This window comes from Artemia sp. Qi Xiang Cuo, chromosome 5, assembly GCF_049724085.1.
Source record: "Artemia sp. Qi Xiang Cuo chromosome 5, ASM4972408v1, whole genome shotgun sequence".
Lineage (NCBI taxonomy): Eukaryota > Metazoa > Arthropoda > Branchiopoda > Anostraca > Artemiidae > Artemia > Artemia sp. Qi Xiang Cuo.
Window position 1 is genome coordinate 30,876,819 of NC_142798.1, and position 60,948 is coordinate 30,937,766.

At 35.7% G+C, this 60,948-nt stretch overlaps 1 protein-coding gene across 2 annotated transcripts; it reads left to right on the forward strand.

Moving 5' to 3' along the window:
* The first annotated feature begins 25,684 nt into the window (after positions 1-25,684).
* On the forward strand, positions 25,685-54,984 carry LOC148952029 (HEAT repeat-containing protein 5B). 2 transcript variants are annotated; one of them, XM_089089486.1, is made up of 2 exons: positions 25,685-25,725; positions 48,507-54,984. In XM_089089486.1, exon 2 carries the CDS (start codon positions 48,507-48,509, stop codon positions 54,129-54,131), a length of 5,625 nt encoding a protein of 1,874 aa, XP_088945612.1. In that variant the 5' UTR covers positions 25,685-25,725; the 3' UTR covers positions 54,132-54,984. The 2 variants fall into 2 exon arrangements, with proteins under 2 accessions (XP_088945612.1, XP_088945613.1); XM_089089487.1 differs by having other exon boundaries at positions 25,693-25,729.
* The last annotated feature ends 5,964 nt before the right edge of the window (positions 54,985-60,948 follow it).

Genomic DNA, 60,948 nt, shown 5'->3' on the forward strand with positions numbered 1-60,948 from the left:
TGGTCCCTCCTGGGATCACTAGAGAAAAGGAATTATACAAAGCAGAAGGCAGTATCTTTCTTGGTATTATATTCTGAGAACTGGTAATCCTCATACGATACCAGATGAAAACGCCACAGTTTTATTTTTTATGTTTATGGATAAACAGGGAATACACTCAGCTTGGTTTATTAGGACCACAAAGTTACTTCCTTTGGTTTTCACTAGAGATTGGCTTTTTTACTCCTTGACCCTTGTGAACTATACTTAAAAATTGTCACTGTAACTTTCGACAAGAACTCCACTAATTGCTTAAGTATTAAGAAGTTCATAAGTGAAATCTATTGTTAACTGTTTACATAGCTCAAACACAGAAGATGATTTAGATTTTATTTTCACCAAGCTCTGGCATTCGACATAAAAATAAATCCAAAACAGTTTTAACAATGACATTGGAACCAACAACTATTGATATAATGTATTCAAGCTTGGTAATACAAGTAAAAAATACCTTGTTGGGTCTTTAATCGGAAACCTCTTGGCTTATAGTTTACACTTTCTCATCATTTGTGTCAATCAATGGCATAAACATCAAAAATTACCTTAAAGAACCAGAGGCACGTATTTGGAATAATTTGTTATCTAACTTTTTTTTGTTATAAGTTTTAAATTACTCATTGCTTTGGTTTTCAGGCAAAAATTTACCTCCCAATTTGAATGAGCTATCCCGGTGTCTTCAAAAGCAATCTTGTCCTGGGGCACTCTTGATTTTCTTTATTTGTGAAACCAATGTGTTCAGTTGTTTGATGACTCTGGAGATTGCATTTTTTTCTTCCTCAATGTGTGTTCTGAGTAGAGTTCCTCAGGGAAGTGTCTTGGGTCCTTTATTATTTAATATTTTCATCAATGATCCTTCTTCTGAATTACTACAACTGAATTATGAATCTAAATATTTTCATCAACTGAATTACTACTGATCCTTCCATTATCAGTAGTAATTCAACCCTTTATGCAGATGACCTGAAGCTTCTTGCACTAGCTTTGTCCTGTGAAGATCATGCCCTGCTACAAAATAATCTTCATCTGCTGGGTCACTGGGTTGAGGCCTGGCTTCTTGAATTCAATGTTGCCAAGTGCCATATCATTCACTTTGGCAAACAGAATCCATGCTGCTATTATTTCTTCTTAGGCCACCCACTTGCCTCTGTTAATCAAACAGTTCGTGGTAACGAACTGTAAGTAAGGAGCGACCCGGCTCAATAGTAACCAAAACTCTAAAAAACGGGATTTTGATACCAATAGATACATCAAAAGAATCAGATTTTAATTCTGATTTCAAATATATAAGTTTCATTAAGTTTAATCTTACCCATCAAAAGTTACGTGCCTGAGAAAATTTGGCTGATTTTCGAAAAAATGGGGAAAGACCCCCTAAAAGCTATAGAACCTTAATGAAAATCACACCATCATATTCAGTGTATCAAAGAACACTTCTGTAGAGGTTTCAAGTTCATATCTGCAAAAATGTGGAATCTTGCAATTTTTGCCAGATGAAAGATCAGGGGTACGTGTTTATTTGTCTGTTTTTTTTTTTCCCAGGGGCAATCGTATTGATTAATCGGGCCTACAATATCGTAAAAAGGCTCATTCGAACGGAAATCAAAAGTTATATTGGTTTCTTCAATTAACCAAAAAAATGGGGAACAACTAGGCCCCCTCCCGTGTTCATTTTTTTCCCGAAGTCATCTAATCAAAGTTTTGAGATAGCCATTTTGTTCAGCATGGTCGAAAATATGATAAAAATGTCTTTTAGGATGACTTGATCCCCCAAAGTCCAAAGGGCTGAAATTTATTAACTTTACTCAATGTTAACATATAGTATTGGTTATTGGGAAGTATACAGACTTCTTCATAGGAGATTTTTTCTGGTAGGTGGGGGAAGGAGAGGGTCGGGGGCTATATGGAAGGATCTTTCCATGAAGGAAGTTTTCATGGGGGGAAGGGACATTGCTATGAAGGGGGCGCCGGATTTCCCAGCATTATTAAAGAAAAAGATCAGGAATTAAATAAAAAAAAACAAGTTTTTCAAATAATTGTGATTAAGAGGTCATTTTTAAAGAACTGGAAAAAAAAATTCGAACTATAGTTTAAAGAGCAGGGTATTGACTAGGGGGTGAACCCCCTAATATACGTGTTAAAAATTTATGAATATAGAAGTTCGTTAAGTAAGTTAATTCTAAGTTAAGTATATTTATTACTAATAAAAACTTTCTTAAATAAAATTAAACAAGTTTCGAGAAAGCAATTTAACCAAATATAATATGCAAATTTTTTTTTAATTATTCATGTACGGTGAGCCAAAATCAAAACCTGCATTAATTCAAAAACGTTCAAAAAGTTAAATAAAAAAAACAAGTTTTTTTAACTGAAAGTAAGTACCGACGTTAAAACTTAAAACGAACAGAAATTATTCCGTATATGAAGGGGGCTGTCCCCTCCTCAACGCCTCGCTCTTTACACTAAAGTTTGACTTTCTCACAACTCTATTTTTTCTTAAACAATAAAAAAACGTTAGCGTAAAGAGCGAGGCGTTGAGGAGGGGACAGCCCCCTTCATATACGGAATAATTTCTGTTCGTTTTAAGTTTTAACGTCGTTCCTTACTTTCAGTTAAAAAAACTTGTTTTTTTTATTTAATAATGAGCAAGATCTTGGTGTCAATATTGACAATGAAATAAATTCAGCACACATGCAAAGAGCTCTGCTGCTGGGGCTAGTCCAAACTTGGGTTTGATTAAGTGTACCGTTTTCACTTATTCTTCTAAAGGCATAATTGTTCTTTACAAGGGATTTGTACATCCTAATCTTGACGCTAGAGCGTTACTTGCCTCTCCATATTCTCAAATATATATAAAAGTTCCTGAAGATGTCCAGAGACGTGCCACTAAAGTGATATCTGGCATGCAAGAGCTTTCCTATCCTGTATGACTATCAAAGTTGAATCTCCCTACACTTGTATGCAGGAGAAACAGGGGTCGGTCGAAAACAGGATCAGCCGCTTTGTGGCATGTTTGAAACAGGTTTTTGTGTGGCATGGCCGCATAGAAACAAAAGTGAATTCTTGTCGAAAAGGGGCATGTTTAAGAGCTGACGTCACAAGACTTGTTTTGTTTCTTAAGCTAATACGAAGGTGATGATATGCCAATTCTAAACCAAAAATGACTCTATGGAAATGCGGCACGTTTAGGCATTACGTAAAAAACTGGTTTCTGTCACAAAATTTGAATGTCTCTTGTTTTGGCTTTTGCCAAGGATACAAAGACATATCCATCGTATATATGGGTCTGCTAATTACGAGTTATGGAGTTTGTACTTTGAATAGAAGATGGCATATGAGACGCGAATCTCTAATTTTAAGTGTTATTTTGAAGTCTAATTTTGGATGTGTCGAGCGTTCACAGGTCTAGATAAATATTTGCAGGTACTGCATATTATCCTTTATACAGGTTTTAATGTGTCCTTCACAGTGAAAATCAGTGACCGGTAGCACTAATTCATGAAAAGTTTGGCGGGGGATATTTTCCACTGTTTGTGTTGTTCCAATAAAATACCAAAACAGGTTGTTTCAATAAGAATTTTTGCAAAAGGTATTTTTATTAATCTAAAGGGTTGGTTAAAAAGTAGTTCTTAATTAAAAATTTGAATAAACTTGCCCTGAAAATCTCTAATGCTTAGCAAACTTTCACATGTCAAACACTATTAACTGGGAAATTTGATTCAGGAGGCCCTTTTTAAGACTTAGGAAAAAAGGTTTTAACTTTACCGTAAAGAGCAGGGTATTGAGGAGGAGGCACCGCACAAATATATTAATTTCTGTTTTTTTCTTAAGTTTTAGTGCTGCTCCGTGCTTTCAGTTGAAAAATAGTTTTTCTTAAAATTTAATTTCAGATCTTTTTTCGAATAATAACGGGACACACAACTCCCCATCCATGACAATTTCCCCAAGAAAAACTCCCCGAAGGAAAGTTCCCACGCGTAAGATCGTACCCCCACGAATTTTACTTCGTAAAAATTCAAGCTCACTGCAACTGCCCATCCCCCCAAAAAAAATCTTGTTCACTATTCTGGACGAACAATTCTTCTGAACATAATATAACTCGAAAAAATAGTTGTTTTTAACTTTATTTATGATCGTTTTTTTAATTCATTCCAAAAATCACCTCTATGTTGAAAATTTTTCAAAGGTCCTTCCCCTCCCACAGGAAGTTTCTTGTGTGGAAAATTTTACAGCAGGGAATTATTACTGATGATAGTTCTTCATGGATTACTTCTCATGAGGTAAATGAGTAAATTTTGCTTATGAATTCAGGCAAACTTCCCCCCGTGTAAAATTTTTGTTGAAGTCAACCATCCCCCCCCACGATTTTCTGGCGTCCTCTTTCCCTGTTTTTTTTTCACTCTTCCCTTATCATAAACTTGTATGTTTGGTCAATTATTTGCCCCTTCGTCACATTGCCCCCCCCCAAAGATTTTGCTCATTGGAGCTTTGGTCACATTGCCCCACCCCTCCCACCAATATTTTGCTATCGATCCGCCCCTGGACTAGAGCTCTCAATTGCTGATCTAATCAGCATCCTCCAGAGTATCAGTGATCACAAGGTGGAGTTGCAGATGACGAAGGGCAGTCCCCCTTCCATATGTAATAGATCCCTGCTTATTTTGGGATTTAATGATACTCTAATTTCATTTCATGATAACAGCGTAGACCAGAAATATTCCCAGAATGCAGACCAAAAAGTAATACAGATACATTTTTTAAAGTTTCTTTTGTCCCCTCCTCAAACAATACATATCCCCCAAAAAATAAAAATTCTGGTTATGGCCCTGGTGATTATACATCGTTTTTTACTCCCGCAATGCCCTTGTCTCTCACTTAAAACTAATTCTGTATTTATCTGATGGTTCCATTAGAACTGTGATGTTTTGGCATTAAAATACACCATTTGAGATATCCCCCTCCCTCCCAAACTGCAGAATACTCACAGGATTCTATTGTAGAAGTTGAAGGGCCTTTTTAAGTTTATAATTTGTCCACTGCTTACAGATAGGATTTGTTATTGGAAAACTTTGAAGATATTTTGTGCAACCTGCAAATCTCAAATTTTAACTGTCAGCTGTCAAGTTCGTGCTTTCTTTTTCATAAGAAACAACGGTACTTGTTTAGAATCTAGGTACACACGCGAGAAGTGGAGCGTCATTAATTCTAATGAAATAAAACAAAAAAATTGGAGGGCAACTTGTCCCCCTCCCACGCACATTTCTTTTACGAAGTCACCCAATTAAAATTCTGAGATTGTTCAACATAGTCGAAAATCGGGCACAGCCTCTTTCATATACGGAATAATTTCTGTTCGTTTTAAGTTTTAATGTCGCTCCTTACTTTCAGTTTAAAAAACTTGTTTTTTTTTATTTAATTTCTGATCGTTTTTTAGTTAATGCAGCTTTTATTTTGGCTCGCCGGCATTGAATAAGTAAGCAAAATTTGCATAAAAAATTTACTTTTCTTTTGCTAAATGGCTCTCTAAATTTGGTTCTGACGTAATTTACAAATTAATTTACGTAACGAACTTCTATATTCGTATATTTTTCTTCTGGCAAAAAATACACAGTTGCGGATTTCTGCAGATATGAGCTTGAAACCTATGTTATAGGTTTTTCTGATCTGATGAATCTAAGTTGTTATTTTCATTAAATTGTTTTTACTTTGAGGGGATATTTCCCCCCTCTGTAAAAAATCTGTTCAATTATCTCAGTATCGTATCCATTGATGAGTAATAATAAACTTAATAAAATTCATACATTTATAATAAGCATTATAAGCCCATTCTTTTGATACATTTATTGACATCAAAGTTCCGTTTTTAAAAGTTTCGATTACTATTGAGCCGTATCGCTTGTTTTTTTTTATTGTTTTTTTTTTTTATTACGTATATTATGGGGTTCTCCCCTTAGTCCATACCATGCTCTTTACGTTAAAATTTAAAAACTTTTTAATTAACAAACCCCTAAATCACAAAGGCCGTTTAATTATAATAGATAGCCCCTCCTCCAGCCCCCCCCCACCAGAAAAAAAATCTTACGGAAAAAGGCGGTATAATTCCCAATAAACAAAACAAAATGTAAGCAATGGGCAAATTTCATAATGTTCAGCCCTTCCCCAGGGAACTGTGGTGGATTAAGTCATCGTAAAAGAAATATTTATTAGATTTTCGACTATGCTGAACAAAATGGCTATCTCAAAATTTTAATTGGGTGACTTTGAGAAAAAAAATGAGCGTGGGAGGGGGCCTAGCTGCCCTCCCATTTTTTTTGGTCACTTAAAAAGGGCACTAGAACTTTTAATTTCCGTTCCAATGAGCCCTCTTACGATATTCTAGGACCACTGGGTCAATACGATTACCCCTGGGGAAAAAAAACAAATAAACACGCACCCGTGATCTTTCTTCTGGCAAAAAATGCAAAATTCCACATTTTTGTAGATAGGAGCTTAAAACCTCTACAGTAGGGTTCTCTGATACGCTAAATATGATGGTGTGAATTTCATTAAGGTTCAATTACTTTTAGGGGGTCTTTCCCCCTTTTTTCGAAAACCAGCCAAATTTTCTCAGGCGCGTAACTTTTGATGAGTAATATTAAACTTGATAAAATTTATATGTTTGAAATCAGAATTAAAATCTGATTCTTTTGATGTATCTATTGCTACCAAATTCCCTTTTTTAGAGTTTCGGTTACCATTGAGCCGGGTCGCTCCTTACTTACAGTTCGTTGCCACGAACTGTTTGAAAAGCAAGTTATTTAAAAATACTTCAAATTCAACAGCCCTTGTGTTCTATGACTCATTCCTAAAGGAACGAGTCATAGAACGATAACAAAAACTGACTAGCTTAAAGAGCAAGGGTTGAGAAAGGAGTCGCTCCACTCATATTTAAAATGGCTCTTGTTTCTCTTAAGCTTAAAACTTGGTTTTATAAATGGAATTTCTGATTGTTTTTCAAATTTTGACAAGAAATCCTTTCCTGCTTTCTGTGTAAAATTTGTCTCAGAAATTTCCCTGAATCTTACCATGAAAAATTATTACACCGGAAGGGCTTTATACCACTCAAGGACCCCCTTCACACCAAAAAATACCACTTCCCATTATAATTTTTTTCCTATTCTGCAATGAGAAATACTATATGTGAACGGTGGGCAAACTGCGTAACTTGTAGTTCCTTCTTCTTGGACTATAAGGGATCATTTCCTCCCCAAAGATAAATTATTGGACCTTTCTACTGTTTAAATCAAATTAATAATGCCAAATTTTGATATGTCATTATATGGGTAAAAAGAGGCGTCGAACAATTGCTAGCTACTCTCCAATCTTTGGTTATTCTCAAAGGTCAGTAATATTTGTGATTCATGATGAAATAAGCCCTCTTCTAATCTTCTAGGTTTGGTTTGCTACAATTGGGCATGGGGAACGAAACATATAAAACCGTATCTCTTCAAGGAAAAAGTACAAAATTCAAGATTTTAGATAGAAAATAGGAGTTAAAACTTCTACACTTAGGCTCTCTAATCAGAAAATAATAAAATGAAAAATAAAATCAAAACAGGTGAGAAAACAAGTATTTTGTCAGCCAGTGGCAAACCATGATGACGAAGAAACAAGCAAATATTTCTACAAGGACCTCCCTCAAGCTGTCCTCAGTGCTAAACAAAAAAGAAAGAAGAAAAAAAAACAACGAAAATTTAACCTTTCGAAGTTTACCCGACAATGACAAAACAGACACTCAAAGTGTCTATGGATTTGACAGTGGAAGAAGACACAACCATGTATTTTATAAAATAATCTCTTATTTAAAATAAAGTATTTATCGATTCAACGTTTCTTGTAATTTTTTTTCTATATGAATGAATACTAGATAGGAATGACACAAAAGGCTAAGTAGAAACAGAGTTGAAGGTATAGAGTGAAAGGATATAAGGATAAAACAATAGCTCCAGAGGGAGCTATTTAGAGGGTTAGAATCACCCTTTTCCAGTGAACATGACCATTTAAATCCGTTTTAACAAGAGTCCCACTTGATATGATACCAGTGATAAACAAAATTTCTTATTTGAACGAAAACCATCAAAAATTTTTAACTAAATGTTTTATACAATCTCCTTCCAAAAAATATAATTTATACATAGAGGAAACAAATATATTTACAAATAAAATGTCTACTTTTATTTTTGTACATTCTACACCTTAGAAGTAGGTAGTTATAAATCCTAAGTTGAAAAGACATCCATTTTTTAAAAAGGGGTTTATCTCTCACTGCCATCTTTATTTCAAAGTACTTACTCTACCACTGAATTCCAGCAAACCCTTAATTATTCAATGCAAATGAACTTTTGCCATTGGTTTCATATTAGCTTATAGAACAAAAACCAGTTTTTTGACATGATGCCTATACGTGCCACATTTCGATAGAGTCGTGGTTGGTTTAGAATTGGCATGTCATCACCTTCGTATTAGCTTAAGAAACAAAACAAGTCTTGTGACGTCAGCTCTTAAACATGCCCCTTTTCGACAAGAATTCATTTTTGTTTCTATGCGGCCATGCCACACAAAAACCTGTTTCAAACATGCCACAAAGCGGCTGATCCTGTTTTCGACCGACCCGAGAAATAGAGGGGATACCATTTTAGTCTTTAAGTAACTGAAAGCTAATATTCTGCCAGTATTATCTCCTGCTAGTAGTGCCAATTGGAGATCCAGAGGTCATTACCTGAAACTTGCGAAACAGTTAACAACATCTTATATCTGTACTTAGTTCTTTTCAACATGCATTGTCAGCAATTGGAACAAATTATCCAATATAACAGTCATTGGTGGATCCGTTGATGTTTTAAACAAGAGCTTGATGCTGAGTGGTCCTCCAAAGAGTATAAATTTAATTGGGATGCTATCAAAGATGGAGCAGCACCTATTCACCAGTGATTCTTGCATAAAATTAGTCATCATTCCAGAGCTCTACAAGGAGAAATCCTTAGATTGCTCCTAGCTGCAATTTAAGGTAAATTATATTAACATAATTTTTAAAATGTATTTCACAAAAAAAATCAAAGGAAAAAAGCAATAATTAAATCTAAAATTAGTAGAAATAGCCTATGTACATCATATAAGTCACATCAGGAATAATTTGAACTTAAAACAAAAAGAAATTAACAGAATTAAAGGCAGGGTAAAATTCTACTTTTGCTATTTTTGGCTATCTTAGAAAGGGTTTATGTAAGGAAAATGAAACTTCCAGGGATGGGTCTACTGGCTAAAGTATGTCCTGAGAAGGTATTTTGAAGTACCTAACTCCACTCTTTTTCCCTCTAGAGGGTCCTGACATTTGCCTGCATGACAGGTCTATACCTAGGCCTATTGAAATTTTGACAAAACAACATTTTACCTTAATTTTCAGTTATCAGTTTCTTTTTCTCTAGCTTTAGTTCTGAAAATGTAATTCCTGTTATTTAAGTAGAATTTTAAGCAATATCAATATTTCTTTTTGAAATTTACAAAATGTATTTGCATATCTTTAAAACCCTAGGCCTATAAATTGGGATGTAGCAAAGTTGTGAAGCTGAAAACAACTTTCTTGTACTTCATTTAAGCAGAAGATCTATTTTGCAAGGTTTCACTTTTATAACACCCATAGTTTTAAAGGTCATCAAATGTCAGGACCCTCTAGAGAGAGCAGGAGTTGAGGCAGGTACTTCAAAATACCTTCCTGGAACATACTTTAGGCTGTAGACCCATCCCTGAAAGTTTCATTTTCCTAACCTAACCACTTTCCAAGATAGCCAAAAATAGCTAAAGTAGAATTTTACCAATGGTGGCATTACTGCCCTTTAAACTCTTTAAAGCCTAAACTTTTAATTGTGTTAGGCCTACAAAGAAAACAAATTGTATTTCAACCATGGTGAATTGTAGGAATTTTTAAAGAGCCTGAAGCCCCTAGAAAAAGGCTTCACACTAAAGCAAAAAGTACACCATTGGCATCACAATTACTGAAAACCCTATAGGCCTACAGGAAAGCTAAAGCCCCCTCCCCTAACAAACAACAAGAAAATAAAGTTTTTCACATGAGTAGTAATTTTTGGATGTTAAACATACAATTGAAAATCTAGGCTTTTTTGGCTGATTAGTATCTAGGCTTTTTCGGTCTTCAGTTTATCTTTAGTTGAATTGTTGTTGTTGTTGTTTAGTTGACGTTTGAGCGAATCAACCACTCATATACGTGTGATCCTCTATTAAATCTTGGGTCCTAAATGGAGCCACGTCACATTGAATCACACAAATATATGTTTGGCACAGGCCACGTCAACACTTAACTATCATGGGGTTGTTCTAAGACGTTGTACAGTGCTCTTATTTAAAACACTGACACTTTTTTTCACATCACATTCTGCTATGGTCAAACAACATATCTAATAAAAAAAAATAAAAATAAAATACAAATATTATAGAACGTTATGTAAATTATAATTTTTTATATACTTAGTCAATAAGGATATAGCCTTTATCTGGGCCCACTTAGGGGACTTAGCATGATCAGGGATTGCTCTCATTGTAAATGCACTGAAATACTTTAAAATTAAACTTCTAAATACATTTCTTTGTACATCATATTTCCTACATTTCATTAGGATATATCTAGCATCATCATACTCATTACAGATATCAGATACCCCTCCCCTAACAAACAACAAGAAAATAAAGTTTTTCACATGAGTAGTAATTTTTGGATGTTAAACATACAATTGAAAATCTAGGCTTTTTTGGCTGATTAGTAATTCGGTCTTCAGTTTATCTTTAGTTGAATTTCAAAATTCAACTGTTTTGGTTCTGGAATTTAATCAGGTTCTTTTCAAACATTACGGCAGGCATAAACACCATTTCGGTATTTTTGGCGTTCAATAGCCGATTACACATATGTAGATTTCGGTATTTTTTGGCGTTCAATAGCCGATTACACTTCTAAAATATTGTCTTCAAAATAATTTACTGAAACATACTGCAATTAAATATATGCTTATCGTGCTTCAAGGATCAATAAGCTTCTTTTTCCTCCTCTTCTCGTTTGTATTGTCACAGGGACGCTTTCGCATTATATCATGACCGTAACCAGATTCTTGGTCCTGCAGAGGTTTGCTGGATCTGAGTTCGAACTTCAGGTAATAAATTTTATACTTTGAAAGATAAGTAACTCTTGCAGTATTCTTAATTAATATTAGGGTCCTGTAATGGTGCAGAAGGCTTGAACACAGTTTGGTAATACATGACTCAGTGTTCAAACTCAGCTACAGCAAGACACTGCAATGGTCGGAATTTGATTCCAGTGATGATATAATGTGAACAAGTCTCCATACTAATCCAAATAACAAGAATAAGATTACTATTAGCTGCCCTGCAGTGGAGTAGTAAGATTGATTTAAACTTGATAAGACGGGACCTAGAGTTCAAACTCAGCTACAGAAACGCACTGCAGGGATTAGAATTTGACTCCGGCAATGAGATTATGTGAAAGCGTTTCTTCATCAATATATGCCCCTTAAACTCTTTAAAGCCTAAACTTTTAATTGTGTTACAAAAAAAAACGAATTGCATTTCAATCAGTGTAATTGTTTTGTGCTTTGCAACTGCATTAACAGCAAGAAAAGAAGTAAATCCCAATGCTAATCAAGGATTAAAAATAAAAGGCACAAAACACCAGAAAAAAATTACAGCCCCCTTTAATCTCTTAAAAGGCTATTTTCATTTGCACTTAACTATATATTTGTAAAAAGAAAATCAGAGAAAACGCTCTGCGTTGTCTTTAATAAAAGCTGCTTCTTAAGAAAGGGGTGGTCAAAAGTACTTCGGATGTTGTTCATTCGAATAGAGATTGAAATCTAGTGCCCTTTTGAGAAGTCAAAAGGGATCGGAAGGTTACCTACCCCCCTCCCATGCCCCATTATTTGCTTTCTTTCCATAGACATCCGATCAGATACTTTATATAACTATTTTGTTCTAAATAGCCGAAAGGTCAAATAACTATGCCTCCAGGGACGATAAAACCCTCCAAAGTCCTTGGGGCAAAGACCAGAGGCTTATGCAAGCTACCCATTGTTTACATATAGGGTTTGTACTCGGGAAAGGGGGACACGTTTGGACTTAAGGGGGATATTGAACTAAATCAAAGCACGCTATGTGCATGCAAGTTGCCAAAAAGGGCATAACAGTAATATCCAAGGAACGGCTGAGGGTATTTACTTGAAAGTTTCAGGGCATATTGAAGGGGATGTTGAGATATCCAAAAGACACTGTGTGGATAGTAATACAACACAGTGGTGCTACCACAATTGCTGACACTGCTACTGCTACTGTTTGCGACTACTAACACTAGTTTGCAAGTAAAAATAGCTGCTATGCTTGCAGAACCTACTGCTACTACTACTTAAGACTATCACTGCTACTTGTGATTACTTACTACTCTTCAGAAAACTACTACAACTTGCGACTACTACTAGTACTTGCGACTACAGCTACTTTTGATAACTGCTACTGCGTAAGGAACTGCTACTATTGTGACTGCTACTATTACTTTCGACTACTACTACTGCTTTGGATTATCAATACTACTTGCAAATATACTACATCTTGTGACTACTACTGCTACTTGCGACTATTCTTCCTATTTCTGACTATTAAGCCTATTTTAATTGGGAAGAAAAGATGATCTCTAAAACATTAGATCAAAGTAAGTAATAGAAGAAGATGAATTCAATAAAAAAAAAAAATGATTACATAACTTTAACGTTTGTTCCTATTTTATCCCAAAAATTAAGACAAAATTCATAAACACATAATATAAAAACTTTTAAATCCCAACTAGCTACAAGATCTTCACTAAATAAAGAAAAAGATACAACATACAAAGTGTAGTATAAAGAATAATTGTTCCTGAGGAAAAATCATATCTCGACAGAACAAAAAAAAATAGAATATACTCTACAACAACATTTGGAGTAGCAAAAGAAAACAGTAATGGCTGCAGACTATTGCAATTTTGTAGGTTTAACTATTTAGTTATGCGCAATACGGTGATTGGTAATAAAAGGGGCCAAAATTTAACATGGTATTCACGGGATGGTAAGACAGCAAACCTTATTGGTTATGTTAATGTAAACTGAAGACAATAAAATACGGACAGAAATTCATCTAAAAAAAAACTTATTCCACAAAAGAAGCTTTTCAAAGAAAAGTAAAGAGCTCCAGTAAGCCAAAACTGGACAGAAATGAAGTCAAGTAATCATCCAAGCGTAAAACTACCACAAGTCAATATCAATAAATAAATGAAACTTGAAATGAACAGAAATTGAATAAATAGCTGAGTCAAACTCGAAACGAGTGAAACTAAAATAGTAGGGCTGATAACCCCCATGCCTTCTCAAGACCAGAACATAATTTGCACTTTACTGAAAACAAAATATTTTTAAATGTTTTCAATTTTTTACTTAAATAAGTATAAAACTTTTTTTACTCACTTTTTTTACCCTTTTTTTATTTCAAGGAATAAATATCAGTATAGGTATATTAAACTGACAATCCACGGTCATTTTTTTTTTTAAGTAAAGCCTAAGTCATGTTCTGGTCTTGAGAAGGCGTGGGGGTTGTCAGCCCAAGTAATGTTAATTTTCGCTCGTTTCGTCGAGCTTTACAACAACCTTGACGAAATATACGTGTTCTTCTCTTCATCTACAAGCATTTTGCCACCCTTAAAGAGAACCTCTCTTCGATTGAAAACAGCCTAAATCTCCGAAACTTATCACCGACTCGGTAAGCTGCAAGGGCTGAAACCATACATGTAGTACTTACTTCGTTTGAAGCAATAGTTTCAGCTCTTTACGAAACAAAACAGATAAAGAACACCGATTTGAAGACGAAGGCACTATCCAGTGGCCCTCTGAAAAGGATTCTAAACTTCGAATTTATCACTTGCCTCATGTCTATGAAAAAATCTTGTAGAGGATAAGGATAGCAACAGAAAAACTTGAAGAAGAGAAGATCAACATCATCGACGCAATCGAGAAACTTCAAGCTATGAAGATACCTTATGAAAGAATATCGGAGGATGAAATGAACGATTTCATTGACATTACAAAAGTGTTTGCCAGAATGAGAGAAGTTGATACAGAGGTAGATTTCGTCAGATGTCATCGTCGGTGTATAACTCCAATTTTATCCATGGGGTCCACTTCACACCTTCTTAGTTCATATTTGATTGCTTTCTCTACGTTCATTACATTCCTTTTGTTTTCGTATGATCTATCACTCAGATATATCTTGTAAAAATACCTTCTCCTCTATATAGGGGTGTTAGCCGTGCCCAAATTAACGGTGGCTTAGCGAACTGCACGTCCGCATCGACGTGGATAAATTATAGGTGCCAAAATAGGTAAGAGAGATTACATATTTTATTTTATTTGCACTTGCCATGGGGCGAAAAAGCAAGATTGCTAAAACTGACCAAGTAGGATCCCAGTCTGTTGAGAACAGTTTGTTGAATTCGACCGTTTCATCTGAAGGGAATAACGATGTCGCTTCACTGAAGACCCTGGCGGATGATTTTGCTAAGATGCTAACAATACTTACTGAAAATGGTAAAAAACTAGACTCTATAAACGATAGTATAAAAATGTTAGAAAATCGTATGGTATCAGTGGAAAATACACAGTCGGAGCTAAAATCAGAAGTTAATACTACGAATTCGCGTGTTACACAACTTGAATCTGATGTTCTAAGCTTAAGAAATCAAATGTCAATTATCGCTAGTGCAACGAAAAAGTATGAAACTGGGAGTGCAGATCTGTCTCGTCGGCTTATGGCATCAGAGTATCGACATACAGAGACGAATATTATTGATTGGAATGCTCCCTGCGAAAATACCACCCAAGCCGAAACGTTTTTTGACCAGGTGTGTTTGGAGGGTCTAGGACTGTCCATGGTCCCGAGGTTTCGAGTTGTTGGTAATGTCCGTAAGGAGCAACCGTATTTTAAAGTTGATGTTGGTTCTCGAGATGCGAAGGTCAGTGTGCTTAAGAACGGAAAGAAATTAAAAGGTAAAGTTATTGGAAACCATAGAAATGTATCTGTTAGCGATGATGCACCAATATCAGTTCGCGAAGCTCGAAGGAAGTTGTATGTAAAGAAATCTATATTAAATGCTATTGGAGTTTCATCATGGGCTTCTAATACAGTTCCACCATATATACAGATCGACCGTGGTGGTGTGGCAGCAAAATTTGGTTACGATGAAACTATCCCTGAGTTATGTGACTAATAGATGGTTATATCATGAATGGTGAATTAAGAGTTTGTTAAGATATTTTTATTTTTTTTGTTTTGTTTTGTATTTGTGTTTATGGAAAAAAAATGAAAAGTTGTTCTTTTTTCCTCATTTATTTAGTTTTTGTTAGAATTTAGAATGGGTAAGTGGTAGACACAGGTAGAGCATTGTGTTTTCTTCAATTATAATTTTCTGGAATTCAGTAATGGAAACAGTAAGCCTGTATTGTGACAGGCTAGTGTTAGTGTCAATTTTTTCACTTTTTTTGTATTCGTTTGTTTATTTATACTATTTTGTTAATATGTTTCTTATTATTTTTAGGTTATATTGTGTTTTTTCTGGAGCTTCGATTACGTTGGAAACGGGACCACCGACCCTCCGAGTTATAGTAAGTTATTCAGTTGGTTAGGTTTGGTTGCAACTACCCTCCTTGTCTTTTATATATATATATATATTTATAAAAAATGGTAATTTTTCGTAATGGTCGTTTGGATTGGCTTGAGAATAATCCATTGAGTGTTTCGGATTTAGGATTAGGGATACTTCACAGGGATTTTGATATGGGGGTAGATGATGTTTTTCCGAAGGTTAATTATAAGTGCCCAGTTGATTTACATACTAGACTGGCACCGGATAAACTTGGCATTTTTCATTTGAATTGTCAGGGGTTAAATAGTGCATTGGATTATTTGTCGGAGCTGTGTATGCTATCTGATTTTCATATTCTTGCACTTACTGAAACATGGTTAATGAATAATAATTCTGGACTATTGGATATTTTAAATTATAATATGTATGTTAAGAACCGTACTCACCATCAGCATGGAGGACTTGCCCTGTATATTAGAACTGATTTGAAAGTGAAGGTTAGGGATGATTTGTCTGTTAATAAAGAGATGGTTTTTGAGTGTTTTGTTACGGAGGTTGATAAGAATGGTGACCCATTTTTTATTGCTGTTTGTTACCGCCCCCCTTCAGCTAGTGTAGATTGTTTTTTAGAATTATTAACCAATGGACCTTATCCAACAAATGGACCTTCTAACTCGTAAGAACATGCCGTGTTTTGTGTGTGGGGATTTTAACATTGATTTGAAATTGTTAGCATCTAATTTTAAAAGCCCGGAATTTTTTGAATTTAATGTTAGATTATGGGATGCATCCTGCTGTAAATATTTGTACTAGAGTGGCGGATTCATCTTCATCTCTAATTGACAATGTATTTTTGAATGTTCCCCATGATCCGTTGAGTGTTGTGTTAAATGATGTTTCGGATCACTTTGGTTTGGCTATATTAGTTCCGGGTATATTTAAGAATATTAATATTAATTGTGATGCTCGCCCTAAGCCTAAGAAATTAATAGTTGATTCAAATACTATTTCAAGATTTAAGCTTAGGATAGAACAGTTAGACTTTAAATTTTTACAAGAAGACTTAGATTTAAATTTGAAGTTTGAGCTTTGGTATGGTAAGATTAAGGATACGTTTTTGGAATGTTATGAAGTGTCAGGAATACAGAAGAGAAGGGTGTCTCCGAATAAACCTTGGATTACAAAGAGTTTGTTACAGTCAGTTAATAGAAGAGGTTTTTTATATAAGTTGTCAACAAGGAGCAATGATCCTCATGATAAAGTAATATATAGAGTTTATAATAGTAGGTTAAATGCTGCACTCCGACTGGCTAAGGTAGAATATTATAAGGTTAAATTTAAAAAAGTTGAGGGTAACCCGAGTAAGACTTGGAAATTGATTAAGTCGGTGACTTGCCCTGGTAGCGTCTTGATCCGTCCAGATAATATGGGAATGAATAATAATGTTGCAGATGAGATGTGTAATCACTTCGCTACTATTGGACCGCGTGTGTCATCATCGGTGCCAGTATTTGATCAAGATGGAGATTTTTGTCAGTTCCTACCTGAAGATTGTGATGTGTCTGCGTACCTTAAATCTGTAAATATTGATGAATTATTTGATGTTAAAAATAATATGAAAAATGGTGCATCAGGAGGCGATTTTATTTCGTTGAAGGCTTTGAAGTCGATATTACCTGTTATATCTAGTCATTTTTTATGACTGATAAATAATTGTTTAAAAGCTGGAATATTTCCTGATTGTCTAAAGTGCGCGAATGTTATCCCGATATTTAAAGGAGGGGATAAGAATTGTTTTAGTGATTATAGACCGATTTCTTTACTGCCATTTATTTCTAGAGTGTTTTAAAAGTTTATTCATAGTAGGATGGTAAGTTTTTTCGAAAAAAGACAATTTTTTAGTTCTAGTCAGTTTGGGTTTAGGAGTCATCATTCTACAGAGCATGGAGTTTTGTTTTTAACAACTTTTATTAATGATGCTTTAGACAAGGGTCTGAAGATAGCTTCGATATTTTTGGATATTACTAAAGCATTTGACTCTGTTGATCATGATATACTAGTTCAAAAGCTATATAGTAGTGGTATACGTGGTGATTTTTTAAATGTGATAGTTAGTTTTCTTAGTGAAAGGACTCAGTGTGTCGTGATGGATGGAGTTACATCTAAAATTGAATATATTTCGATTGGAGTACCCCAGGGTTCCGTTTTGGGCCCTTTGTTGTTTTTGGTTTATATTAATGACCTTTGTAGAGCTTCAAGTAATGTGTCTTGTTCTTTAGACCTTGATACTTACGGTACAAAAGGAATTCTACCATGTTTTGCTGATGATGCCCATTTCACCGTAGCTGCTAGAACTGAAAATGAGTTGATGACTATATTGAAACAAGGTATTTCTTCGACTGAAAAGTGGATACGAGTAAATAAATTGAAACTGAATCATAATAAGTCGAATTTTTTATTTATGGTAGAATTACTGGACATTACCCATGGATTAATAGTATAGAAGTAGGGCACCATACTATTGTAAGATCTACTAGTACTAGATACTTTGGTGTTATAATTGATGAAAGCCTTAGTTTTAAAAACCATATTGCATCTGTTAACAGCAAATTGTCTCGTAATATTGGTATTATGCGGAAACTTAGGTATCTTTTTCCCTGTGAAATTCTGAGAATGTTGTATTTTTCTATGGTTCAACCATATCTCATTTACTGTTGTATGGTTTGGTCGAAAACATTCGTAACTCACCTTCATCCGCTCTGCGTAACACAGAATATGGCAATTAGAGTTCTTTATGGTAATCAAATTGACCTATCTGTATCGGTGAGGTATCTTTACCGCGAGTATAAAATTCTACCGTTGGCAGGAATATATGTATTCTATAATGCTCTGTTTATAATTAAATATTTAGCTTCGGAGTTACCATCATGTTTTTCAGGAATGTTTAGTCTTGCGTCTACTACTCACGATCATTTGACACGATCTTCTCAGTTGGTGCGAAGACCAGCTATGGTCACGTCTAGGTCTAGGTTTTCAATTCGCCATGTTGTTCCGTTAGTTTGGGAGAGTTTGCCTGAGGATTTGAGGAATGTTGGGGGTTTGCAGGATTTTCGTAAGTCACTAAAGAACCATTGTTTTGATGTGTATATTTTGAATGGATTATTCCACGCCACTTAAGTTTTGTTTTTGAGGAGGGTTTAGTTGCAGCTGAATATGATTATAATTATTATAATTTTGTTGGGTTTTGTTTGGAGGTTCTTTGGTTTTCGGGTCCGGTAAGTTGAGCTCTAATTATGTTTTTGTTTTTTTAAGTGGAATTGTTTGTATTTTCTTTATTTTTTTTATTTTTGTTTGTTGTTTTTTTGGTTTCTTGGTTTTTTGATTTATTAGGTGGGTTTTCTCCCGCACAAGCATTGCTTCAGGGAATCGATGATGTATATATTTTTTTTTTTAAATAAACTCATTGTTACTGTTATTAAACATAAAGCTTTTTTACTAATATTCCTAGGTGCGGTCCTAACGTTCTTCCCTAAGACGCCATCAGCAACTTCACAAATTGTTTCCCTAAAATTATTTCTTCCATCTTCCACGCTGTCAAATTTTAAATTTTGCAGTTTAGTATTCAACTGTTCCTGGAAAGTTTCTCTAAAATTCTCATCTTGGAGTCTACCAACATCATAACTTCCCGGGAGGTAATACCTTTATGAAATTTCAGCTTTAAATTAATCTTAGACACTACTGGGTGGTGGCCTTTACTTTTAGAGTCAATAATAGCCCTCCTATATATCCTAGTATCTTATATTAATCTTCCCAGTCTGCAGTTTCCAATAACATAATTATTAAGGCTACCATGAATACCATGTTAAATTATGGGCCATTTTATTACCAATCACCGTATTGGTTATGACTAAATTGTTATGCCTACAAAATTGCCACAGTCTTTAGCCATTACTGTTTTCTTTTCCTACACCGAATGTTGTTGTAGATTATGGTGTAAATTTTTCTTTGTTCTGTCGAGATACAATTTTTCCCAGGAACAATTATTCTATATATTACACTTTGAATGTTGTATCTTTTTTAATATTTAGTAACGACCCTGTAGCTAGTTGGGATTTAAAAGTTTTTATATTATGTGCTTATTAATTTTTTTTTTAATTTGTGGGATAAAATAGGAACAAATGATAAAGTTATGAAATCAGTTTTTTTTTAATTTAATTCATCTTCTTCTATTCCTTACTTTGATCTAATGCTTTAGAGATAATCTTTTCTTCCCAATTAAAATAGGCTTAGTAGTCTGAAATAGTGAGAATAGTCGCAAGTAGCAGTAGTAGTCACAAGATGTAGCATATTCACAAGTAGTATTGATAATCCAAAGCAGTAGCAGTAGTCGAAAGTAATAGTAGCAGTCACAAGTGGTAGTAGTCTCAAGTTGCAGTAATAGTCGCCTTGGCGACTATTACTGCAACTTAAGACTACTACTAAAATTAAAATTATCCGACAAATTAAGAAAAAATTAATAACCACATAATATAAAAAATTTTAAATCCCAACTAGCTACAGGATCTTTACTAAATATTGAAAAAGATACAACATTCAAAGTGTAATATATAGAATAATTGTTCCTGGGAAAAATTGTATCTCGACAGAACAAAGAAAAATTTACACCATAGTCTACAACAACATTTGCTGTAAGAAAAGAAAACAGTAATGGCTAAAGACTGTGGCAATTTTGTAGGCATAACAATTTAGTCATAACCAATACGATGATTGGTAATAAAATGACCCATAATTTAACATGGTATTCATGGCAGCCTTAATAATTATGTTATTGGAAACTGCAGACTGGCAAGATCAATATGAGATACTAGGATATATAGGAGGGCTATTATTGACTCTAAAAGTAAAGACCACCCTCCGGTAGTGTCTAAGATTAATTTAAAGCTGAAATTCCATAAGGGTATTACCTCCTGGGAAGTTATGATGTTGGTAGACTCCAGGATGAGAATTTGAGAGAAACTTTCCAGGGACAGTTGAATACTAAACTGCAAAGTTTAAAATTTGACAGCATGGAAGATGGATGGAATAATTTTAGGAAAAAAATTTGTGAAGTTGCTGATGGTGTCTTAGGGAAGAAGGTTAGGACTGCAGCTAGTAATATTAGTAAAAAAGCTTTATGTTTAATAGAGAGGAGAAGGGATTTGTACAAGATATATCTGAGTGATAGATCATACAAAAACAAAAGGAATGTAAAGAACAAAGAGAAAGCAATAAATTATGAACTAAGAAGGCGTGAAGTGGAGGCCTTGGATAAAATTGAAGTTATACACCGATGATGACATCTGACGAAATCTACCTCTGTATCAACTTCTCTCATTCTGGCAAACACTTTTGTAATGTCAATGAAATCGTTCATTTCATCCTCCGATACTTCATCCATTTCATTCTTCATAGCTTCAAGTTTCTCGATTGCGACGATGATGTTGATCTTCTCTTCTCTAAGTTTTTCTGTTGCTATCCTTATCCTCTACAAGATTTTTTCATAGACATGAGGCAAGTGATAAATTCGAAGTTTAGAATCCTTTTCAGAGGGCCACTGGATAGTGCCTTCGTCTTCAAATCGGTGTTCTTTATCTGTTTTGTTTCGTAAAGAGCTGAAACTACTGCATCAAACTAAGTAACTAATGCTTGTATGGCTTTATCCCTTGCAGCTCACCGAGTCGGTGATAAGTTTCAGAGATTAAGGCTATTTTCAATCGAAGAGAGGTTTTCTTTAAGGGTGGCAAAATGCTTGTAGATGAAGAGAAGAACACGTATATGTCGTCAAGGTTGTTGTAAAGCTTGACTATCAAAAGAGATGAATTGCAACTGTGTTCTATAACGATTTGAAGTCTGTGGGCCTCACAGGAAATATAAGGTACACGGAGATCAAGAAATCCAGATATTTCCTGCTGGGCTCCGTTAAATTGACCAGACGTCACACTTGCATAGTCATAAGCCTGGAAAGCTAATTTATCCAGAAGAATTCCTCTCCTTGACAATGTTCCTGTTACACTTTCTGCAATACCCTACCCGATTTTGTAATTAGCCTCACTAAAATCTAATAGTTTCTTTCTTGGTATCCCTTCCGAACTGTTATTGCGCATTACGACCGCAAGCTTATCAGAATTTGAAGCATCGGATATCATATCCGTAATCACAGAATAAAATTCTGAATCCTAGCCTACGTCGAGGATCTTCTCCCTAACTTCTGCTGAAAGAAAGTCAATGAACTCGTCCTGAGGAATTGTGCGTAATTAAGTAAATTTGTATGGTCTATATCGGGTATCAAGAGCTGCCACATATCTTACTAGAAGTTGAACAATTTGAACAAAGTTGTCGTTTTGTTCTCCAGTTCTCCTAAAGCCAATACCACTCTCGGTAGGGTCCTTGCAAGGTCTAAAAAATAATGTGTTTGTCTCTTCCCCTTTCGCTTGTTTAATAACCTTAGTTCGAATCCTTTTATTAAGTAGAAAATCTACATGTTTGCTGCTATTGATGAAGTCACAAAAATAAAACAAATCTTCTTTGTGTGACTCGAAGGGAAAATGACTTGCCACTTTTCCTTTCTTCGCCTTTTCTTTGTTCTTCATTTTGTGATATTGCTGCAGACCGCCTTCCATCGAAGCTTTTTTGTATTGGTCCCTCCTGGGACCACTAGAGAAAAGGAATTATACAAAGCAGAAGGCAGTATCTTTCTTGGTATTATATTCTAAGAACTGGTAATCCTCATACGATCCCAGATGAAAACGCCACAGTTTTATTTTTTATGTTTAAGGATAAACAGGGAATACACTCAGCTTGGTTTATTAGGACCACAAAGTTACTTCCTTTGGTTTTCGCTAGAGATTGGCTTTTTTACTCCTGGACCCTTGTGAACTATACTTAAAAATTGTCACTGTAACTTTCGACAAGAACTCCACTAATTGCTTAAGTATTAAGAAGTTCATAAGTGAAATCTATTGTTAACTGTTTACATAGCTCAAACACAGAAGATGATGTAGATTTTATTTTCACCAAGCTCTGGCATTCGACATAAAAATAAATCTAAAACAGTTTTAACAATGACTATGGAACCAACAATTATTGATATAATGTATTCAAGCTTGGTAATACAAGTAAAAAATACCTTGTTGGGTCTTTAATCGGAAACCTCTTGGCCTATAGTTTACACTTTCTCATCATTTGTGTCGATCAATGGCATAAACATCAAAAATTACCTTAAAGAACCAGAGGCACGTATTTGGAATAATTTGTTATCTAACTTTTTTTCGTTATAAGTTTTAAATTACTCATTGCTTTGGTTTTCAGGCAAAAACTTACCTCCCAATTTGAATGAGCTATCCCGGCGTCTTCAAAAGCACTCTTGTCTTGGGGGAAAAATTCTGGGTACACAGCCAGATATTGCTTGTCCTTCTCAAACGTTGTATCTGCCTCAACCTCGTACTGTATTCGACTTTTTTTTCACTGTCCTGAGTACACTTGATTTTGAAGGGTCTCGTGGGGCTCCTTTTTCTTTGAGTTCTTATTGCTTTTTCATTACGTTTAGAAAATTATTGCCTTCTTTTCCCCTCGTAGTCAAAGTTTGACCGACACTCCATGCACATAACCCTGTCTCTTGCTTTTGGTTTGTTCATATAATCTCGTCAGGCTTCAATTGAATTTTCCCAAACTACCGAACCATCAGACAGAAATAAATTATATATGGGCTTGACAGGCTTTTAAAGCGAGCTGCTAGTCTATCAGTCCAGTCCCTTTAAACCCGGTTTAATTAAACGAAACTAAAAATTAAAATTAAACGATAGAAAAAAACGACTTTATTCTATTTACATGCGAATTCGGTTTTTGGTATCTACGACTGAAGCTGAGTTTTGTAAAAATCAGCCATTTCTTTACCGAAAAGTTTGAAAATGCAAAAGTCTTTCCAGGAGAAGGAAATTTGACATAAACTTTCTCAGAATTAAGCGCCTGCAACCTCAATGAGGTCAAAATAAAAGACTTATACGACTTCACAAAAACCAGGGGGTGAATCGCCCCCTCATTCCCTCCCCCCTTCGAGCCACCCCTGTGCCTATGCAAACAACAAGGACGATCCATGTAACACTTTACCAAAATGTAAAAACTGTGGTGAAGGCCATGGGTCTAACAGCCTTAGATGTGAAGTGCTAAAAAAAGCTTTGTCTAGTGCCTGAAAATGATTGATACAACGCAAGCAAGCTTTTGGTGATTAAACATTAAAGGCATGAACAACAAAGACCTCCTGCTTGACGACCTGTTATCTCATGACATTATTTTTCTGTAAGAGCACCTTTTAACGAAGGTTAATATTTCTAGTGTAAAGCGATCTCCTCCGCATAACTTATTTGCTTGCAAGGCACACCAAATGTGGCTCTAGGCTCGTGATTCCCGACATGGGTTTCAGGCCTCACCGATGTGGCATGTCAACATTTTAGTGGGTAATGGGCAGGATGCGCATCCTTGGGCTGACTACTTTAGAGTATTAATTGTGAAAAAAGGTTTTTCATATGACTGATGTCACATTCAAATGCATTTAAAGAGCAGAAAAGATACATGATAGTAAGCCTGTTGCAATGACGTCATACAGCGTACAAAACGTGTTGTAAGGAGACAATATTTCATTGACATAAAATGTGCCTAGAGGACGACCAGAGAACACTTCCTTCAGGTGAATACACATACCATTTTGAATAACAAAATTTAAATATTATGAGGGAACATCGGGATTTTAGAAATGCCGAGGTGGAACACGGCCTAAAATTGGTTGGGAACCACTGCTGTGGACTAAAATCGTTCTTGGAAAACGTCCATTCTAAGAATCTCAAGTGGATCTTAGCTGGTGATATGAACTGTGATATACTTCATGATTTTGGTAGATCGACTCTTCTTATACAATAGCAACCCAGTGGATCTCAAATCACAGTGTAAAACTAGTCATTCACATATGTTCATAATAGAGGTGGATACAAGTCTAACCTCGATCACGTAACTGCATTAAGTGTGTCATTGATCGGCTCCGTCTTCAATGTCGATGAACAAAAAATTGATAATGAATATCTGATCCTAAAGTGTTACCTCCTCTGCCCATTGTCAGTTGAGCCTCCTCAATCTAATTCTAAGTGGCTTAACAAATATAACAGGAAACGCTTTGATATCCCTTTATATATTACCACTCTGAATACATTGTTACCTTCAATTAGAGTACCTTGCCATTATATGCCATTTTTATATATGGCACTTATTATATATTTTTCGTCCGCGGCGGGAACTAAGGGTAAAAAATGAGGTCCTGTTTTGACGGCTTCTCACTGTCGTTTTGTCTAATGAGCACTAAACAGAAACCTGACTAAAATGAGAAATGACAGACTTTTAGGCCTACACCAAAGACATGGGTAAGTTAAAATAGTGGACACTGGTGCCCTCGGCTAAAGAAAATGGGTCTTCTCCATAAAAACCTCACAAAAGGCTATTTTTTGCTATTTTTCTGAGCTTTATATGGAGAAAGCACAATTTTTGAGCCAAGACTAAGCCTCACTGATTGAAAGGTAAAAAAAAACATTTGAACGACACATTTGAATAGGAAAACGTATTTGCTTCGTAATTCTGTTGATAAAAATTATCAACGCTGTCTAGGATCTAACAACACTTGGCATATTTTCAGCTTTGACACCGTTTTCTTTTTGTCAGAAACTATCAGACACTTATTACTCCCCACATCTTACAAATTAAACTGATCAGATTAACTATTCTTTTTATTACACTGAAAAAGTTCCAAATATCGCATAATTCAAAATAGTTATGATTTATTTTTTGGTTTAACACTAGCGTCAGCTTTAAGTCACCACACCTTTTCGTGTTAATTTTCAAATTTTTATAACATGGGAAATTGAATAGAATATTTACTAAATTTCGTGGTATGTGAGTCATTTTTTGAAAATCTGATAGTAATATAAAATGCATATAGTTTTTTCATTGCTGAAAACATAATTTAGGTAGGATGAAACTGAATACGTCAGTTTTTGCCTTTTTATGCTATTTCCTAATTCAATAATTGCTTCTGTAGATTATTACATTGTGAGCACTTAAAGGGCTCAAAACAACACTTTGTAACGACAAGTTATAAAACTTCATAATATGCAGAATAATCCTAGTTAACATATTTTGCAGGGGGAGAACCTTTATCTTCACTTCTTTCCTTGTTTGGTAAATTTTCAGCAGTTCAAATTATTGACTTACAAATAAAGTAAACATACTACTCAATGCCTTTTTTATGCTCTTTCCAAATATAACAATCATTTTTTTAGAAATGAATTTTACCCCCACCCCTAGCCTATATATACCAATTCAGGGTATATATTTGCACATTAGGGGGATGGGGGTAAAGCTTATTTTGTATGCAAATGAGAGTTAAGTTTATTACCCCCCCCCCCTAATGTGCAAATATATACCCTGAATTGGTATAGGCCTAAATAGAGGTGAGGGTAAAATTCATTTCCAACAAAAATGATTATTATATTTGTAAGAGCATAAAAAAAGGCATCAAGTAGTATGTTCACTTTATTTTTAAGTCAATAGTATGAACAATTTACCCCTTGTTTTTCTAGTTCAATCAACTGTAGTGAATCAAGGTGTGCATCCTGAACATCAGATCATTTGCCCCTCTTCTTTCTGGGTTGGGTTGACAATGTATCCCAATCTTTGAATATTTCTTCTTTTCTCAGGATAAATTCATATCCTTCTTCTTGGGATAATTTGCTTGCGGCTGAACAGGATATTGTCTTTTTATGTAAATTCACTAGTTGCAAAAATTACATTACTATTAAAATAAACAGCATAATTGTAAACACTGCTTATAAATATTTGAAATATGGATGAATATGTAAACATGTAGATTAGCTAATTAGGTAAAAAATGTGGTATAATTGTAGTAGGGTTTACCCAATTCAATAAGTCAGCATAAATTGATTACTATACATAATGTTTTAGGCTTAGATCCATTAACAGTTTGAAAGCATCAATGGACAAATCTCTTTTTTAAGATTCTATTAAGAGTTTTTATATTTGTCGGAGGGTTTGAATTCAGTCCTAGTTGAACTTTCAAATTTAAGAGATTCACTTGTTTTCTTTCAAGCATTATATATTTCAGTAACATGTGCTCAGGGGGTTCTTCTTTGGTATTACAGTACCTGCAAAATGGGCTACTGGCAACTTCTCCATTTGGCTGCTTAATTTTATATGAGAAAGAATGGTGGTTGAAGTTAGCTGTATTTGTACTCAGGCAATGAAACCGATTGCATCCTGGTTGGAAAGGGGGATAGATTTGATTGTTTTAATTTGGGTAGTGTTTTCAGTCGCAATCTAGTTATTATAGTTAGAGGTTTCACTGGTTCCATTTGGTTTTTTGCTCCTTGCTTTGCTATATTGTCTGCTTTTTCATTTCCTTCTATACCCAGGTGACTAGGTATATATTGAAATTTAATAACACAGCCTAATCTTCCAAGGCTGCTAATGTTTTTTTTTTAGTTTGATGTAAGTCTATGTCCAGTGTATCAAAGTTAGGGTTTGTTAGGATATTGAGAGCAGATTTGGAGTCAGAGAATACTACTATGTGTTTATTGCTCTGTTTCAGTTTAATTAGCGTCTCTGAGCCCAAATTGATTGCAGCTATTTCGGCTGTTAGTATGCTGGTCCCTGCCTGATGTTTTTCCATAATGCATAGGCTGTGCTCTCTTAGAAAGCACCCACTTCCACATCCATCTTCACTTAATGATCTATCAACATATAGTTGGTTATATCCATCATATTCCTTTTTTAGGAGCTGTCCAAAATGTTGGATTGCAGTTTGGGATTCAATTTGTTCCTTTTTTGGGGTAAGAATTCTAGTTTAACCACTGGTGTGATTGATATCCATGGTGGATTTTTTGCTATTTTAGTTTTAACATGCTCTTGTTTAATGGGGTATTGTGCCCTGGCCATAATTGCTGACATCAGTGGGTGATTTTTTGGCTCTAGTCGGCTAGCTCTGGCTTCTGGAAATAAGAAATGGTGAGGGGTTGTTTCCAATTTTGTCAGGTATCTTATGGTGAAAAGTTCTTTTAACCATACCTCTTTTTCTTTAGATGTTCTTTTAACATCTTTTTTCAATAGGTGGAAGTCGTCCTTCTTGTAGAAGTTTTTGAATCTTTGTTGTTTTCCTACATCCTGTGGCAAGGCAGATTGCTGTATTTTGCACACATTCTAATTTGTTGAAGAGCTGTTTTGAGCAAGTTCCATAGATAATCAGGCAATACTCAATTATTGGTTTAAGGTACTGTGTGTATAGTTTAAGGAGGGATATATCCATACTACCCCAGGTTGTACCCCAGAGTCTTTGAATAATTCTCATCTTTTTCATGCATGATTGTATGATATGGTCAATGTGAGGTTTGAAGGTAAGCCAGTTGTCCATAATTATTCCAAGGTATTTAGTTGCACTGGTAGTTAGGATTGTAGAATTTCCTAGGGTAACTGGTTGTAATTCTACTTTTTGTCTATTATGGAAATATATGATCACTGATTTGGGGACTAATATGGGTAGTTTCATGCTGGTAGAAAAGTCCTGAAGGTTATTAGAAATAATTTGGAGTTTATTTGCAACTTCAGCAAATGTTTTCCCTTTTGCCCATGCTCTAATGTCATCTGCAAAAATTCCATGTGGTGAGTCAATTTTTAATGCTGTCATATACAATATGAATAATAAGCAGCTGAGTACAGCTCCCTGTGGGAGTCCCTTTTCAATAGGTCTTGAGCATAATAGTTTCCTATTTGCTTTAACTTTAAAATTTCTATTATCTGGAAAGCTACCAATCAGTTTTCTGATTGGTTAGGGGAAGCCTAATGCATGGAGTCTTTCCCCTAGTATGTCTTTTTGTGTGTTATCATATGCTCCTTCTAAATCAATCTGTACAGAACCCAGTATTAATCCCTCATTCATAGTTTTCTGTGCATCTGTCACAAGTTTCAAAATGATGTCTATAGTTGAATGGTAAGCTCTGAATCCAGCTTTATATTTTGGGAGGATGTTATTTGTCTCTGTATACCACTGGACATGGTTGTACAGCATTGTCTCAAACAACTTACCAAGGGTTGGTAAACATACAATTGGTCTGTATGAATGTGGGTCATCTTTGGGTTTCCTTTGTTTGGCCACTGGTGTTATAATTGCTTGTTTCCATTGCTGGGGGAATACTCCTTGTGTGTAGCAGAGGTTAAACATATGTATAAGAGCTTCTTGGAAATTTCTTGGGGCATTTGATATCCAAGAGATATGGATTTCATCTTCACCTGGGCTTGCTTTTTGATTCATTTTATTAACTGCTTGCAGGAATTCATTTGTTTTAAAGGGCTGTGTTAGCTCATAAGCTGTATTTAATCTTTCACTGTACATTTGCTTATTTAACTCTTCTTTGTGGGAAAACTTCTGTTGGTAGATGCCAGCAAGTGCTTCAGCTTTTTTGCTATCATCTTCAAGTTTGATACCAGATACAAGTAGGGGATGCTTAATGTTATTCTTCTATTTTCCTGCTCCCATGATTCTGTCTAAAAATTGGTGTATTTTTTATTCAGGTGTGTATCTGTCAATTTTTTCCAAGTAGGAAGCCCATGTCAGGGCTTTGGCCTTTCTTGTGTCTCTTCTGAGTCCAGCGCAGACTTGTTTAAATTGGGTGTATGTTTTGGTGTTTGGAGTTTTTCTAAAATTCTTTTCTGCATCTCTTTTTGCAGTAAATGAGACTTGACACTGGTCATTCCACCATGGTTTTGATGTCTTCCTTGATGATTTGTTTATGTATTGTTTGTTGGTAATTCTAGGTATTGATGATATTGCAGCTTCTTTAAGATGAGTAGTTAGTCTTTTGGTATAGAATTCTGTGTCTTGGCATTCTTGAATTGGCATGTAATCAATATTTTGAGAATTTCTTTAAATTTAGTCCAGTTTGCCCTGTTATTGTTAAATTTTGGTGTGTGCTCTTCTTCTTCATAAACAGTTCTACCAATTTATACCAGTATGGCCTAATGGTCTGTTAGTAGGTGAGGGACTGAACTTATTTTTGAGTATTTAGATAGTTTATTTGGCATTAGTTGTAGGTCAATGGTAGAGAAAAGGTTAGTCTTGCAGTCATAATAGGTATTCATACCATGTGGTGTAACTATTGACATTTCTTGAAATTCATTTAATAGGTTTTCTAAAAATTGGCCTGCCTTGTTGGTTTTCTTTCCTCCCCAAGTAGGGCTATGAGCATTTCTGTAAGGTGCAATTTCTGTAAGGAATTCCTTAGCTTCTTGGTTACCATTGGGATTGTAAAAGGAGTATATTGTTAGTGTTTCTCTATCTTTAAGACTTATTTTTACTCCAACTACATCAACCTCATTAGGGTATTCCTTTGGTATTATGAAGTTGTGCTTAACATATTTCCTTGCAAGGATAGCCGCACCCTCCTTTGCTGCCTGAGGATCTTTCTTTCCTGTAGAGCTCATATCCTTCTACCCATAGTGTACTTTCTTGGTCAAGGTGGGTTTCCTGGAGACATATAACATGTGTATCTTTTACTTTAATATACATGAGCAGCTGGTCTAGCTTTTCTTTTGATAGTGAGCATGTGTTCCATTGGAGGATCTTTAGTTTTGTTTTGCTCTGGTTTTGTAATGGATGGTTGTGGATTTGGTCTTTATGCATTGGCCATATAGTGGTAAACTTGATGGTTATTTAGGATGGTGATTAGATCTAGCTCTGCAGTTTCTACTAAGCTTTTAGAGAAGTATTTTGTGGCTAGTTCTCTCATGATGACTGCCTTAAGTCCTTGGGGCATTTTAGCTTGGGAGAGGAAAGTACTTGCCATGGTGTAGGCTGTGAGGTTGGGGATTGCCTTGGCTGTGTTGATGGGCATTGATTCTGTGGCCTGGTTTGTGGCTGATGCTACTGGAGCTAATGGCTTGGGGTTTTGCTTGATACCTGGTAGGCTTGTGGGTCTTACTTGCCTATTGCTGTTGCTGGTGCTTGCTGGGGCTGGGAACAGGGAAGAGAATCTGGCAGGCATTGGAGATTTTTGTGGTGTGCTAGATGTTCTTGGTGTCCATGGGGTCTCAAGCATGCTGTATGTTGGGGAGAGGGTTGGGTTTGGAACTGTTTCTGAGGGGATAGCTGGCTTGTTGTATTTACTTACTTGTTGGGCAGCAAATGGGATTGGTATATTTTTTATTTCTGCCATTCTAATTATATTAAGATTCTCTCTGTACTTAGGACATAGTCTTCTATTATCAGAATGATGGGGGCTATTGCAATTTATGCATTTAGGTTGGGCTTTACAGTCATTGTTTTCATGTTCTTCTTGGCACACTATGCATTTGTTTATTGTGGTTTTGCAATGCTTGTAGGTATGGCCTAGTCTATGGCACTTTTTACACTGGATTGGTTTGTCCTTGTATGCTTTATGTGACTTTGGCTACCCAAATAGAAATATTTGTTGGGTGATCTGGGGTTGTCCATCCAATATGAAAAGTACAGTCCTACTTGTTTATTCTTGGTTTACCTAGGCGGTAGATAGCCTTAACTGGAATGTCTTCCCCATTGGCAGTCATTAAACCCTCTTTTAGTTCAGCTTCAGGGATTTCAGGTGGTATATTGTATACTACAATTTTTTCTTCTTTTTGTTGAGGTTTCCACTTTTCAGTTGTCACCTGGATGCTTCCAACAGTTGTTAGCTGCAGAGCTGTGTTGGCATGGTTAGCTTCTGGGAACAGGACTTCTAATGAGCCATCTCTAGCTATATTGATGCTGAAAGCTAAAATCCAATCTCAATCCAAAAATCCAAGATCAATTTTTAATTGATCCAATCAATTTAAAAGTCGCCGACAAGCGAGGGAAAAGCACTACAGCATAATTTATAAATCTGTTATTGTTTATCTGTATAGAGAGTTTGCTCTGGTCATCAAAGGTCAGGACCCTCTAGAGGGAGAAGGAGTGGAGGTGGATACTTCAAAATATCTTCCCAGGACATACTTTAGCCTGTAGTCAAGAGCTGATTTAATCGTGCTATATTTGGTTAGCGGGGGGTATTCACACACCCCCCTTGCCAGTAAGTCCCTTTTGATGCTATTTCGAATGAACTGCTAATCCCCAATCCTCCCAAAGCGGATTTATAATCGAGATTTATCATGGCTAATGTTACGCAAAAATCGTTCGACGAGTTCAGAAAAGTTTTGAGCGGAAAACTAGATTCTATTATTGGTACCCAGACAGAATTAAATAATAAGCTTGACGGAATTACTTCTGAGATCGCGTCGCTGAGAACGGAGGCTGCTGACCGAGATGTGAGGCTTAATAACTTTGAGAAAACTATCGACGAGTATGTCGACAAGTACCAGGCCCTGGAAAAACAGCTACTACTTATCGACGTGAAAGATCGCCGTCTGAACCTTATTGTGCATGGTTTACCGGCAGAAGAGCCTAACAAGAAAGTTCAAGATAGCGTCATTAAATTAGTTAGCGAAAAGCTGGGTGTAACTAGTGACATATCTATGACTAAGTGCTATCGGATTTCTTCACGGGCTGCAAACATCACAAATAGGCGCAGCAAGCAAAATAGCCGACGCAAGGAGTCCCCCGTATTTATTTCACTAAGCTCGGAGAGTGATGTCCTGTCGATCATGAACAATGTTAAAAAGCTAAAAGGTAGTGGGATTATAATCTCTACAGACCTGCCCCCTGCTCTCAACATGATTCGAAACTCCCTACTCTCGAAAGCACAAGAAATGAAAGAGTCGAAACTTATCGTTTCATCCAGAGTGCGTCATAAGGGTATTAACTTATGGCTAGAAGTGAAAAAAAGTGAGTCCTCTGACTGGGAAAAGATTAATGAGTTTGTTTGTAGTGTATACGCGGACCATTATTTGTTTTATTTGGTTAATGAAATACGTCCGCGATCGAGAGATAAAACAAGTTCATTTTGTTTGTGTGTGTCATGATTGGGAAAATGACCACTAGTCAGTGTTGGTTTTTTTCTTTTCGTTGTTTTTTTCTTTCTTATTGTGTTCAGTGCTCAATGCGACTTCGACTTGTTAAGTCTGCCATGCCAGATTATGCTTCATCGTCGCTATTCTTTTTTTATATTTTACATAGGCCTAGAAATCAGGTTCTGTTTTTTCTTAGTGTGTTTTTTTAAGTTGAAGATAACATATTTCACAAGACGTACCGTACTCTTCCACATCAAGGTTTGGTTGATGATTTATTGCCGCATCGCTACAGACTCCCACCAGACGGTTTGGTAAGTCAAAATGATTATGATTAATTCTACTGGTGATGGGGTATCGAGTGGGTTGAGAGATTTTGAGAGAGACCCATTAGATTTAATAAAAATTTCTGCTGATTGTGGTTTTTCGGATGATGATTATGATATTTCTATTAGTTCCCTCCCTATTAACAAATATTTACTCCCTAATGAGATTAACGGACATGTTTCTCCTGGTAGTGTGAGGGTGGCGAGTTTAAACTGTTGCGGGTTGATGAGTAGTTTGGACCATTTATCTTCGTTCCTTCCATGCTGCCGAGTTGATGTATTAGCTGTATGTGAGACTTTCTTAAATGAGTCAACTAGTCACCTAGCGAATATTAAAGGTTACAATTTTATTTCTAAGACTAGGAATGACAGATCGAGAGGAGGCCTTGGTTTTTTTATTCATAATGATATTACTTACAGGATTGTTTCGGATTTTGATTCTATGTATGAAGAAATGTTGTTTGAATTTTTGGTTGTTGAGCTTGATTTTGGTAATGAAAAAGTGTTGTGTTGTTTGTTTTACAGACCTCCTAGCTCTTCGGTGCAATTTCATAAGTAAGCTGGAAGCGTTTTCTTCGATCGCAATCGAGCGAGGTCGGAAGATTATGTACATTGGGGATTTTAATATTGATATAAGTAATGCTGGTCATGATCTATCATCTACACAATATTCGCCTTCGGCTGTTGATTTTCTGACACTTTGTCTTTCGCTGGGGCTTCTCCCAGCTTGTCGTATTCCAACTCGAGTTGTAAGCTCGACAGCAACGGTAATCGACAATATTTTTCTGAATATGGAATTTGATTCGTGTCATGCTATTATCGATGACACGTCAGACCACTTTATGCTTTTGATGGAGATAAAAACTGGGCGACAAACGGCGACTCCGATCAAAACAACTAGAAGGCTTGACGCTACATCTGTTCAGCGGTTGAATGAACTGCTGCTTAAAATTGACCCCTCTCCGTGCTTAGACTGCGAGGATGTAAATCAAGCTTCACAGTATTTTGTCAACGAATTTACCACAGCACTTAATGTGGCTTGTCCGATGTCTCCGACCCGTCTAAGACGTTACAACAGATCTAAAAAGCCTTGGGTTACACGAGGACTACTAAGGTCGATCCAATCAAAGAACAGGCTGTATAAAATATATCTATCGAATCCCGATGAAACAAATCAAGCCTTTTTTAAAGCTTACAGAAATTGCTTAACCAAGGCTCTCAGGTCTGCTAAACAGCTCTACTATTTGAAGGCATGCAATCGCGCGCATGGATCTCCTAAGAAGGTATGGACATTAATAAACGATTGTATCGGTAAAAAAAAGTTAAATTCTTTTCTGGACGAAATGATGCCCCCAGGTGGTGATACAGCTGTTAAAGGAAAACTTAACGTCGCCAACATGCTCAACACGCACTTCGCTAAAATAGGTGAAAAGACGTCGGAAGAGGCATCCCAAAAATCAACGCCAAATTCTGCTGATCTCAAAAGTTTTCTACCCTCTTCTACTGACCGATCCATATTCCTCACTCCAGTCTCGTCTGCTGAATTGATGCTTATACTTCATCAACTCAAAAATGGACACTCAGAAGGAATCGACGGATCTTCTACGAACTTGCTTAAATCGATTATGCCTAGTATAGTAAATTTTCTTGTGCACATAATTAATCTTTGTTTCAAGAATGGTATCTTCCCTTCATGTATGAAGTCCGCCCGTGTCATTGCACTACACAAAGGGGGAGATATAAATGATCCGTCCAACTATAGGCCCATATCTATTCTATCTGCTTTCGGAAAAATTATTGAACGTTGTTTGTACATGAGGATTGTAAATTTTCTTGACAAGAATAGTTTTTTCAGTAAGTCACAATTCGGGTTTCGAAAAGGACATTCTACTGAGCATGCTATTTTGGCAGTAACCCAGTTTATTCATGATGCCTTGGATAAGGGTGAAATTCCAGCTTCTATATTCGTGGATATACGGAAAGCGTTTGACACTATTTGTCACATGATTTTAAATGAAAAATTGTCTAATTGTGGTATACGTGGTCCGGCTAAATCGATAATATTGTCATATTTAAGCGATAGAGTCCAGTGTATTGATGGGGGCGATGTTATATCAACGTCTTCGAACCAGTCAAATAAAGTTGGAGTGCCCCAAGGTTCAATTCTCGGCCCTCTGTTGTTTCTAATTTATGTTAATGATATTAGTAATTCAGTTGAGGACCTAGGGCTGACCGTTCTCTTCGCAGATGACACAGCTTGTAGTGTCTCTGGAATCGATGAAGATTGTGTCAAACATAATTTAAGTCTAGTATTCGATAGACTAGTAGCAGGGTTTATGGCAAATAGGCTAGCTCTGAACACTTCAAAAACAAAGTTTATGGTATTTTCGCGTACGTCACGGGCACTTCCATGTCTGAAGTTGATTAAGTCATCTGTTTCAGGTATGGATATATCATTTGTTGAAATTATTCGTTACCTTGGTGTGCTGGTTTACTCAAATTTGAGTTGGAAGCCGCATATAAATGGTATAAGATTGAAGCTTGGAAGGAACGTGGGTATTATGCAACGTATGAAATTCATTTTGCCGCTCGAAGCTATGCGTTCTATTTATTTCGCTCTTGTTCATTCTTATCTAAATTACTGCCCACTTATTTACTTGAATACTTTCTGATCCCATTTAATTCCGCTTCAGAGGCAACAAAATAAGGCGCTTCGTATTTTAAAAAGTTATCTTCCTTCCCCAGCGTCTTTCCCCAGTAAGTCTTCTACAAAAAGTTTATATTGTTTATTGAATATTCTTCCTGTTGAACTTGCAGTTACTTTTAACTCGATTTTATTCAAGGTTAATCATAATCTCCTGTCACTGCCCAGTTATTTCTTTTCTTTTGATTTGTTCCCAGTTGCTCCGCCATCTTCTCATCTAGCTCGCAGCATATGCAAACTATGCCAGCCGTTGATAATTTCAGAGAGGTCCCGGTTTTCTCTACGAAATAGTGTGGTCGGCGCGTGGAACCAATATGAATCTATTTTTGATTTTGATGTGTCGATTGGAATTTTAAAAAATAAAATAAAATCATTCCTTTTGGACATTTATTAGTCAAATATTATTTTATTATTAATATATTCTCCTTATAATAATATTCTCTTCTTATTTTTTGATCTCTCTCGGATCTTGATATCCTTCTTCTTGTCCCATTGCTGGTTGAGAGTTGTTTATGTATAGTCGGGTGGGTGTCTGCCGTGATGTGGTGAGTAATTAACCTTACATTTATTGATTTATTTATATTTGTTTGTGAAGTCTACTATTTTGAATTAAAATCCGTATATTTCTTTATTGTTTTTCTTTTTTTATCAGTGCAAAACGAGCTTGTCTCACTGCCAGATATCTGTATATATTTAATGTCATTATGTAAGATTGAATAATAAATGAACCTGAACCTGAACCTGAACCTGAAATTGCATCTTAGGGCCTTGAAGAGCATTAATCTTATCTGCTGTATGTTCTTAGGTAAGAATAGTGTCTCCTGAGATTTTGGAATCAGTCTTATAACTGTTTCCAGCTTGGATGTATTTCTCTGTAGTTTGTTGGGTTGGGCTATGAATTAGGAATGGTTGGGTTGTTTGGTAATGGCCTCTATGGTTTGTAGCCTGTAGAGGACCATTAGATGGCTTCTTACTTTTTGATTTTCTCTGCAGAGTGATGAACTCAGTTTCTACTGTGCTGGTTTCTGGTCTTTCCTGAACTGTGATCATGGTGTTGATTTGGCTATCATCAGATGTTTCAGTTTCAATTTCCAATGCAGGATTGGGGAAATGATTTGGGGAGAGTATTGCATCTCCCCAAGACTGGCTCCCATCCAAGTGGGGGCCAGGTGGATCTGGTTTTGACATTCAGTCAAGGAAAATGGCAAAAATATTGATAACAGGTAAATCAATACAATAAATAGATCAGCTAAGCAACTTTACCAAAAAAAAAAGGATAATAATTGTAATCCTCCTCAAAATGGTAGTAAAAAGGATAATTTTTGTATTATTTATTTTCAGCCGTTTTCTTCCAAAACGCTTTTCTTCCGAAGACTTTTAAACATGGTAAGATATATTATGAATCAGAGAAAAAAAGGCTTTCAAATGAGCAACTGGTCAAGCAGATATGGTCTAGTCCCTAAAAAAAATATATGACCCCTGAAAATTAGCTCTGTTCAGAGCTAATTCACTTTCTGCTCCAAATTGTGGCGAGTGACAGCTCATTTGAAATATTTCATCTTTCTGATTATAGCACTCTACGTTTTGAGATGAATAGGAACCTTGTTCCAATTCTTTGGTCTTAAAGATAACCAGGAATTCTATGGAATTTTTTCTTTGGAATTTTATGACAAGGGTAATAAAAAACTGGTTTTGGTAAATAAGAAAGTCACAAAGAGCTGTAACAACGGGACATGTATTGAATTTTATGATAAATCCAAGGGCTATTGTTTTTCACTTGATAAAAAAATGTATAGGGCATAATAAGTCAAAGCAGGGCCAACACCTGCTTTTTTGAAATACAAGCCTTTTTAATTTGTCAGAAAAAACTTTATTTGGGAAGTAAATTCAACTCAAGACTTTTAAATGCATTAAGACATATATATTATGAATTAGAAAAAACTTATAAAAGAAAAAAAAACTTACTGTATCCCAATCAATTTAATTTAGATATTTGGTTATCTTACAAGTTGGGAGCTCTGGGTGCTATGGTTTTGGGGTGCTAAAGTAAATGTTTTTGGTTCTTGGGTGCTTTTGGAGCTGGGCACTAAAGTATTGTTGGTAGTTATATTTACATTCAGGATATAATTCTGGGTATATATTTGCACATTAGGGGGGGGCAAAGGTGGAGCCAGTTTTCCCAAATCAAGTTAAAATAACAGTGAAAACTGAAAAATGAGCAATATAGTACCATAAAGGCAAAGGTTTACTAAAGAAAACTAATCTGTTTCTGTGGATGCTTGAATTATACAGGCTTATCTTAATCTTGATAAGATTTTTGAAGAAAATAATTTTCTTCATTTTCTTCATTCTCTTCACGATTTTCTTCATTAATTGGGGGGGCAAAGGTGGAGCCAGTTTTCCCAAATCAAGTTAAAATGACAGTGAAAACTGAAAAATGAGCAATATAGTACCATAAAGGCAAAGGTATACTAAAGAAAACTGACCTGTTTCTGTGGATGCTTCAATTATACAGGCTTATCTTAATCTTGATAAGATTTTTGAAGAAAATAATTTCTGTTGGGGGGTATCCTGGGGTCTTGGGGGAGGGGGCAGTAGCCCCCTGCCCCATAGAAAATTAGGCCCCTGCTGTTTTCATAGGCAGCACTATTGCACTGCCTATGAAAAAAAAAAACTGAAAAGGTTTAAAATACTATTTTCTATTTCCATGAAAAAGAATCTGTCAAAAAACAATAAACAGAAATAATTTAGGAAGCTTTTCACAAAATAAGCTTTTCAAAGAAAATTAAGGAGCTCCATTAAACCAAAAATGAGCAGAATTAAAGTCAAATAGTCTTCCAAAAGTAAAACTGCCACAAATCACCATTAATAAATAAAGCTAACCCAAAACAAACAGAAATTACAATAAATAACTGAGTAAAACTCAAACTGAGCAGAATAACATGAATAGGGTTGACACCAGGGGTGTAATTTGCTATGAGGCAGGGGGGGCTGCTCCCTCCATACCCTATTTTACCCCCCCCCCCGACCTCAGTTTGCCCTCCAGCTGAAATTTAGTCTCTGTAAAAAAATATTGTCAAAATTAAAATAAGTCTGCATAATTCAAGTATTTAGAGAAACAGGTCATTTTTTTTTTTTTTTTTAAATCTTTACCTTTATGGTAGGCCTAATATGTGACTTATTTTTCAGTATTTGCTGTCATTTTCACTTGTTTTGGGAAAATTGACTCCAACTTAGCCCCCCTCCGAGGATTTTGATGAAATTGCACCACCTGTTGACACCCCTTATGCCTGCTGAAGACCAGAACATAATTTACACTTTACTGATATAAAAACATGAATGTGGATTGGCAGTTTAATATATGTTTACTGATATTTATTCCTTAAACTCTTGATAATTTTTGATTTATTAAGGTTAAAAATTGAAAACATTTAATATGTATTTTGTTTTCTATAAAGTACATATTATGTTTTGGTCTTCAGAAAGTGTTGGGGGGTGTCAGCCCTACTCATGTTAATTTTTGCTCATTTTGAGCTTGACTCAGTTATTTGACATAGTTTCTGTTTGTTTCGAGTTTTATTTATTTATTGATGATGATTTGTGGTAGTTTTACCCTTGGAAAATTATTTGACGTTATCTCGGCTCATTTTTGGTTTTATCGAGCTCTTTGCTTTTCTTTGAAAAACTTATTTTTGGAAAAGTTTTTAAAATTAATTATTAATAGAGACAATAGAAATGTTGGATGTACTGAAGACATCAAATTCAAAATGGCCAAGACGTTGGGCATCTTTTGTAGTTGAAAAAGTTCAGAAGACAAGTCTTCAACCTCATATTATGATATTAGGAGCCACTGTAATGACAGTGGTTAAGTTTGGCTATGAAATTTGGGTGCTTTGAAAGGTTGAAACAGATATGCTAGATGTTTTCCAGAGGAATTGCCTAAGGATAATTCAAGTAGTTGTTTAACTGACTGTATATCCAGAAAGAAGCTGTGCGAAAAAATGGTTTTTTCCCACTTTCTAGGGCTACAATGAAAAAAGGATAAAGTTTTTTATGTCATTTTTCTTTTTGGATGAAGGATAGTAGGTTCCCGAAAATTGTGCGATTTCAACAAGTTGTAACATATCCATGATGTATGTCAATGTATTTTGTATTTGAACTTTTATTGTATAATCTTAGCATCAGATTTGTTATCAACAAGTTCAGAAACATTTAACCATTTAGGACCATTCCTTAAGTAATTTGTGAATGGTCATGTGTTAAAAAAGGGTGCAATGTGTCTATATATGGAAGGGAGTAGGAGTAGGGGGCAGAGGGGACACTGAACAAAGGGCCCCAATTTAGGACCTCTGATTATACTACTGACATTACTAATAGCTCAGTATAACCTCAGGCCAACACCTGTGCATGCTCCTTCTCCCCCTAGTCTATTCAAAGCTTCACTATTTACCCACTCCCAAAAAGTTTTAATTTCATTTAATCCTTCCTTACAACCTCCTCCCATCCCATTTGGGAATGACCTGCTTTTTGTTTGGCCCCAGATTGATGGCTAAAAGAACAATCTTTGGTGGTCAGTCATCCTTCATCTGCAAAACAGTTCCTAGCTATTTCACCTATTTTCTTACTATAGCCCTAGAAATTCAAATAGAACTAAATTTTTCACACAGCTGGATGTTTGATATAAAGTCACTCAAACGGCTACCCAATAAGTATTTGTATACAATCCCTTTAACGAATCCTCCTCAGTCTTCCAAAACACCCACGTTTAAGAAATCTTACTTTTCCACTGTTGTTACTGTAGCATCCAATAGTCTGACCTTTGTTTGCAGATTTATATTCCTGTTCTTCCAAAAAAATTTCAATTGTGAACAATTCTACATTTTACATCTTCACTGGATCCACCATCTTTACTAATAGCCTAATACTACCCAGGTTTGTGAAGCTATTCAGTTGACCATCTTCATGTTACCCAAAATCCATCTCCACTTTCAATTATTCTTAGTCTAAGTGACTCAGTCTTCTTAACATTAATTGTCAAACCTATTCTTGCACATTGAACTCTTAAACCTCCAAATATTGATTGATTTTGCCAACATTGGAATCTAGGACAATAGAATCATCTGTATAATCCAAGACTAGGTGAGTGTTGCATTTCCATTTGACTCCTTGCTATTTCATAGCCTTTGCCGGGTTCCTTCAGACAAAGTTGATCAAAATGATTCATATAAATGGGGATAGAACACAAACCTACCTAACTACTAACTCAATACCAATCCAGCCACTAAACTCTACTCCTACATTAAGTGAGGCAACATTATTCTTGTACATAGCACTAATCACTTAAGGTATTTATCTAGTATGCCATACAAGGATCAAATCTTTTGTAGAGCTGACACGTGGACTGAATCAGACGCCTGTTCATAATCTATAAAACACAGGACTAGAGAAATCTAATGATTTGGGCCCTTCTCAATTTTTCATCTAAGAATGGAAATTTTGTCACCACATCCTCCCTCCTTCCAAAAAAACTGGCTGTTTCTCTCTTTGAAATTATCTACAGTATCTCTTAGTCTAAAAAGCATCTTCATACTAAGTAATATAATTACCATGCTCACTGATATCACCTTTCTTATAAAGAGTGCTAATTAAAGTTTTTCTAAAATTGCTTGGTACTTCTCTTTTTTCAAAACTCATATTTATAATCCTCAGTAATTTGCCTCCAACTTTACAACTGCCATACTTCAAAAATTCATTGATCACACTATCTGCATCTGAGACCTTGTTATCTTTTAATTTGTTTTAGTAGCCTACTATCTCTATCCTTCTTTGAAAAATATATCTTACTTCACTTCCAAATTGTCACAAACCTTCTCATTCTTTTCCCTGTCGTTTCCTATAAGTTTATCACAATACTTTTTTTTCTCTCTTTGACACTTTTTTTTATCACTAGTTTTTTTGATGCTTCTATCTTTAACTAAGACAAATCTAAAATGACTACATCCTCTAAATTCCTTAACATGCATTCATACTTTACTACCTTCTCTACTGCCTTTGCTTTGTTCTTACTTCTTTTGCAAACACCTCTTTTATACAAAGCTTAAAGTGTTTTTGCCAATATTCCTGACTGCATTTCTAACTTTTCCCCTAAGACACCATCTGCTACTTGGAAAACTATTTTCATAAAATCATTCTGTTCATTACCTTAAATTACCCTGAATCGTATTGTCCAATGAATAAGGAATTATCCTGTAGGTGCTGGTTAGTGCAGATGTTGAGCCAACGTATTGGCTGCATCCCATTCTTGAAGCCATGGCTTGGATTACCAATCTTTGTCTGCAGCTTGCTTGAATGCCTCCGCACTAGAGACTGAAACTTCTCCTTCGCTAAGGGAGTTCCAGAGCCCTACGAATCTATTTGGGAAGAAGTTGTTATGTACTCTGGTGTTGGCTTGTTTGCAGTACAGCTTCATGGTGTGTCCTCTAGTTCTTGCTGACTGCTCAAGTTCAAACATATTTTGTTGCAAGGGTGGAGTGTGCAGCATTTTATAGGTCATGATGACATCCCCATGCTTCCCTTGATAGGAGAGGGTAGGAATCTGTAATTTCTCCAGGTGGGATGGGTAGTCCAGGCTTTTACAACCCTCTATTGATTTAGTTGCTCGCCTTTGGACACTCTAGATTTTGTTTGTCACCTTTATTTAATGGGGTCACCATACACATACCAAATTCAAGTTTTGGTTGGACAAGTCCTTTGTATAGTTTTGACTACTACGGAACATTCTTTTTACAATTCCCATGGTCTGGAGAGCTTTGAAGACAACTGACTGAGCATGTTGGTTAAACTTCAATTCATCATTTACAAGTATACCCAGGTCTCTTTCAGCATAGGAGGAACGAATCATTTGCCCAACACCATCTATTCCAGACATACTGCCTCATCACATTCTTTCTGACAAAATGAATTGTCCTGCATTTCTTGCAGGACAATGTTAAATTCTAACCTCCAGGGTTGTGCACAATTGGAGAATTTGTCTAGGTCAGCTTGTAATAAGGATTGCCCTTTGGATATTTTTGCAGGGCTGATGATTTTTGAGTCATTGGCATACATGTTCATTTTATTTTTGACAGATTGTGGGGCATTGTTGATATAGTTGTTAAATAATGTTGGACCAAGGATTGTTCCCTGTGAGACTCCACCTTCCACTTCAGTACATACTGAGTAAAATACCTGGCCGTTTTCTCCATGCACCTTTACGCTCTGCCTTCTACCTTTCAAGAATTCCATCATCCACTCAACAGCCTCCTGGCTTACTCCAATTGCTATTAATTTTGCCTGTAGTTGACAATGACATACTTTGTCAAAATCTAGGAGAATGATATCTACTGCGATTCCTCTATCTAGGAGCTCGGTAACAAAAATTTTTTGTATCTATCAGATTTGTGTCAACGGACTGTTCTGATCTAAATCCATGCTGACTCTGCGTAATAAGATTGTTGGATGTGAGATGTCTGGCAATGACAGTATTTACTATTCCTTCCAGAGTTTTCCCAACAATGGATGTAATGCTAATAGGATGTTAATTTGTTGAGTAATCGGCTGCCATCTTTATGGATAGGGGCGGTATTAGCATTCCGCCAGTCCTGATTCATCTTTTCAAATTTTAGACTCTTCAGTTTCATTATCAACTGTTCCTGGGAATTTTCTCTCTAATTATATCCTGGAGTCTACTAAGGTCATAAGTTCCTGGAAGGTAATTTCTCTTTCTAAATTTCAGTCTTAGATTAACTCTACACACCACTAGATGGTGATATTTGCTTTCAAAATAAATAATAGCACTCATATAGACCCTAGTATCTTGTATTGTCACTGCCAGTCTTCTATTTACAATAACATTATCAATAAGGCTGGCCGTCTTATCATACAAGTATCATGTTAACTTGTGAGCCATTTTATGACCAATGAGCCATTTTATGACAGTATTCGTTACAACTAGATTGTTATATCTACAGAATAGCTGAAGTATTTAACAGTTGCTTTTCTCCTTTTCTACCAAACCAGGGTATCAAAATTCCCTAATACAAATACTATAGGCTATTTCTATCTGGGATCCTGTCTATTTGTTCCTGTAACTGTATTAGGCAGTCTTCAATTATAGCCCTCCAATCATACAGACTGAAAATCCTTGAATGACTCACATTTCAACTAGGTGTGACAAGTCCATCATTTGTGAAACATTAACCAGTGAGCTCATAAATTCTCATTAGCCAAGTTCGCTGGAAATAAAATATCTTTCGAAAAAGACTTTATTTTGTGTGTGTTTTACTTAAGACAGTTATAGGGTGACCCTAAACATTTTTGAGCTATTAGTATTTAATCAGTAAGGATCACTCCTTAAACGATTCCTGAATGATAATGAATCAAAAGAGATATGAATTTTTTTTTTTAAAGTTGTAGATGGAAGTTTGTTTTTAACCCATTTCTGAGATTTATGGCCTAACTTTTACCATCAAAGCTTGCATAAGACCAAACAATCTGATTTGAAAAGCTAATTTAATCCAAGCAGAGGAAATGAAATTTTGGACATTCAGAGTTGATATTAACCAGATTTTGGAGATTCACATTTATATATATATATATATATATATATTTATATATTTATTCCCCCTTATTGACTATATACACCTACTTTTCCAGATGTGTATTTGTACTTCTAGTGTACCAGAGAGTTTTTTGTGTGGTACTGTTTCTTCAATTTTAAAGAGGGGAAATTCTCCTTTAATTTGCCCTTCTTACCGACCTATAAGTGTCTCTTTCACTCTTAGTAAAGTTCTCAAGCATACATTACTACCTTTTGTGTCTAATAATATGCTTGAGAGAGATAACCAGTTTGGATTTAAGCCCGGAGTAGGTTGTCAGCATGCACATTGTGTATTATCATCTTTGCTCCTTGAGAACTCTTCTAAGGGAAAGAGCATATATCTTTGTGCTTTAGATCCATCAAAAGCTTTCGATGGTCTATGTTATAGTGAGCTTTTTTCTGCTCTTCGTGGTTACGGTGTCAATCTATCGGTTATAATGCTTCTTTGTTACTGGTACTCTAATTCTTTTCTTTGGCTGAAATCGGTGCCAGCTTCTATTATTAAAGTGAAAAGAGGTTCGAGGCAAGGTGGAGTTTTATATCCAACCCTATTTAAATTATGTATTTCAGGAGTTCTGGCAAATATATCAGCTACCTATCTCTCTTGTTTTTCTGATGTTTCGTATCTTGCCTATGCTAATGACCTGCTTCTTATAAGCCGTACTAAAACTGGTCTATCTAACATGGTTTCTCGTGTTGCTACTTCTTTTTCAAATATAGGCCTTTCTCTTAATGTAGATAAATGTAAATTTCTTTCTTTTAACAAAAATTCTGGGACTCCCTTTCGTTGTAGTGGCTTTATTATCCCTCTCGTAGGTTCTCTTCGATGGCTCTGTATTCCTATTGCTAATAGTCTTCCTAGTTTGCGCCAGCGCACAGTCTCCAATATTAATAAGCAAATTCAATTAGCATATGCAAAGATTGTTGCCAATAGAGGTAAATATAATAAACTCGCGTTGGCCAAGCTCTACTCAACTTTTTGTGGCCATTCAATTCTTTTTGCTTGTGGAATTTTTCCCCTTCTTAAGAAAAAATAGTTAAAAAGAATCCGGATTAATTATTTTAGATTTTGTAGATTTTTGTTGTTTCTTCCACCTTGGACAAAAAACCAGGTAACTATTAACAAATTTCTTATTCCTGGTGTTACTTTAAAACTGGAAGCTCTACACAGAAAGCTTTCAAATACCACCTGTAACCATTTTTCTCTGCACCATCACTTTACCAGTTTCTTTCAGTAGCAAGTTATTTCTCCTTAATTTGTTTGTTTGTTTTCTCTCTTTGGTTACTCCACATTTTTTAGTATTGTAAAGAGTGAGTAAAAAAATCAAATAATGATAACAATAATGACAGTTTGTGTCCATATTTCTGTATGCTACTGCTTATTAGATTCTGCAAGTTGTGAGTGTTTTCTCTTCTTCTTTCCCCCTTCTTTTATGTTATTTCTCTTTTGTTTTAGTTTCTTTCGAATTTTATGTGTTACTCTGTAACTGCTTTTCTTTTGTTTCTATGCTGATTTGCGTTGTATTTTTATGTGTTTTTCTTCATGTTACTCTACATATTATACCTTTGTATAGTGTGGGTTAGAAATAAATAGTATTAATAATATATATATATTTCTTACTGTGAATGTTCGAAATTCCTTTTTCTCTGCTTTGATTCAATTAGCTCGCGAATCAGCTTTTTCAGTCTTATGCAAGCATTGATGATAAAGTTAAAATTTGGTTAGGTTGTGTTACAAATCTCAGAAATGGGTTAAAAACCTAACCTACCATGTCACCATCAAACCTTGCATAAAACTGAAAAAGTTGACTGGCAACGCTGACTAAATCCAATAAAAAAAAGTAGTTTGGGCATTCACCAGTGAATGTTGACATTGTCCAATTTCGAACATTCTTCGGTAAATATATATATATATATATATATATATATATATATATATATATATATATATATATATATATATATATATATATATATATATATATATATATATATATATATATATATATATATATATATATATATATATATATATATATATGTATATATATATATATGCTTGATTTTTTTTTATTTGCATATTTATATTGCATAATTAACCTCATATTGGTATTTAGCAAGCTCAAAACCTTTAAATAGAGGTTTTGGCGAATGTCAAGCACAATTTGTCAAACATGTACCAGATTCTTTTGATTTTGGACAATAATACTACAATCTCGATGATTCTTATGACAAACAGTTATTATTCAGGATCTTTCTTCAAACAATCCTGAAATAATTATAAGTCAAAATAGACACCACATATTTACATTTACAAATTAGTGCCTGGGAGATTGAAGGGCAAAGGCCCATGGCTTTAGAGTCTCGTTTTAGGCCTTTTAAGCTTTCAGATTGAAAATCCTTGTATGACTTGGATTTCAATAATGTGTAACTTGTACATCATTCTAATAAAATGTATCTACGAAGTCTCTGCTTTACGTGGGCAATTTACATAATACAGTGTCCTTGCCCCTGGGTTTGCATTTGTCACTGAACCCCTGGCGGCAAATTCGTCATACTGTTGAAATAGCTATCTTGAAATTTTTATCTAATTTTGCATGGGGCTGCAGGGTGCCTACGGGTAAATGAGGGGTCAAAGGGGTGACAACCTGTCCATCGGTCGGATGCAGCCCTGAAGAAAGACACTTGAACTTTTAATGGTGATTGTGTGAGTCTTTTACACCCTCTACTGTATATGATGAGGCTGCAAGGGAATATGATGAGGCTGGATCGAATGGGTTTCATCCAGGCATAAACGTAAGATTTTATTCGGAGGAATAATTTTCCCCCATAAATAAGGAGAGAACACTAGTCGAAACTGCAAAATATGAGGATTAAATTTGACCAATAAGAAGTTTTTTTTTAAGTTACGAAGAGGTATGATATTCTTGGGGGCCAAAGTCGGCATATCCTTGCGTATATTCCTAGTTTTAATGATACTCATTTAGAATGCTGCAAGGGTTTTTGTGCTTGAAATTGTAAAATCCTCAATGGCTTGTCCAACCAATAGTTTATTATAGCTTGTACCCACCTAATGTCGCACACCATTGTCTTTTTTTTAGTCCTATCTATTCAACCGTCCTGTATAAGAAACTCAATTGAAAGTTTCTGAAATGTCAAACACCAGCAACCGTGCCCAACACATTAAATGAATTTAATCCTCCTTGGTCCCTGTATATTGCTCGTACTAGATTTATATTTGATTGGCATGCTTCCTTGTCTCTTTTGATAGGTTGAATCAATTTTGGAGTCCTCTTTAATCTAGGCTATCTTATGCAAATATATTTTAACCGCCCAAGTAATTTACTGGACATTATCGTGACAAATTGATTTTGTTCTTGTAGTTATCTCTTCTATTCACTCTACAGGTTGTCAGATTTTTCTTATTGAAGTTATCTAACTGGTATATTTGTCTTAAGTGTTCTTGTCTCTGCACATGACAAATGGCGTTTCAAAATTGTCTCAACACAATTATCTTTACTATTGTATTGCGCCAGTGGTGGCACAATACAATATGTGGATTGATCTACTATATTATGTGGTAGAGTGGATTGATCTCTGCTTGTTAACATTGGGCTCAGGTTCCAATCTCAGGTCTTGCAGGGCCAATGCAAGGACCTTCATATGCAGGAAACGTCATTACCACAAATATTTGTTATTGTATTGCAAGAGGAAAAATAAAAGAACCGCAAATCAAAGTTCATTTTCCTAAAGGTGGAAAATTAATTATAATTATTTAGAGACCTAAAATAAGGCATTTATTGAAAAGGATGTTTTACTGTTAAATCTTCCAGCGTTAATTAGAAACCTAAGACAGATTTATTATCTTCAACTCATTCGTTATAGAAGTTTTGGGGAAAAGTGTGAAGTTCTAAGCTTGATTTTTCGTAGCTGTATTCAGTGAAGCTAATTTTTGAATTGGTGACTAGAAACTGCTTTGTTAAGATCGAATATATTTTTTTCCGCCTTGCTGTCTTTGTCACTAACCTATTTCATTTTTAGATGTCGACCCAAGGATGCCTGCTCGATGAACAAGTCTTTAAAACCATTCCAGAAGACAAAAGATGTCAACTTGTTGTTACTTGGATACGGTCTCTTGAAGACGCTATGTCAGAAAAGAAGCTTGCAAATATTTCTCTTGAGAAGCTCTGTGATCAAGTATATTCGCAGCTACTAATAACTCCTAGCAAAGCGGCTAGAATATGTATTGGAAATTGTTTAGCAAAATTATTAAGCTATAGTAACTCAGTAACACTACTGAATATTTTAAACAGGTGTAATGATTTTCTGAGACAAGAGAGCACATCATTATCAAATAATCAGTTGGCAGCACTTGATTGTCTGTCTTGTCTTTATTCTGAACTCAAAACTTCATTGGGACGAACCAATGAAGAGACATTATTATTGATATGTAAGCTTCTAAAAGTCCAAGACCAAACCCAGAGATTAATACTTCTTAATAATTTAAAGGTTATACTTGAGTCAGTTCCTTTTGACAGTTCAAATCTTACAAAGGAAATTGTAAGAATCATTAAATTAATTTCAAAGGACCCTAATCCTGAGATAAGAGCCTCTTTGTTCAAATGCTGCTCAGCTTTGTGTTTAACTTCCAGCATAATGGATAGTGAACTGGAAATTCTATATCGTGTAGCTTTCAAGAACTGTCATGATTCTTCCTATCAAGTTAGCGAGTCAGTGGGTCAGTTACTTGGTATCTTAAGTGCTGTCACTCATGCTGACTTTACATTTACTGGAAAAGCTAAAGTCCTGCAGAGGAGCAAAATGAATACAGAGCAAGCATTGTTGCCTTTGAAAACTACTTTTTTAAAGGGGCAGTATGGCTTTATGAGAGGTACTACAGATAAAATAATGAGAATTGTGTCAACTAAAAGAGATGTGCGTTATTCTATCTCTAAAGCGTATGTGAACTTCGCTCTTGCAATGGGTTCTAAGTGGTTGGAAGATAATCTTGAAGCGTTCCTCAAAGAAGTGTTGTCATTGTTGTCGTGTTTTGATCCCTCTGATGATGAATCAGGTGCAGTACGATATAATATTGTACTAATATTAGATTGTGTGTTTGGAAGAATTCTACAGACTTCATTCCAGATTCTTGCTTTAAAAGAGCTCATAAAAAAGGTTGCCATACTAAAGACTACCATCGACAAAGACAGCCAAATCAATGCTGATTTGATTACAATGAAGCTTTCTGTTGTTTGTTGCTTGGAGATGGTTGCACATTTGTTAATGAATAATGATACTTTAGTGACACATTTAATTGATGATAGCACAGACTCGGTTACTGATTTGTTTTATAACTGCTTGAACTCTGCATCTCCTCCAATTAGGACTGCCAGTGCTATGTGCCTAAGGAGTGTTGCTAAGTCTTTTCCAGTCCAATTGCCAAGGCTTGTTGATAAAATTGTTGAATATTTGAACTCAAAGGGCAGGAGTACAGATGGTATCTGCGGTTTTAGCCAGGCACTTGCAGCAATATTATCTTGTGCAAGGGAAAATCCTTTCGGAATTAGCAAAACACGCATGAAGGTTCTATTTAACTTGGCTGAAGAAATGATTAGAAGTAATAGTGGTAGCATACACCTTGTGAAAAGTGGTTGGCTTATTATTGGAGCTTTATTATCAGCAGGTATGAGCATAGTACACACTGAAATCCCACGAGTGATTAATTTATGGCGAAATATTTTTAATTTACCCACAAAAGACAGTGAAGAATTAAAGAAAACAAAGATCGAATTTCAGCCTTCAGCTCTTACAGTTTTTAATCAAGTTGGAGCAGTGTCAAGTATGTTCAGTTTTGTCTTTTATTGTGATCTACAAAAATATCCCGAGTTTTCAAAAAAGTTTGCTTCCATATTGGAGCAAGCAATTACCGTAGTTGTGTCCACGGATATTTCTTATGTCGGGCGTAAGATAGAAAACCAGATATCGATATTGAAAACTAAACTGTATGATGTAGCTCGTCTTTTAAACCAAAAACTATCTAAAGGTTCCCCCGTAACCTTGTTAAAGAGTCTTCTAGCCGATATTGTAACTTCAAAAGGCTATCCCGTGAGACTTAATTCAATTTTAGGTTCTTTGTGCAATAGTGTTTCAGAACCTCTCTTCAACGAAAACGCATATGAATACAAATCTTTAACAGAAAACTGGGTAAAACATGACGTCCCAACTATTTACGATTTAGACGAACATCAACTATACTTGAATCCCTATATACTATCAGAAGTAAATCAAGTGGCTAGACTTGTTGACTCTGCTTTGAAATTGTATGGGAAAACCCCTATGCTTGTTTCTCAGAAGCATGTATCTGATTCTATAACGTATTTCCAAGAAATCTTAAATGATACTAGGTATAAAGCTGATGACCAATCATATGCTAATATAATAACAGCCATTCTTTTACTAACAAAGACTTGTAGCGAAGGCGGTTATCAGTTGTCCTATGACACAGCTGTTAAGTCTATTGTTTCTATAATGTTAAATGCAATATGCTCTAATAATAGCTACATTCGAATAGCCTCTTTATCATGTATTTCGTTTTTGGTATCTTCTTGTAAAGATTCAAAAATAGTGAATGATATAGTTGAATCTTCTTTTCTACGCATCAACGAAAAACAAGAATTCCCAGTTGGATTTGCTTTGGTGGCAGCATTTGCTCTCAAATCTAGTAATCTCAACCCAGGTTCTGCTCAATTATCAAGTGTTATAAGCAGCTTGCTAAAATATGCCCAAGACTCGAATAATCCCCTACAACAGAAATGGGCAATGTATGGAATTTATGTCATGTTTGACGCCCAAGGGTCTAGTTTTGTATCATACATACCAACTTCAATTAGTCTCTGTTCAAAATTGATTCTTTCGTCTAGCAACGTTAGTGAAGAGACATTAGTATTTTCAGGGAAGCTTCTTGGTGCTGCTATTATGGCTCTAGGTCCTGAGCTAGCAGACCAGGGTAGTAGCAACACAATTCTGCAAACTGTAATAAATATTTGCCATGTTCTACAGTCTCAAAGGAACCCCTTGCTACAAAATGTTGCCTTGGAGTGCCAACAAAAGCTATATCTTTTCAACCGTGGTGCATTAAATCTTCTCAAAGTAGTTTGTGTTCTAGTTACTGCGTTGCTTCATCCCTGTATGGAACTTCAAATAACATCGCTTGTGTTTTTAAAGCAGATTCTGCAACGAGATACCGCCCAGATTTACGAACAAGGTTCAATTTGCTTGACTGCCATGGTAGAGAGTAACCACAACGTTATTTATCGGTTAAAGAACATTCCTTGCCCTGAAGATAATTTGGGAAACCTTCTTTTTAAGATGCTAGACACGGAACGAAATACCTCTCTAACGTCACAACTCCGTGAAACAATGCTAATGTTGTTCGCATCTTCCGAGATGTTCAGTCCATGTCTTCAGCTTTGTCGGGAAGTAATTACGGCGTCGCAAGATTTGTCCAAGGCTGAAGACACCACTGATCTTACATCTCCAGATTCCCCTGATGATGAAGAAAAATGTAAAGCTTCAGAGGAGATTAGTTCAGTTTCTTATGCATCTTACTGTACTTCAACAAAAAATTTTGCTGTCAGTTGTGTACAGACTGTTTTAAAGAGCCTTAGTGAGTCTGCAGAATCATCTCTATCGATCTTGGGAGATGTTATCCGAGTCGCATTCATTGCAGCCCTGAGTCCTATGGACTCGCTCAGACTTGAAGGCCTTCTGGCACTTCAAATTCTAATAGACAAATTTTCAGGTGTTGATGATCCAACTTACGAGGGCCATTCTATTCTTGAGCAATATCAGGCTCAAATAGCAGCTGCATTAAGACCATCTTTTGAAACTGATACTTACCCTGATGTCAGTATTGTTGCATGTAACGTTCTGTCATCATGGATGAGAGGAGGTGGAGCCAGTGATGAATACCAAATGCAGAGGGCTTATGGTTTGCTTAAGTCTGGTTATAATCGACTAGTTTGTACATGCACTTCTGAACAAATGAAATGTTGCAGTCACAAAGCGTTCAGCGAGTCTGCATATGGTAGACAAAAACTGGCTGTTTTAAAAGCTTGGGCGGAATTGTATATAGATTTTGCAGAGAAAGATAACCCAATTACTACAGCTCTGTGCAAAGATCAAGAGTTTCTAAGTGCTTTATGGACAAGAGTCTTGTCTGACCATGCTCGGGTCTTGCTGCCTAATGAACTTAGGTTACATGTGCAAGAAATAGGCTTTCACTCAGATGATTCAATTTTCAGCCGAAGTGCATGGACTGTCATTCTTGAAGCCCTTTCTTTGTGGTTAAATAAAAACCAAGGATTGCTGAGCAGCCTACCCCTTAGCCACTTAACCAATACTTTCAAAGCTATTCAATCTTTGTCCTCCTTAGCCTTCGAGCACTTATGTAATTGTAAAGCATCTGAATCTGCTGTGCCTGTTTTATCATGTATCGCCTCTCTTAAACATTTAAGCTATTTTTGTGAAACTGAACCTTTGTTCTTGTGGGAGAATTTATTGTCACCCGAATCTCTTCATATTTTACATAAAGTTGTCCTAACAAAAACAGAAACTGAAGTTCACAGTATTGTGATCGATCTATTGGAAAAACTTATAACCTTTGCGTGTAAATCTGATAGCAAGACTAACAGTGTTTCTGTTGTTAGTAATGTTAGAACACGAATATCGTTTTGCGTTCTAGAGATTTGTTATAGTTTGCTTGTTCGTTACTTGTCTGATCCCATCATGCTAATGAAAAGAGAAATTATCAAAGAACCCCCTTTCCATTACTGGTCTCCTGGAGTCGAGAATATAATGTGTGGAGTAATTAAATTATTTGAACTTTTGTCCTGTATGGGAAATGAAATATTAACAAAAGATGTAATACCAACACTGCTGCATGCAGTTTTTGTGGTAACCTATCAAACAGCTTTTCGGTTTATGAAAAACAACGAACGTTCTGAAGGGAGTCATTCAGTCACCATGGCATGTGTCAAACTTATAAGATCTTTAGTGGACTTTCTGAAGTCTACTGAAAATGAAGCTGCAGTGACAAGGACCATATTGAAGATACTTAGTTCGAGCATTCAGATTCAGTCTAAGGATTGCACCTTTGATCCCTTAACTAGGATGGTGCTATTAGCCATAGTATGTAAATGCGATGTACCAAATAATTTAAAACCGGTTTTGGCACGAATCTGCAGCTATATGTCAAGTGAAATCTTAAAAATTGATGCAAGTGACAAAATAAAGTTGTTACAAGTATTACATTCGGTTTATCAGAGTTGTTCTCATTCCAACCTTCCTATAGTAGTGAAAAATACTTCTAATGCGATATTTAAAACAATTTCATGCATTTCGTATGGTTGTTCAATTAGCACAGATGATGTGAAGCTCTACAGTGAGTCTATGAATTGTTTAGAAAAACTAGTAGAAGTAGCTGACTCTGACAGAAGGACAGTAGTTTTGAACATGCTGATGATTGCCTTAGTGAATGGCCTGTCCGCGGAAAATGACTTGATAAAAGCTATGGCAAATACAAAAATACAGACATTAGCATCTGTTTATCCACAAAATATGAAACAGGTTCTCCATAGTAGTGACATTCGTCAGAGGATCCTTTAAATCTAATTTGTTCCCTCTTGTCCTGTGAACTTACATATTCTGTTATAGAGGGTTTGTGGTTCTGTTATGTACAGTTAAGGTGAAATAAAATGGTATATTTTGACAATCTATATGGTCCTTGCGAATTGCAATGATTTATGTGCATGTAAATCACAAGAAAATGAGATCTCTTCCAGGTGAAAACGTCAAGTAATGTGCTGTTTAGTTTTGGATTATTGTATTGTGAATGCGATTCCAGTTGTCTTTTTTTCTTTTCTTGTTTGTCTTAATCACATTGTCTTAATGGATTTTTTTTAGATAGCTCCACCCCCTGTCATGATGTAGGTCCCATAAAACCAAGTCAAAAGTAAGTATCCATTGTTTGATGATGGATAATTTATTTTATGAAACAGAACTGCAGTAAGCCCAGTGCTTGTTGCAAAGCTCGAGGAGGATTGAAACAAGACTTTTTTATATATAGCGTCATTAACAAATTAGGTCTCTTGGGTTTTTGCCCAACGTAAAAATGAGGTTCAACATTTAAAATGCAGGGAATTTGTAGTGAAAAGCCTTTAATCAGCGGAGCCTTGAACGGATGCATTTTAAAAATTAGCTTTAACGACCTGGGTATGGGTAGAATGCACATCCAATCGATCCAGACTTCATTACTGCTGCTACTACTCGATCACCTCTAAAACCTTTTCCTGGTGTGTCTCATATTCGACATTATTATCTGGAATACATGGGAATTCAGAGAATTTTGTCATCATTTGGTGCTTAAGGTTTTTTTTAATGTTTGAAGTAATTAAAAGTTTTTCAATTAGGAGTTAACTAACTGTTATGAATTGTATTTTGCCATGAATAAAGATTCACAAAGTAATTTTCAATAGTTCTTAAGGGCCAATGTTTTCAAATTAAAAAAAAAATGGTGAAAATAGATTATGGACTTGTAAATATATATTTATTTGTGTTACTACTGCTACTACTACTAACAACACACCGGAGCACTAAGCCGCCTGAGGCCAACACCGCTACGTACGCTCCTCCTCCATCCCAGTTTGTTCAAACCCTCCCTCTTTATACCCTCCCAGAAAGTTACCATTTCCTTTAAATCTTTCTTTATGAAATCCTCCCACCCCAAGCGAGGATGATCTGCTTTCCGTTTAGCTCTAGACTGTTGGTCGAAAAGGACAATCTGTCATCCGCAGAACGTGCCTTAGCCATCTCAACCTTTCTCCCATTATAGCCCTAGAAAGCGGGATTCAAGCACGCTTTTCGTAGAGCCTACTGTTTAAAATACGATCAGTCAGCCGAGTACCCAGAACAATCCGTAGACATTTTCTCTGGAAAAAATCTAGCAAATGTTCTTTCGCTTTTCGGAGCCCCCAGGCTTCAGAACCATATTTGACCGCTGTCATCATTGTAGCATCCCATATTCTAATCTTGGTTTGCAGACTTATCTTCCTATTCTTCAAAACTTTTTTTAACTGTGGAAAAACACCCCGAGCCTTGGCTATTACACTTTTAATATCTTCACTGCTCCCACCGTCTTAACTAATAATACTACCAAGGTAAATGAAGCTGTCCAACTGATCAATCTTTTTTTTACCCGACGTCACCTTTTCATCTTCACTTATTCCTAACCTTAGTGACTTAATCTTCTTAACATTGATTTTTAAACCTATTCTAACACCCTGAACTCGCAAAACCTCTAAAAGATAATTCATTTTGCTCTCACTTTCATCTAGAATGCTTAAATCATCAGCATAATCTAAGTCCAGGAGAGTTTTTCCTCCCCATTTGATTTCGTGGTCACCCATTGCCTTTCCTGTGCTCCTTAAGACAAAGTCCATCAAAAAGATCCATATAAAGGGGTGATCCAATGATCCATAATACATAATGATCCATATGTTTTTGTCTGGTATACCATACAAGGATAAGACCTTCGCCAAAGCTCTTCTATCAACAGAATCGAACGCTTGCTCATAATCTATAAAACTGAGGACCAAAAGTGTTTAATAACTCAGGCAATTCTCAATTATTAACCTAAGACTGAAAATTATGTCGACACATCCTCAAAAAGTATCATGTTACTCAGTAATTTGCTACCTAGAGAGACCAGACTAATGCCTCGGTGATTACCGCACTCACTCTTATCACCTTTCTTATACAGTGCTTTAATTAAGGTTTTCCTAAAATCGCTAGGTACTTCCCCTTTTTCAAAATCATATTCATAATTTCAGTAACTTATTTCTAACCTCAGAGCCACCATATTTAAGAAACTCGTTTACCACACTATCAGAACCTGGAGCCTTATTAATTTTTTTTTTGATCCTTTTAGTACTGATGCTAATTCTTCATCACAAAACCAATCTTCCTTCACATCCAAGGTATCACAAACTTTCTTTTTCCTCTATATCTTTTCCTGCAATTCTATCTCGGTTTAGCACATTCTCAAATGTTCTGTCCATCTCTCTTTAACTCTTTCCTTATCACTAATTGTAGCCCCATTCCTATCTTTAACTGGGACAAGTTCGGATAGACTACTCCCTCTCTATTTATCAACATGCCAGTACAACATTTCACTAAAATGCCGTCTAGCTGCATCTTCCAAATCCTCGGCAATTTTATCCATGACCTCCACTTCACACCTCCTTAATCCATATTTTAATGCTTTCTCCACTTTCTTTACATTCCTTTTGTCTTCATATGATCTATCACTCAGATAATTCTTGTACGAGCCCTTCTCCTCTCTATTAAACATAAAGCTTTTTCACTAATATTCCTAGCTTCGGTCCTAACTTTCTTCCCTAAGACACCATCAGCAACTTCACAAATTGTTTTCCTAAAATTATTCCATACATCCTCCACATTGTCTAACTTTAAATCCTCTAGTTTAGTATTCAACTGTTCCTGGAAAGTTTCTATCAAATTTTCATCCTGGACTCTACCAACAGATTTTGTTGGTCTTTTTTTTCAAAATAGGCTATGGAATTGCAGCTCGTGAGCAAGACTAAAGGGCTGGACACATGCACGGTTTTAAAGCTACGAACGGTAATTCTTATTTAACATGGAATTATTTTCAGCCAGATTTTCGACTAGGAACTAATTCTAATGCTCATTTTGGACTTCTTTTTACGCTGAAGTATTTAAGGTGGAGAGTTTGGCTCAATAAAAATGAATATGTTCAACACTGGATTTAGAGAAGTCATATGCTTAAGGTTTTAGGTCATGAAACCTCGCTCATTATGCTCTCTGATGGCTTTACCAAACGATATTTTTTCTTTCAGCGTTCATGTAAAAATATATTCTAATAAATTCTTTTATTTGCCAAAAAGCAGTGCTTTCATTGTGAAAATGTTTGCTTATCGTGTAGTCTCGTAAAGCACTGAGCAAAAATGAGCCCTCGAGACAAGCAAGAGAACGGCGAATGTGATAAAAATTTGCTAGTAAATTTAACCAAGGACTACAAAAAATCGTTATTAGCTCTTACAAACCGAGTTGGGTCTGAAAACCCTCCCGCAGACTGAATTTTTGGCAGAGTCCATGAAAGTTCACATATCAGATTTTTACTATAATTGCTGCTCAATACTTACCAAGTCTTGTAACTTAGGTGAGATTTATTGGAAAATCAGGCACTCGCTCATACTACAAGTTAGTTTGATATATAAATAGAAGATAAAATTGAAATATTTTCAAATCCCTGTCCCTTGAATGTCATATCACGTGATTTTCTTTTTAAATGCCTGACAAATCTCTCATATTTACATTTTAGCCATGGCGGGGCTTTCTTTTGTGTCCTCTTCGATTCGTCTAGTTTATTTTAGTCTAGCAACGTAAATAAGACTGGAATTAACAAAATTTTCTGCATATATGCTTTTACATAGGGACGATTGTCAGTACACCACTGATATTCACCCGAGAACAGTATCCTTATGCAAAGTAACAGCTAAGAATGCTCCCAGGGATGTTTCATTATTTATCAGTAGTGAGAGTATTGCTCTGTCAAGATGCGCAGCGTTATTTGAGACACAAATCATTCTTTCGGAAGTCAATCTAAGTTCCGTTTTTATACTTTTTTTTTAATTTTTTGTCTAACGTTTAAAAGTTTCGGCTTCCATCGAGGAAATTATAGCCTAGTAAACTACACAGCATTTGCACTGGGTTCTGATTAATGGATAATTTTTCTGGATTCGGTCTGTTTTCGTGGCTTTTTTGGCCTGAAAAAATCCCTTCCTAGCTAAGTTACCTATTATGGGTTGCCTCTTTGCAGTAGCATAACATTTTTAGGCATGAATATACAATGAGTCAGAGGTAACAGGCTTAAGACTGTGCAGAATTTCGACTCTTGTTGATAGAAGAACTTTGCCAAGTGTGGAAAACTTTGTTGTGACCAATGTGGGCCCGGGATTGCAAAAAGCTTCCATTCACACTGGAGGTCCCTGGGACCTCTTGCTGTCCGGTTTAAGCGCTTTGTTTAGACTTGAGAAGATGTATTCGTCCCCGTCCTGCACTGGTTCTGGGACCATTGCTATTGCTCAGGCCTTAATAATTTCAATGATTTAGAAAATATGAAAATTTCAACTTAAAATATTAAAACGCTAAAAGCAACTATCGTATCGACATTTTGACTGACGAATTCAAACGCTTCGAACTGGAATTATTAGTACTTTCCGAAACTCATATCCCGGGAGGGGGGGGGTAAGAAACGTGAAATTAGGTGATATAGAATTTATTTACTCAAAGAGGAAGGATGGGGTGCATAGGCAGGGAGTAGGGCTGATGATAAATAGGCCAAGCCTGATTTAGGCTAGGAAGGTATTAATAATTAAATGCTAGTCGCTAATTTTATGACTAAAAAGTGCAGAGTGTCAGTCGTAGTAGTATATTTGTTATGATGAATGTCCGAAATCTAGTTAATGTCGAAATTCACCGGTAAATGTTCGAAATTCCTTTTTCTTTGCTTCGATTCAATTAGCTTTGCGAGTCAGCATTTTCAGTCTTATTCAACCTATGATGGTAAAAGTTAAAGTTAGGTTAGATTATGTTAGTTAGGTTGGGTTTGGTTTGGTTAAGTTAGATTAGGTTAAATTTGGTTCTAAATATCAGAAATGGGTTAGAAACCTAACTTAAGCTAACCTAAACCGACCTAACCTCGTCTAACCAAACCTAATCTACTCCAACCTAATGTGTCATCATCAAACCTTTCATTGAATTGAAAATATTGACTGGCAACGCTGACTAAATCCAAGGAGAAGAAAAGGTATTTCAGACATTCACCGGTGAATGTCGACATTAACCAATCTGCGGACATTCGCCGTAACATGTGCACCTGTAGAACCGACTGATGAAGATAGTAGTGACTTAGATGAATTACTCAGCTACTGGAGTAAATAGAAAGGGTCCCAGGTGGAATTATGGAGTTTTTGTTAGGGTATTTTCAAGTCCGGGTTTATTACAGACTGTAACCATTGCAGTTATGTAATAATGTAGTTATAGCCAATACAGTGTTCGGTCATAAAATGGCCCATAAGTTTACGTGGTATTCACATGATGGTAAGACAGCTAACGTTATTGATTATGTTATTGCGAACCGAAGACTGGCAGGATCGATACAAGATACTAGGGTGTATAGAAGTGCTGCTATGGATGTTAAAAGTAAGGATCACCATCTAGTAGTGTCTAGGGCTAATCTAAAGCTGAAGTTTAGGAAGGGTAACTACCACCCGGGAAGCTATGATGTTGGTAAACTCTAGGATGAGAATTTGAGAGAAACTTTGCAGGGACTAAACTGGAGAGTCTAAAATTTGACAATGTAAAAGATAACTGGAATAATTGTAAGAAAATAGTTTGTGAAATTGCTGATGGTGTCTTAGGGAAGAAAATTAGAAGCGTAGCTAGGAATATTAGTGAAAATGCTTATGTTTAATAGAGAAGTGGAGGGCGTTGTACAAGAATTATTTGAGTGATTGTTCATTTGAAAATAAGAGGAAAGTACAGAAAGTGGAGAAAGCATTAAAATATGAATTAAGGTGGTGTGAAGTAGAGGCCATGGATAAAATTGCTGAAGATCTGGAAGATGCAGACATGTGGGCATAATAGTAAAATATTGTACTGGTATGTTAATGAATAGGGATAGAACAGTCAATCTGGAATTGTCTGGGCCACAATTAGTGATAAGGAAAGAGTCAAAGAGAGGTGGTCAAAACATTTTGTGAATTTGCTAAACTGTGATACGAGTTATAGGAAATGATATAGAAAAAATTAAGAAGTTTATGACACTTTGGATGTGAAGGAAGATTTATTTTGTTAGGAAGAATTAGTAACAGTACTAAAAGGATAAAAGACAATAAGGCCACAGATGCTGATAGTGTGGTAAATGAGTTTTTTTTTTTTAATATGGTGGTTATGAAGTTAGAGATAAATTACTGAAGATTATGGATATGACTATCGAAAAATGGCAAGTACATAGGGAGTTTAGAAAAACTTTAATTAGACCCCTCTAAAAGAAAGATGATAAGAATGAGTGTTGATATTGTAGACGTTATATTAAATTCCCCTAATAAAAATACCATATTTCTACCTGGGATCCTTTCTGTTTGTTCCTGTAGCTGTAAGTAAAATTCATCCTCTAAGTCACTAATATCTCCATCAGTTGGTTCTGCAGGGGCTTATATTACTGTGACTGATACCCGGCACTTTTTAGTCATAAAATGAGCAACTAGTTTTCTATTATCAATAACTGGCCAACCTAAACAAGAGTAAGCAGCTTCCTTATTCATCATGAGCCCTACTCTCTGCCAATTCACACCAACCTTCGTGCTTGAGTAAAAAAATT

Bases quoted from the DNA above. Each gene is read 5' to 3' on its own strand.
- LOC148952029 (XM_089089486.1), top strand. From the start codon at position 48,507: ATGTCGACCCAAGGATGCCTGCTCGATGAACAAGTCTTTAAAACCATT.